This window comes from Cucurbita pepo, chromosome LG18 (genome assembly GCF_002806865.2).
Source record: "Cucurbita pepo subsp. pepo cultivar mu-cu-16 chromosome LG18, ASM280686v2, whole genome shotgun sequence".
Lineage (NCBI taxonomy): Eukaryota > Viridiplantae > Streptophyta > Magnoliopsida > Cucurbitales > Cucurbitaceae > Cucurbita > Cucurbita pepo.
The window spans coordinates 5,244,100-5,309,468 of NC_036655.1; the positions used below are offsets into that span (position 1 = coordinate 5,244,100).

The window sequence follows — 65,369 nt, forward strand, 5'->3', positions numbered from 1 at the left end:
ATCACAAAAAATCAAACACGTGGGACGCACCACATATCCAATTTGCACAAGCAGCATAAACGTTCCACTTTAATTTAAACAACAAATGTACAAAAAACGAAAAACAAAACAAGTACACGGAACGACCTACTCCGGACTGATTCCAAAATCAACACCATAATTTCCCATACTAAAAATTCCTAGCGTTTCCAAGCAACGGAAGAGCTAAACAACGAAAGTGAATTAGTGAATTTTTGAAGCAGAAGAGATGTAGAACCTCAGAAGGGAACTCGGAGCAGAGTCTCTCGCACATGAAAATGGCATTCCGGTACATGAAATGGCGAAGACTGTGATGAACACAGTCTGCAAGTATGACTTCCATGGGCGCTCCGATTCAGCGAAAGAGAGAGAGAGAGAGAGAAGAGAAGAGAAAGGAGGGGTTTCTGCCTTTCTGGCTCCAGAGCGTTGTGTGCGGGCTTCTCAGGTTCAAATCGGAGTGGCACGTGTTACCTCATATTTCAAAAATTACGAGTCACGTGACCCAGATTATTATACTTTAGGTAGGTGAGCTGGAGTGGAGCCCTAATGCCCTGGTCCAGTTCATTCTTCAACGTTCACCTGCCGTTCGAAAATATATTTATTAAGCTTGAAAAACAAATTTTAAATTCAAATTTTATTTAATGAAATTTAAAAATAATATCGAAATCTATTTCTAATTCTACACGAAACAACACAACAAATAAATAAATAAATAAATTAGTAAACTTATTTAAAATATAAATTTAAAGAGCAAAAAAAAAAAATATATATATATATAATATATATACATTTTAAAAACACAACGGGATATAATAATTTAAAAATCTATTAAAAAAATTTATCGAGTGATAATAGACCGATATCTTTTAGAACTTTATATTAAACAATTTTCCACGTTGAATATGACGACTTTTCCCAAAATTATACGAAACAACTATATACTTCACACACACATATATTAATTAACACTAAACAACTAAGCACTGAAAATTCATAAATTTAAGTCTACATACTAAATAATTTTAAATTTAATAGCTTTGAATTTTCTAAACGTCATTTTTAAATATCAGTAGAGATACAAAAAAAACACGCCATTATCAAAACTTAGATCCACGAAAGCATTTTATTCCAATGGTGGCTCCCTCCTCCCACCGCTCATTATCTACAAATAAATAGTTTATTTTAATTTAACTCGTTGTTTCCTACTTTTCTTCGTTTGATATTGGTGTGATATAATGGATAAACACATTGAATTATTTTGTTTTTATATTAATTTTATCCTGGCTTGTATCGTAAATAAAATTATTTGTGTTCGAAATAAAGTAATGTTTGTAGTAATTCTATGTCGTTGTACTACAAGAAATACTTATTAGTTTGATATTAGACACCAACAGAAGATAAAAATGTTTTGAAGAAAACAATCTCAAATGAATGTGTTACGTTTTGAAAAGAGACATGTGCTCGAGTCCCAAATTATGTCACAGGTACAAAATTAAGTCAAAAATGTTAACAAATTTATAAAAACTCAATAATAATAATATTGATACTTTTAAAACGGTAAAAAATTCACGATTACTTTTTGTAATTTAGTCTCGTGTTGTAAAGTTATTTTGGTATTTAAGTTTTGAATATATTCTCTAAATTAAAAAATGTAACCAATTTTAAAATTATTATTTTTTAATGTGATCTCTAACTTTCAATATTTTATATTTTATACTATTCACTTGTGTTATTTGAGGTTTGTCAACTAATTAATTTAAAATAATTTTAATTTGGAAACTTGCAATTAATTTTAATAGGAAAATCATTTAATTTATAAATTAATGTATATTAGCAGTAATGATTGAAAATTGGTATTCAGTAAAAAATGGATGGTAAAAATGTAAACATTTAAATTAAAAGCTAAGAATTAAATAGAAATAAATAAAAAGGGTAGTTTTTCAAAAGAAAAATAGTAGTTTTTCAAAAGAAAAATAGTAGTTGTAATTCTGTGATTGGTCGATATGCCCATTATCGTCGTAAAATCATGAAAGTCAAATAGTAATTTTTATGGATTAATCCATCCATCGAGTAATTTCGAGGGTAAGGAAAATTGGACTTGGGACTTAGACTCGGGAATCCATGTTTGCAAAGTCGTCTGTACCTTCCCGGTTCTCTTCCAGTTGAGTTGCTGCAACCTACTCTCGTTTCGCGGTCTTTCCTCTGACACTCGCTCTCAAACCTCTATCTGGCCGTCAATGGCGGCTTCAGTTTCCTCCAAGGAATCAACGCTTAGGGACGCATTCGGAAATGTTCTATCCTTCCTCATTCTCATCTTGATCGGCGTTCTCGCATTCTCAATTCGGCTTTTCTCTGTAAGTTTTTCGATCTCTTATTTCTCCTCGACTCTTGATCTGAAACTCTCTTAATTATTCATCTGGATCGACGACAAAGCCGAGTACAGAAACGATGGTTCGGATTAAGGATCCACGTTTTGTCCGCTCGTTGTAAATTATTGCTCGAATGCTACATCTGTCTCTTTTGTCTATACGACACGAGGATTTTTGTTTATAGAGGGTCCAGAGTCTGTAATTTGGTTGACTTTTTGATTATGTTATGTTAGTATAAGTGTTTAGTCACATTGTTTCGTGCAATGATTTGCAGGTGATAAAGTATGAGAGTGTTATTCACGAATTTGATCCTTATTTTAATTACAGAGTTACTCAGGTTTGTTTTCTGACGAAGACTTGTTCATTTTATCGCTTATACGAATTTCTTACAATGAAGGCTAGGGATTACGGGCATAGTATGCTAGCCTTGCTCGATAATCTTGCATGCCATCCTCTTCAAATTACATCCACAGCTGCACCGGAAGATGATTTCTGTGTTTTTCTTTTCAGTATCTTTCAAAGAAGGGAATTTATGAATTTTGGAACTGGTTTGATGATCGGACCTGGTAAGTTTTACATTGTTGGGCAGCAAATTCTCAGAGCTAAGTCTTCATGCATCGGACTTTCGTTTCTTTTACTCTAACAGCTGTAAAGCGGTTTCGTCCGTCAATGTTCTTTAGGTATCCTCTTGGGCGAGTAATTGGTGGAACCGTTTATCCCGGTCTCACACTAACTGCAGGCACATTATGGCGGTGTGTATTTGAGAACTTAAATTAATTGATTCACAAATATCAATCCTTCTAATCATCTCACCTGTCTATCAGTTAAGGAGACAAGCATTCCTTACCGATGCCTCTTCTTAACGAGGTGGAAGAAATTATAATCCTTGTTATTAGTGCCCTATACCGATTAATGTTCTCTTTATTGCTTTCTGCTAGGGTATTAAATGCCATGAACATTCCTTTGTCTGTGGAAACTGTTTGTGTATTCACTGCACCCATATTCTCTGCTTTTGCTTCATGGGCAACTTACCTGTTAACAAAGGTTTGGATTCCTGCAACGTGCCATATTTTTTTTGAACATCATGCTCTCTGATTGTCAAAATAATCCCCCAGTGCTATTTCTCAGGAAGTTAAAGGTGCTGGTGCTGGATTGACAGCTGCAGCTCTTTTAGCCATGGTATTTACACATCACTGGTATTTGTAAAACTATGAATCTCCACTTCGCAATAACATCAAACACCAACCATTTGACATTTCCCTATTCACTATAACTTTGGACATTTTAAGTTTTATTCATTTATTTGCCACACCCAATCAGTTAATTGTAGCGACCTTAAGCTCAGTATGGCTGAGTGCTCAGATTGTTAGTGTTTCTTATTGAAATGGTTACTCCTCATTGCTAATAACCCATACCTCCACAAAGTTTGATCTACGTCCAATTTCTATCATTCTATTTTTAATGGCATGGTCAATATGTCTTGTATTTGTCGTGTTGCTTTCGTATGAACCAAGTCCCAATGTAAATTTGCTGCAAAATCTCAAAACTCTTCCCTGCACGGAGGCTGCTGGACCAGAATACATTCTAGATCATGTTTGTTTAATAAGAAATGTGGGCTTGTTTAAAACTTTCCAATGCATGTATGTGAAAATACATACTTTAGTTGCTGCTACATTTTTTTTTCAGGTTCCGTCATATATATCGCGGTCTGTAGCTGGCAGCTATGACAATGAAGCTGTAGCTATATTTGCTCTGATCTTCACTTTCTATCTTTATTTAAAGGTCAGGTTTTGTTATATGAGTAAAATGTAAATTTGTCCAGGATAGTGGCATGCTTAATTTAATGGTGATCAAATATTATTTCTAAATAAGTTGATTTGCTGTAGTCAGATTGAGTTACTGTTCAATGAATTCATCTGTATGATGCTTCTCAGATGCTTAATTTCATATACCATATTCTTATTATTATATTCATTATTATTATTTTAATAGGAAGCAAAGTTCATTGATGCATGAGACGTACATTGTTTTATTATGTTCTACTTAATCATACTGAATTGGTTGCATATGAAATGCAGACATTGAATACGGGATCCCTTTTCTATGCCACTTTAAACGCCATTGCATATTTCTACATGGTAAGACTTGCATTCCTGTTCTGTTGATACCTTTATTTGTGCTTCATCATTTTATAATTTTAGTCTTATTTATCTTATTTGCGTTCCCATGAGTTTCATATTTTTCTTTTCGGCTTCTTCTTCTATTTATTTATTTCTTCATGTCCCTCTCCCTTCAGGTTTGCTCTTGGGGAGGTTACACATTCATTATTAATCTTATTCCGATGCATGCACTTTTGTGCATTGTAACTGGACGCTATTCTTCTCGATTGTACATTGCATATGCTCCGTTTGTAAGTGTCGACTGGCTTAACTTGGAGTGTCTGTTTCTGATGATTTTTTTTGTGTGTGAAGATTTTGAACAAATTACTAAAAATGCAAAACCATAATACCCTGTAAAAAGTTAACCTTTGTGCGTGATTCATTAGCTCATCTTGCAATACCGAATTTCACAATTCAGGTTGTCTTGGGAACATTGTTGGCTGCACTGGTGCCAGTTGTTGGATTTAATGCAGTGATGACATCAGAACATTTTGCGTCATTTTTGGTTAGTATTGTTCCTGGTACATTGATTAACGGTGTCTAGTAATTATTTTTGGCAAATTGTCTTGTTAGTGCTCAAATTTGGTTTTCATACTGCCTTTAACTTAGTTGTATGATTGAAGCATTTAATTGCACTTTGCTCTTTTTTTCTTTTGTTATTATTGGAGGACATTAATTTGTAGTACCCTTAAACAATGAGTATTCTATATTATGACTTTCATAAAACAAGAGCTCTCAAGTACAAACAAATTTTTAAATATCAACAAGAAGATTTATGGCTATTTGTGTTGAAGTTTTTTGTTTGTTTGTTTTCTTTTTCATTTGTCTTAATATTTCATAAGTGTTTAATAATTCAGCAATAATCTAGTCTCTTAAAATTGTTTTGTTGATGACTTGTTTCCTTAACGTTCCTGGTTTTGTTTTAGGTTTTCATCATTATCCATGTGGTGGCTCTTGTTTATTATATCAAGGGAATTCTCTCCCAGAAGATGTTTAAAGTAGCTGTTACTCTCGTCGTATCGATTGGGCTGTAAGCTTTCTATGCTCTCCCTCCCCCCACAAAAATAAGCTCCCAAAACCCCACTGCTGAGGTCGTTGCAGGAGGAATGTGTAATTGACCTCCATCTTCTTTTTTCATTCTTCAGGGTAGTTTGTTGTGCAGCCGTTGTGGTTCTTGTAGCTCTTGTTGCTTCCAGCCCAACCATGGGGTGGAGTGGGCGTAGTTTGAGCCTTCTAGATCCGTAAGAAACCAGCTCACAGAATCATGTTGTCTTTATTTTAATTTATTAATGAATTTTCTGATAGTTGAATGGATCATATTTGATAGTGATGTAGCTGAGATTTGATCCTTCATATATTATATATATATATATATATATATAAACAATTATATATATATATATATATAAACAATTATGCAAATTGGTACATCTGATCTCTTGGCTGCTATTCTTATGTAACACATAGTTGATCCTACGTATCTTATTTGTTTTTTTGGCCTTTGTCTATCCTTGAGTTATTGGTATGTAAAACATGAGTTGTGCACTTGTGTTCCACTTTAACGCTTTAGCACTTAAACATTTCAACTTTTTCCTTTTATTTTCCTCCCCTTTCTTTTTGGAAGTAACTGTTATATTTTCAGGAATAGTTATCGATGATATCATTGGCATGAGGAAGTGTCTCTTTACAGTCTACGTTAATGATCTAATATTTTATTTTCTATCTTTATTTCCTGAAACACTCCACTCATATATTTTTGCTCCAATCGAACAGAACTTATGCAAGCAAGTACATTCCGATAATTGCTAGTGTTAGTGAGCATCAACCACCTACTTGGCCTTCTTACTTTATGGACATCAATGTTTTGGCATTCTTGGTTCCAGCTGGTATCATTGTACGTATTTTTTTAGTGTATTTGTTCTTTTTAAAATGTTTCAATCATCTGAAATCTTACCAAGGTTCCTTCTTTTGATAGGCATGCTTTTCGCCATTATCTGATGCTAGCTCATTCGTAGTTCTCTACATTGCAACAGCAGTGTACTTCTCTGGAGTTATGGTCAGAATCATTTTCTGACATCCAAAATGAAAATTTAATTATTTAATGCCCATCATTTACCTTTTAACATATCTGTATTTGGATGATACTACAGGTGCGTCTTATGCTTGTACTTGCCCCAGCAGCATGCATTATGTCTGGAATTGCACTTTCTCAAGCCTTTGAAGTTTTTACTCGGTCTGTTAAGTTTCAGATGCCTGGTGAAGCGCTGGATGCACAAGAAGTAAGCAAATTTTATTCCCATGATGTTGGTCATGTCTGTGGTTTGTCCTTTCTTCTTCTTCTTCTTTTTCTTAAAAGACCATCGAAATAGTTCTAATACTGGTCCTTGGGTCTGACAATTAAGGTGGGAGATACCATCCCTGATGCCACTGTAGCACAACATGATGTGGTGAAACCTGAAAAAAGTGAAGATAAAGTTAAAGAACGTCCCTCAAGAAGGAATAGAAAGAAGGAAAAGGAGCCCGTTGAAAAGCCTTCTCTCAAGTCCCAAATCCGTAAAAGGCTGCTAGTTTTACCTTTTGTGACATCTATCATTGCTCTTTTCTTACTTGTTTTGCTGGGTGCCTTTTATGTGGTAAGTTGAACATNTGGTAATGTTTGCTTTTAAGAAAAAGTATTTCTCTAACCCCCCCCCACACACACACACACACACAAAAGAAAAAAAGATAGCAGTGCTGATTGGTGCTGCTCATTAAGTCTTAATTATGTTCAGTTGTTCAATTATATTGATAACTTTCTTTAATGGCTTAATTGAGTTAATTCTATCTCCAAGAATTGTATAAGAATTAACGGGACTTGAAAGGTAGATAACAAACTTGAAATAAAGAAGGGATTAAGCGATATAGGCTCTTCATAGGTGAAAAATTAAATGTGAAATGGAAATAGTGGTTGGCTGTGACTGAAAAGAAAATCAATTGTTGCTGGGAGGGAGAACTCTTGAACTTCCTGTGCTTCTGGTCGCTTCTAACTTGATTTCATCTTAATTGAGGGAACTTATTGCTACTTGTAACAAATTCATTTGGTTTAAACTATAGTAATAACTCTTCGTGGAAATTACAAATATTACAAGTTTTTCATTGTCAAATATTTTAGGGTCAAAAAGTTGTCTTGTGAGATTAGTTGAGATGCATGTGGTGTGGTTTACCATCCACAAATGTAAAAATAACCTATCCTTTCTTCCTTTTCTTGATTTATTCTTGCGTTCTTTGAGTTAAACACACGATGGTAGTCTAGATACTTGTGCGGTAAAAGTGGATATAGTGGCAGATTTAATTACATTTAGTAAAGCACTATAAATTAATAAAATAATAGTAATAATAATATCAAAGTTGAATGTGAGCAAATATGTGATGTTTTCAAATTTATGGCTTTACACTTTACTTACAAATATGTGCAAAGGAACAACTATGTTAGTCCAAGCTTGCTCTTTTATAGCACATAAAACAGGAAACTATTTTCTTGCTTCTTCCCCTCCTTGTTCTCCTTTTCTCCTACAATATTTATTTACAGACTTGGTTTTCTTGTTTATGGGCTGTTGTAGGTTCATTGTGTTTGGGCAGCTGCAGAAGCTTACTCAGCCCCTTCTATTGTTTTAACTTCTCGAACCCGTGACGGTCTCCATGTTTTTGATGACTTTAGAGAAGCTTATGCGTGGTTAAGCCACAACACTGAGGTTGATGATAAAGTAAGTTTCTGCTTTTTCTTATGTTCCTACATTGATATTTTTAGTGTTCCCAAGAGCCTACTAAGTTTGTGGATAAACTATCATAGGTAATAATTTTTCTGTGGTCTTGTTGCTTCTTGTTCAAACATGTTCCCCAGGTTGCGTCATGGTGGGACTATGGCTATCAAACTACTGCTATGGCTAATCGCACTGTCATTGTTGACAATAATACCTGGAACAATACCCATATTGCAACCGTTGGTACTGCTATGTCTTCTCCTGAAAAGGCAGCCTGGGAAATTTTCAATTCCCTGGATGTGAAATATGTGCTTATTGTCTTTGGAGGTTAGCTTGTACCCCTATGAATGACTATACCTTGTTTCTTGGAGTTGTATGAATTTTGTTTAGTCAATTCAGTTAAGTTTTTCATTTGGATGTAATTAACTACATCTTCAATTTTTTTTTATAGTTAAAGTTGAATGGCTATGAGTTTGTTAAAAATACAAGCCAAAAGATTAATGTACTTAAATTTACATTAATAGCATGATAAACTAAGAAGTCTTTAAGCCTTATTTTAAGAAACTGTGTTGTTCCAAGAATTGAAATGGAAGTGGTGGATTGGAGATTAATTTAATCATTATGAGGTTTTTCGGGACAGTTGGACTGAAGTGGAATTAGGCAGATCCTGGGGTATCCTAATTCTATGGGATGAAAGCAGGATTAAACTAGTTGAAGTGTTGAAAGGAGGCATTTGTTTATACTAAAAAATGGTTCTAACTGATAAGGAGCTGTGTGATTACTAATATTGATGGGCCTACGGAATGTTGGGGAGTCATTTCTAGTGGTTGGAACTAGAAAGCCTATTAGGATACTGTCTAGGAGTTATACTGGAGGAGACTTTAATGTCACTTGGTGGTCTCATGAAGAATTATGTAGAGGAAGGTTACCTCTTTTTCATCCTTATATCCTTGCTACACTTTTGTCCAATTGGAGAAGTTTGTTATAATTCACTTGAATTGGGACATCTTCTCTCTCTCTCCATTTCACTCACTGTCCTCACTCGATTCTCCTCTCTCCATCCCACTCTTAGTTTGAAAAAAGAGACTTTAAACTTAGTTTTTCGTTCTCTCTTTAACTTTTTGCTATTTTTTAAGTCCAAGTTTCTTACCATGGGACAACTAAACTTCATTTTCTTCCATGAAGGTTTATAATTGTGTATATATACACGTGCCTATATTTTTATGTAGTTTCTTTTGTACATAGTATGCCTCTCTAAAATGTGCCTTCTTTTCCCCTTGCCCTTTAGTACGTGGCGCTTTCAAAAACACTACTAGATAGAGGAAAATATTGAGGGTTGGGACGGCTTCAAAATTAATGAAGAGGGAGTTAGCCTGGTGGCTGCTTGAAGAAAAGATGTTGAAAAGGAAATCATTCATATTTTCACCAAGTTATATAAGAAAGAGGATTCCCAAAGAATTTAATTGGAGCCTTTATTAATGGTTGTTTGAATATGGTAGCTGGGGTTATTGCTGTTACTGTAAGCTTGGTTAGCTGGGAGATTAAACTAGGTATTCCTTTAACAAAATCACCAAGACGGGAGGAAAATCTTTAAATTTAACCTTGGAAAAGCTGCGATAAGGGAAAATCTAGCTAGTCCTGTGTCTATCCATCGAGAAGAAAATAGCTAACCCTGTGGAAAAGAAAGAAGAAAGCTCGTAGGGGGATTAGATAGGGTGACTTCCCATTCCCATTTTATGTCTACTAGTTGGGATGTTCTATGTATTGGCTGACTACGGTAATGTTTGGACATTCACGCATTTGGGACCACCTCACGTTGCACATTAGAAGCTCTTCCCCTATTGCATTTAGGTGTGCCTTGCATGATAATCCTAGAAAACTTGACTTTTAGAACCGTATTTTGGAGAAAATTTTGACAAATTTGGGGAGGAGGAAATTCTGTTCATTAAGGGAGCGTGGTTGACTCTTTCTAGTTCTGTTCTTTCAAGTCTTCCAATGTACCCTGTCCTTGATCCTTTTGTCAAGGAAGGCAACGCTAGGTTTAGAGAAAAATGAGTTAATCTTTTTGGTGATAGTGAAGGGCAATTGAAACATTTGATTGACTGGTATACAGCCTCCAAGATTTTGGTATGTGGAGGTTCAGGAGCCGGGAATCAGAAATCAGAGTATAAAGAATGAGGCATTTATGACAAAATGATTGTGGATATTTTGAAAAGAAACAAGCGAGTTGTGGCATAAGACTTAGTAATATTCATGATGCATGAACACCGATGGACTACAAAATATAAAAAATCATGGTCTGCCACAAATGTACTACTTAATATTAAGAAAACGTGGAGTACCAGGAGTCCTTGAATCACTAGCCCTTTTGGCTCTTGTGGCATATCCTCCATCATGGCCCATTGGATGAGTTTTCGTTGTAATTCCTACGGCTAGGTCTTCTTTTTTTAATTTCATATTATCAATGAAATTCTCTATGGATGTTTCCCTTTCAAAAAAGAAAAAAAGGTCAGAAAACCTCTTTCTGGAATGACACTTGGGTTGTAAATTTGCCTCTTTCCATTATATTTCTTCGGTTAGATTTTTTTCAGCGCAAGAAAACCTCTTATTTTCATGTTTTTTTTTTTTAATTTTTAAAGGATGTATATATTTTTGCAAGGGATCGCTTATTTTCATGCCTAAACTCACTCTTGGAAAACTGTCGCAATGAGAAATTAACGCTATGAGAAACTGGAAGATGTTAGGTTCTAGTAGAGGCGATTGATGACTTTGCTCTTGATAGTGGAGAAAGTATTTCTTTGAAAGTTGGTTCCTTCAGGTGTTTCCTTGTTCAAGTCCCTTATTCTATGAACTAACAACCACCTGGTTGCAAGTGAATGTCTTGATGTGGATTCCTCATTTGGGAGGTATTAATGCTGCAAACTGATTTAAAAGAAAATGTCCCCATATTGCACTAAGCCCAAACTATTGGATTGCAGACCGCTCACAGAGTAGGAAATGTTGTGAATTCTTGTTCTGAAAAAGTTAAAGCGTAAATTTATCATTCTTGAAATTGATCATAGAAAAATATACACTTTTGCTGAATCATCTTAACAACTGAAAATATTTGTTCTGATTTCTTTGCTGTCTCTGCAGGTTTTGTTGGGTACCCAAGTGATGATATCAATAAGTTCTTGTGGATGGTTCGTATAGGAGGTGGTGTATTCCCTCATATCAAGGAACCGGATTACCTAGTAAGTGGTCTTCTTCTTCTTCTTTTTTCTTTTAAGGCACTTTTAAGTCCATATTTCTCTATTGTATGTTCACACACTGAAACTTGGTGCTTTTTGACTTGGTTGAAGTCTAGTTTGTAAACAAAATTCTCTAACCTCTAATTTGTCTTCTCCCTTTTCTTTCTTTGTAAAGAGAGATGGTCAGTATCGCATTGATTCTCAGGCCACTCCAACAATGCTAAATAGTCTCATGTACAAACTCTCGTACTACAGGTTTGTAATTATTTAGTGCAGCTAATGATTTGTTAAATACGCATTGTTTCTTTCTTGGTTTTTATAGTTCTTTTTTCACCGTTATAATTCTTATTCTTTTCTGTTCTTTTGGCTTCAGGTTCGTGGAGACAGATGGTAAAGGATATGACAGGGTGAGGCAGACAGAAATTGGGAAGAAATATTTTAAACTTTCGCATTTTGAAGAGGTAAACAATAAAATCTTCCATAGAGGAAAGAACAATTTTTTTCGTGATAGAAAATTTGATTCAAGAAATTCCTTCCCCCGGGGGTAGGAGGGAGGGAGGGGGTTATAAGATGGAGGAGACTTGTACCAAGAGCTAAGTAACGAACATTAAACTACTAGAAAAATGGAACTATCCATTTGCTTCACTTTGAAGAGTCTCTTGTTTTTCTCTCCAACCATTTATCTTCGCTTCTTTGTAGCAGTTCCACTTAATCCAAGTTGTCAGATCCAATTTTATCATATTTTTGCAACAGTCTTAATGAAGTCAATGAGTTGTAACTTATTAAGTAGTTTTCAGTTTTTGTGACCAGCTGTACATATTTACAAGTTGCTATGCACTGTACTATCATGGGGTTTTTGATGTGAATATGGATCTTTTTAGGTATTCACCACTCACCATTGGATGGTAAGAATCTACAAATTGAAATCTCCAAAGAACAGAATAAGGGGAAAGACTAAAAAGTCGAAGACGGTATGTATACTTCAAGTGCTGTTCACTTGGTTGACCTGACACCAATTTTGCATCCTTTAATTATTGCTATTTGATGGTTATCGATTTGCAGAAATCCAGTTCAACTGCCAGTTCGAAAAGAACAGGAATAAAAAGGAGAAATCCGTGGCACTGAAAGATCAGCTTATGATGATGGGATAACTTTCAGAAAGGATGTTAGCTACATATATATTTGACAACCTTGGCAGGTACATGTTGAGGCATAGTATGATAATTTCTAGCGGACGGCGAAATTTTGTAGTCTTATCATATATTTTTCCCTTTGCTAAATCCACGTTTTAACAGGATCTAATTTAAATTTTGATAGCCGACGGATCTTTTTACGCACTTTCTTGGGTCTTTATTCATCAAATTTCTCATCTTCGCTTTAATATTAGCTCACAAAGAACCATCTTCTACTTTGATATGCCTAACCAGAACAACTGCTATGACTGATAGTTCGCTCTGTCTATTTTTGTTGAAAGCTCCCATTTTCTTTTCCATTTCCTTGATTGGTTTTCGGTCGAAAACGTAACGAAACGACGTGTTTGCAGCTATTGATGAATTCAAATAATAGATTCCGAATATTTTGAGCATGAAAAATGTTTTGGCTATTGTTTCCGAGTCGACTTATCCGGTCCATCAGTGTAGCCATTGGTTGGACTTCGGACAGAGGATGATAGATGGAATTGGAACCAAACTTAGCTTCAGTGTCAACACATTCCCAACTGTTGTTGAAGTTAATTGTGAACGATCGTTACGAGTCCTTTCGATGCCAGCATGGTTGACTTTCAGTAAATTAAACATTCCTATGAATGTTGAATTATTCACATTCTTTTAGTAGGAGCTTTATTTATCAAGTAGTCCCTTTGAGCCTGGTCGTAGTTAAAGCTTCAGGCCCTCCAAAGTCCAAAGCAGAAGGTTTGTGAATTGTCTAAGTTTTTAGTTCAACTAATAATACAGAGTAGGAGAAAGAATGACGAAAGCAAGAGATGGCCTGACATCGGGGTTTGCCAAATGCTAAGAGAGGACGCCTCACATATGGGTAGCAATAGATAGGGCCTTAACCTTGAAGTAACCTCGAATGTCATAACTTTTGTCTGACCTATGGTAGATCAATATGTTCGATAGAATTCTAAAGTTGAGCTATCGTTTCAGCACCCTAATTCTCTTTTGGGCATAGTGTGGTGAAATATTATTTTATGAAAGAGATTTAAAACATAGTTTTATTAGAAAAATAAAAAAAAAATTCTTTAAATTCAATATGAGTGAACTTGGATTTATTTCTAACTTCTACAAGATTGATTCTTTAATATAATTTTGTAATTTTTTAAAATTGGATTCAGATAGGGATACAAAAGGCTGGTATATTTCTCCAATTAAAAATGAAATAAGAATATTTTAGCAATTGATTAAATAAAAATAACAAAATTAAAAAAAAAGGACTACAATCTTTACCAGATAACAGAATTTTTTTCTCCTAATAAATTTGAAATATAAACCAAAATAAAATTTGAGACACATGGACGATGGTATGATTTTTTATTTAAAAAAACAAATTGAGCATTTATGTCTGTAGTGATGGGTTATTTTGTGTCGTGTTTTAAAAAAAAAAATATTTATTTATATATATATATTAATATTTTCTATTTTTTGAAAAGAAGTCAAGAGAACAAAATATTTGATACAGACCGACACATGAAGTATCACACGAGGACGTCGAATCAGAGTGAGTCTTAGAGGCTACCATGTCCAAATTCCGACCGGAAACGTGGCCTGGTTAACCGTTAACCGTTAACCAACGACCTCAGTTTTTTTTTTAAGAGACGCCTAGATTTTTCAATCTCGAATTCAAACTCGAGACGACTGAAAATGAAAGCAAAATCCAAGCTGCGGCAAGCAGTAGACTTGCTTTGCTCTCGAAGCACCGCCACCTCTGAGGCCTACACCCAATTGGTCCTTGAATGTGTCCGTGCAAATGAAATCGACCAAGCTAAGAGACTGCAGTCCCACATGGAACACCATCTTTTCCAACCCCCTGATCCCTTTCTCCACAATCAGCTACTTCATTTGTACGCAAAATTCGGGAAGCTTCGGGATGCCCAAAACCTGTTTGATAAAATGCTTGAAAGGGATGTTTTCTCCTGGAATGCTCTGCTCTCTGCGTATGCTAAATCAGGGTCCATCCCGGATTTGCGGGCGACATTTGATCGAATGCCTTACCGCGATTCAGTTTCATACAATACGATCATAGCAGGTTTGTCTGGAAATAGTTTTCCAAAAGAGTCGCTTGAGCTTTTCAGAAGAATGCAGAGGGAGGGTCTTGCACCTACGGAGTATACAAATGTAAGCGCATTGAATGCATCTGCACAATTGTTGGATTTGAGGCGTGGGAAACAGATTCATGGGAGTGTTATTGTGCATAACTATTTAGGGAATGTGTTCATTTGCAATGCTTTAACAGATATGTATGCCAAATGTGGTGAGATTGAACAGGCAAGGTGGTTGTTTGATCGTCTCACTAACAAGAATTTGGTTTCTTGGAACTTGATGATATCTGGGTATGTAAAGAATGGACAGCCTGAGAAGTGCATTGGTTTGTTACATGAAATGCGCTTGTCTGGTCATATGCCTGATCAAGTTACCTTGTCAACTGTGATCGCAGCTTACTGTCAATGTGGGCGTGGAGATGAAGCAAGAAGGGTATTTAATGAGTTTAAAGACAAGGATATTGTTTGCTGGACAGCCATGTTGGTGGGTTATGCAAAAAGCGGCAGAGAAGAGGATGCACTGTTGTTGTTCAACGAAATGCTATTAGAACACTTTGAACCCGACAGCTACACATTATCCAGCGTCGTCAGTTCATGTGCCAAATTAGCATCTCTATGTCATGGTCAGGCAATCCATGGAAAATCAATTCTTGCTGGGCTTGATAACAACTTACTCGTCTCAAGCGCATTAATCGACATGTATTCCAAATGTGGTTTAATCGAGGACGCAAGGTCAGTCTTCGACGTGATGCCAACTAGGAATGTGATTACATGGAATGCTATGATTGTTGGCTATGCACAAAACGGACGTGATAAGGACACCCTTGAACTCTTTGAAAATATGTTGCAAGAGAAATTCAAACCTGATAATGTTACTTTTGTAGGCGTTTTATCTGCTTGTCTCCATTCTAATTTGATTGAACAAGGGCAGATGTTCTTCGATTCTATAAGCAATCAACACGGATTGACGCCTAGTTCGGATCATTACGCATGTATGGTCAATCTCCTAGGACGTTCGGGTCGCATCGATCAAGCAGTTAATCTAATAAAAAATATGCCCCATGAACCAGATTTCCTGATATGGTCCACACTTCTATCTGTTAGTGCAACAAAGGGTGATGTTGCAAGAGCAGAAATGGCAGGTAGGCATCTCTTCGAATTGGATCCTACCAATGCTGTGCCATATATTATGCTCTCAAATATGTATGCCTCTATGGGTAGATGGAAGGATGTAGCAGCAGTTAGGAGTGTGATGAAGAACAAGAATGTGAAGAAGTTTGCTGGGTACAGTTGGATTGAGATTGATAATGAGGTGCACAAATTCACATCCGAAGATCGAACACACCCAGAAACAGAACAAATCTATGAGGAATTGAAGATATTGATAAGAAAACTTCAAGAACAGGGATTTAGGCCTAATACAAATCTGGTCTTGCATGATGTTGGAGAGGAGGAGAAGTTGAAATCCATATGTTTCCACAGCGAGAAACTTGCGCTTGTCTTTGGTTTGATTAAGAAAGGTAATGGAGTTAGTCCAATAAGGATCATAAAGAACATTCGGATTTGCAGCGATTGCCATGAGTTCATGAAGTTTGCATCTATGAGTATTAGAAGGCAAATAATCTTGAGAGATTCAAATAGATTTCATCATTTTTCAAATGGGAAATGCTCCTGCAAGGATAACTGGTAAGGAATATGCTGCTGTATTCATATCTTGTTGTTTGATGGGTGCTTCTATGGTTTATCTTTCAATGCAGCTGAAACTTTGTTAAGATAATCTAATAGTAGCCCAAGTCCACCACTAGCAGATATTCTCCGTTTTAGCTCGTTATGTATTAGTGTCAACTTCATGGTTTTAAAATGCTTCTACTAGGAGAGGTTTCCACATACTTATAAGGAATGTTTCGTTTCCCTCACCAATTGATATGGAATCTCACAATCCACCCCCTTGGGGCCAGCGTTCTCGCTGACATATCGTCCAGTGTTTGGTTCTGATACCATTTGTAACCGCCCGAGACCACTACTAGTAGATATTGTCTGTTTTACCCCGTTACGTATCGCCGTCAGCTTTACGATTTTAGAACTCAAACTGTTACGAAGAAGTTTCCATATTATTATAAGGAAGGTTACGTTACCCTCTCCAACCGAACGGTGATACGTAATGGACTAAAGCGGTATATGGGCTGCTTTGTTTCTCCTGTTGTCCTGTTTGTTTAAGATTGTGAACATGATGGGTATGAAAACAGTGTTAATTTGTTGCCCATTTCCATCTTCTGTGATTACTTGTTATGAGCCGTTGCTTCCTTCCTGACCCATCAATTTTGTTCCGTCTGAACCGAAATCAGGACAAGAATGTTGAGTTCGCTACACATGCACTCCTTAAACATGTTCTACTTTTTAGTATTATATCTTTTTTTTGTTTTTTTTTTGTTTTTTTTTTTTTTTTAAATTTCTGCTCATTATTTGTATAATCATATTCGGCCTATTACTGCAACAGACTAATTATAGATCTCTGTCTTTTTTATAAGAAAAAAATCTAGCTTTAGTGCAATTATTTATACAATATGATTATGATTATTAGAAGACTTTTTGTATTAAAATTATCTAATTCGAACATAGGTGATGGGCTTTGTAATATTTTTAATTTCAAGAGTTATTTTTTTTGTATGCATTAATATTGGGCCTTTCTTCAATAGGATCTTCACCCAATGTTGAGATTGAAAATATAATTTCAATCCACGTTCGCTAATTTAGAAAATTATTATGAGTTTATAATAAAAAAAAAAAATAATATCTATTCGTTGAGGCTTTTTGGAGAAGCCCAAACCAATGTCATGAAAGCTTATGCTCAAAGTGGACAATATCATATTGAATTTTGCAACTTCTTATAATATTGTACATACTCCAAACAACTGAATGAATTAAGGTAATAACGTTTTACCTATTGAATTAAGTTTGTCCAAAAATTCTAAAATAATTTATGCATTAAAATTTCACGAACCTATTAAATACAAAATAAAAAATTTATGGTTTTATTTGATATTTCTATATCTCATAAATGAATTAATTTTAAAAAAATTGAATAGAACACCAAATTTAAAGTTTAAATGTTTTTAAATAATATTATGAGCCATAACTTTTTAATTTATCCCAACTTTTGAAGAACATGAACTCAATTTGAATTCCTTTTTATAATTGTATAAAAGTTTCGAAACAATCCATTGAAGATCAAGCATAAAATCATGACCCAAACATTAGTTCTATTCTTCAATTATATCTCTATTTTTTTAATTTAAAAAAAAATGAAGAACGCGACAAGGACAAAAATAATATTAGACAGAAAAATAGATAAATTTCTGTCCATTAATGAAATACACACAAAAAAAGAAAAAGAAAAAAAAAAAAAAGAAATTTGGAAAGTAACGAAAAGTAGTGGGGAGTGGGGTGGTCTGCCGTCGGTCGGTCGGCAAGCTGAAAGCAGTGGAGAAAGTCTGCACGTGGGAAGACTTTTAAATAATATTAATAATATATATATATATATATATAGGGTCCCCCCTTACGCATTTTCCTTCTTCCTTCATCTTCAACGCCGCACATACTTTCACGTCCCTACGCTGCCGGCTACCTTCCGACCACCGCCACCGCTCCACGGCCACCCCTACAGTGACCCTTCGCTACAAAGGCCTAAGAATGGTCGAGATTTACTGCAATTTCAAAGTTTATTCATCGTAACGTTGTATGGACTAAGAATGGTTGAGGTTAAAACTTAGAAAGCAAAAAGCCCTCATTTTTTAAAATTAAAAAAAAAGAGTCGTCGGAGAATGACCGTTGTTGGATGATGAAAGTCCCACATCGATTAATATAGGGAATGATGTTTATAATCAAGGAATACTCTCTCTATTGTATGAAGCCTTTTAGGAAGTACAAAACAAAGTCATGAAAGTTTATACTCAAAGTAGACAATATCATACCATTGTGGAGGGTTGTGTTTGTCTAAGAACCGTATCTTATTTTTTATAGCTTTCCGGATCTGAGTGGGACGGCTGAGCCGATGGGACCATACCACACGACCGGAAACTTTTCAGACACCTACTTCCATTTTCACTTCGTCGGCATCCAATTATTACTCACAATCCACATTTTTCCTATTTTATTCTCTTTTTTTTTATTATTATTATTTAAAAATTGACATCAAAATAACAATGATCACTTCTCCATTATTTTAATAAACATGAGTGTTATCTATAATTTGACTTTAAATATATTTATTTTCATAAATCAAATAAATAATACCTTGTTGTACTTTTTATTATTATTATTAAATTGTCGATAGACAAAGAAAAAAGTCGAGCATTGGAAACACGCACTATAAAGATAAAAAAGAAGCTAACTAAACTTGACTACGAAAAAGAACGTTCATTTAATTTGTAGAAATATTAGAAATAAAAAGACATGATATGGCCTTTCTCCATCATCATGTTTTTTAAAAGTTAACTTTGTAATTTCTTGCCATTTTTATTTTTCTAAAATAAATAAACAAATGTAATAATTATTTTAAATCTATATAGTATTTATCACCTCTTTTATTTAATTTTCCTTTTAATATACTTTTTATTAGGATAAAAAGATTTATTTGTACTTTAGCGTCCACTTGGCTAAATGGGGTTTGATAATAGCGCTTTATACTCTATTTAACATGCATGTATTAAGTGATAACTTATTTATCTATCTTTTTCGATAATTATTCGGCCCTTTTTCAAAAAGTCACCAAAATAATAATTATTATTACTACTACACTTTCCTTCTTTATATTTTTTTTAAAATAAAAAATTAACACTTTATTATACTTAATTTCAGTATGTTAATCATTTTGCATGTGTAATTTTGGTGGGTTTAACTTTTGTTCAACAAGTAAATGATTAGTTATAATTTTATTTATCTTTTCTTTGTCTTTTTATGGAAAGTGTTGCTACAAATAATAATTCATTTTTTAAAAAATAAAAAAATAAATATAGAATATTAAAAGTAAACCATTTTTTTATTTTCTTTCCATCGGATGGGTACGGGTCATGGGCCCATGAAGGAAGCCCATGGTGACTAAAATCAACCATTATTCGTTCGATGGAAAAGGGAGAAAAATAAATAAATAAATAAATAAAATTAGGCCATTTAGGANTGTTTAAAAAAAGATTGATGGGGAGAAAATTGTGTTCATGGAGAGAGAAAGAAAGAGAGTCAAAGATTGTCAAAGGCAAAGACTTTAGGATGCAATAAATAATTAAATAATTAAAATAATTTGAAGTAATTAAATAATTAAAATCCAGAGGGCCGCAAATCTTGAAACTATAAAACAAAAAGGAGAAGTGAGAATCCGGGTGGCATCTTTCCACTCTTGGGAAGCTGACCTTGTCTAATTTTAACATCTTGGAAACCGGCAATACCCAGTTACCAGTCATCCCTCCCTTCCCCTCACCTGAAAGCCACGTGCACTCGCCTGACACTGCTGCCGACATTTACTGTTTACCCCGTTCTGTTACTCTGTAAACTCCACCACCGCCACCTCCGCCGTCGGACCGCCGCTACTTAGATTGGCAACTGGAACCACCCCAGCATTGGTCCGGCGCAACCGCCGCGAAGGTTTCCCCGATGGGGCCGAGCTCGATCTCGTCCACGTGCACATTTTTATGACCATCTCAACCAACGATGCATTCCCGTTGATTATTAATTCAACTTGTTCATTCAATGTGTTCACATAGCTAAGCTTCTGTTGACATTTTTTGTTTGGTGAATTAAAGCCTTTGAGGAATTTAAATGTATGCCAATTTATTCACACACCCGTACAACTGGAAAGCTGTTATTTGTCTCTCTCGCTGCATTCTAAATTGCTCTACTTTATGGCCCCCCCTAATTTTGAGTTTAATGTTGTATTTATTCATTTAATTAGGGATTAGGTTAATTAAAAAGTAATTAGCTCCATTTTAAAATATTTGTGAAGAGTTCTTGCCCAAATTCGGGCTCGAACCATGGTGGGAAGCGTTCCTTTCTTTTCCTTTTTTTTTTCACTATCTATGCAGATCTATCAAGGAGAGTCAGACCCCTCAAAATAGCAAGGGATAAAATTACCATTTTGCCCCTCGGTTGACTTTGACTTAACCTTTAGTTCTCCAAGGCATCTCGAGTATTTTTTTTCATTCTACACTTCTTTGAAATTCAACCTATAAGGTCTTCGATTAAATTCCAAAAGTTTAAAAAAATAAGAAAAAGATGAAGAAGAATTACGTACCGATTGAAGTTGGACGTTACGATAGTACGATATGTGAAATCATGGCGATTAAGAACAAATTGGGAGAGAGCATTGGACATAGTCCATACATTTCATGCCAAATAAGTAGAATGTGATAAATGATTCAAATAATTTATTCCACTAATTCTCTCTCTCTTTTTGTTGTTCTTTCAAATCATTTTTGGGTTTCATAGTTAGGTTTAATTGCTGTTCCATTTCTTTTTCTTTATATATATTGGAATTTTACTGTTAGAATCACTAGAGAAGGAAAGAGTTTGGTAATTAGTATTAATCAATTATTCATTTTACTTCACACAAATAATTCAGCCGTCTTCCACTCAATGTTTTGTTCACCAAAATCATCGTTCCTTTATTCTATTTTCTTTCAATGGATCATTACGATCCATATGAATCTTCATGTTTTCCGATTAAATAATTGTAGTAATATAAAAGTAACCTAATAGATAAAAAAAACAAAACAAATTACGTAATAATTATAGTCGATGATGAAAGGTTGAAGCGAACAAATTATTGAACCAAAACAAATTATTTACATTATAAGTTTAAATTATAAGCTTAAAATTAATGGAAGTAAGAGTTAAAGAATAAAACTAGACAACTTTAGGATAAAAAATAATTTCCCCTTTATTATTTATTATATCATTTAGTGTCACTGTTAACTATAGTCTGAGCTATGCTATTATATATACCATTATTTTTGGTTTTAGATTCCAAGTGGACCAATTAGATTATCCTAATTAATATTTCAATTACTTTTGTTTGTGTAACTTATTTTTGGCCCCACGCCCCAACATATTCTCTCTTCTTTATTAATATATGTGTTAAAAAATTATATTCAATGTATAATTAGGGTCGGGATTATTAGACGAACACGACTCTCCACAATGGTATGATATTGTCCGCTTTGAACATAAGCCTCATAACGATGGAGAGAGTATTCTTTGTTTATAAACCCATGATCATTCGTTAGATTAGTGAATGTGAAACTTCCATCATCCAACCGGGATGAAACTAAGTTAAATCACAAATATAGTCTAGTAATTCTTTACCCTTTAAATATTTAAGGATTAAATTTGTAATTTATTTTGGTTTTGAAACATAATATTCCAATGCAAAAACGGGTATTTATATTAAGGGTATTTAAATCTGTAAGTAAAGAAAATAATAAAGTAGCCAAGGAAACAGATCAGAGGTGGTTAATGAAGGAGCTGGGCTGCTGAGAAGCACGTGGCGTTGCTTTTGATGCAATCCAATTATATTGGATCACAAACAACCTTAATTACCTCTGTTTCAACTTTAATTAGGTGTAAACAAATTGTTAAATAACTACGTACTAAGTTTACTATAATGGGAGCCAGTATGAGCGTGGAAGGGGAAGACTTCTCGGTTCTCACCCGTAAACATCTCTAATGTGATTGTTAGATGATGGAAGTCCCACATCGGCTAATTTAGGGAATGATCATGGGTTTATTTATAAGTGAGGAATACTAACTCCATTGGGGTAGCCCAAAGCAACGCCATGAGAGCTTATGCTCAGAGTGGACAATATCATACCATTATGGAGAGTCGTGTTCATCTAACAGTGACATGTCTTACTTGGTAGAAGCTCCTACATGTATCTAACTTTCTCGTTCTTGTCCCGTGGACATCTTTAATGGGGCATGTCTTATTGCGTAGAAGCTTCCACATGCATTCAACTTTCTCATCTCTGTCCCGTGGACATTTCTTGAGGGCATGTCTTGGTTGAAACTTCCACGTGCCATCCAACCTTGTAGTTAAGTAATGGATGAATTTTGAGCTCGAATAATAGGGTTTTGGAGGGGGAGACGATGTGTATGAAATCTGAGAGTGTGTTCACATGGAGTGCAAAAGTTTCCTGTTGTCCACACAAAAACAAAACCAACAACATCAAAAAGTTTCATTTTGTAATAGTCAATGCTCCAAAACCCAATGTTTCATACCCCATCTATATTAAATAATTGTTAAGCTAAAAGGCAAGAACCACATTATTATTATTATTATTATTTTTGTTTTGAAAAAAATACACCGACCACAATCATTTAATTTGATTTAACTGAATTTAAATATAAAATTTAAATTCAAGGTAGAATATAATTTTTATAATTGAACCAATTTAGACTGAAGTTATAAAAATAAAAATAATTTTCTCGTTAATGAAATGGGAACACGGATATATATAATAAATAAATAAAGAAAGGGTATGAAATAAATATAACCCCACAAAAACCCAACTCCCTGAATTATCATTTAAAAATATCACTTTCAAGCACCCACAAGTTTTGACCCAAACAAAACCCTAAAAATTGAAATGTATTTAAAGTAGGAATAAAATAAATACACTTTTTTTATTTATTATTAACCTCAAACTATATTCAATAAATAATTAAAATGGTGATTTATTTATTTATTTTTTATTTATTTGAAACAATGTATAAGGAAATGGATTTGATTTATATATATTATTGAAAAAGAACAATAGATTTTATTCCTAGTGGTGGTTGAGGTAGTTGGGCGCCTTGTTGTGTGGAGACTCCATAGGTTTTATGGCATTTAGATTGTGACGTCATAAATTCAATTAAATCTCCTCTTCAACTAATAAATATTTAATAACTCAACTCTGATTATAACATTATTATTGGAATTCACCGCCCATCATTTTTAATTGATTAAATAAAACAAAAGATTTAGTACTTTTTGGGAAGTGTAGTAAAAAATAATATTATTATTGAGTGAGTGAATGAGTTAATTGATATTTTTGAAGTTGGCGACATGTCGTTTTGCAGGAAATCCAACGCATTCCTAGGCGTCGCCCATGGGAAACAATTAATTAATTAAAAAAAATGAGTTGGATAAATAATGTTAAGAATGTAGTTAGCAAATTGGTCCCGTAATTAGGAGAGTGATTAGACTTAAGCTTCCATTAAACCCCAACATGGTGGGTCTGACTCATTTTAATTAATTAATTAAACTAATTTAAGAAGGGAAAAAGAAAAGGAGGGCTTCTTTTTTTTCTTGATTTTGATCAGATTTTGATGTGACATATGTCTCCTTACTGTTAGAAGAATTACAACGACCTTTGACAATTAAATTCCATTTCAGAAAGTGGAATATATTGTATTAAATATTTGGAGGTATCAGCTGCATAATTAGAGGTAATGGCAATTTTATATGAACAGATTGAGGCGAGATTTATGATTGATTTTTAATTTGATTTATTCTTATTCAACAGATATTACTCACTGATGAACACCTGAAGAACCACTGTATTTGGGTTCATATAATCAATGGGGGGGAAAACGAAAGAACACAGGGGATTTGAAATTTGATGGAAAATGTTTTGTTTTTGATTTGGAGAAGAGGAAGAGAAATCACACATGTAATGGGGGAGGTGGGGGGTTTAATATTGCCATAAGAAAGCTTCGAAGGTTGAAGATGGAGGAGTTATGGAGTCTGTTGAAATCTGGTCTTTGAAGAAGCCATGGCTCTGTTCTTCATCTGCATTGTTGTTAACTCTTTGATACCATGGGTATGAATATAGCCAACCTTCCACTGAGTCGACGAATACGAATTCGTTTCCTAACTCGGCCGTTTCGTAACTCGTTCCTAAACTCGGGAGTTGTACTATTTCACTCAGTTCCTCCGGCGTTGATGGACATAAGGAGGAGGAGGAGGAGGAGGAGGAGGAAGCTGGGGGAGTTGGGATTTCCATGGAGGCGGCTTTGGCGGCTGCGGCTTGAACGTCGCGGGGGGAGTTGGAAGCGGGGCGGGGGAATTGATCGGCGAGTTCAGGGAAGTTGAGAATGGCGGAGTTTCCTTTAATGGTGAGAGCGGCAACGTCGTGGGCACGTGCGGCCATTTCAGGGGTAGAGAAAGTGCCAAGCCAGATCCGACTCTTCTTTCGAGGCTCACGAATTTCGGACACCCATTTCCCCCATGCCCTCATTCGGACCCCACGGAAGAGTGGGTGTTTGGTGTTGCTGTTGTCTCTGGGCCGTTTAGCTCGTTTCCGATTGGAGTCGACCGCCGTACCTGACTGATCACTCTCCCCCAATAGAACCGTGGATAAACTCCCCGACGAAGACGGCGACGGCGAAGGCGACGGCGACGGCGACGGCGAGGAGAAGCTGAACGTTGTAGAGTCATTCTCAATAAGCAGGGGCATCGTAAAACAAAAGATTGGAAGAGGGGGAAGTGTTTAGGGAGAGAGGGAGAGACGTGGGGCATTAGAAGTTAAGTCACCCCTACACGAATGGGTATAAAGAGGTTTATATATAGAAGGAGCCATCAATGCCCTTTGTCACTGTAGCATTTACGATGCAGGGAGCTTGTAATAGGAACGGTTGTACACGAGTACTCCTCCTCATAAATTTTAATAATTTTAATAATAATTTTAATAATAATTTTAATAATATTAATAATAATCTCTCTCTCTCTCCTCCGTCTCCACCCACCACCCTCTTTCCCATCATTCGTAGCCTATCTTTCATTTGTCTCTTACAAATAAAGATCTTAAATATCTATAAATAAATAAATAAATAAATAAATAAATAAATAAATAAATATATAAATAAATAAATAAATAATAGGAAAATATGATAATAGTTAGAGAGGGGAAAGACGGTGACGGAGCATTGAGTTAGGGAGGTGAACCCTCCCAGGCTGGATTAGTCGTGTGGGTCAATTTTAGGGTTTTTTNTTTTTTTTTTTTTTTTTTTTTTTTTTTTTTTTTTTTTTTTTTAAATAAAATAAAATGTGAAAGAAATAAATATTATTTTTATTTTACTTAATTAAAATTAGAGTTTTAATTAAATAAAATTTAAACTTTAAATGATTTACTAAGCTAACTCTCCTCCCTCCCAATAAAAAAAATCCCAAAAGGGTTTTTTTTTAAAAAAAAAAAAATTAATTGTTAATTACTGTTTATTAAAAAAGGATATATATATATTTTTTTAATTTAAATGACGTAAAAATATATGTTTAAACTAGTTGAACTGAAAATAAAGCATATTATTGGGCAGCCATTTGTTTGGCGTTATTTCCTTTTGTATTTTAACCGTCAATTATTGGAAGGTATTTATGCACCATGTACAAATTCAATGCATTTTTTTTTCTTTTCCTTTTAAATTTATCCATTTATATAAATATCTCTATATTATTTTTAGAAGTATTTACAAATTAGATTAAAAAAAAAACATCCTTTTCAAAATTTTGTATATATATACATACAAAATCTTGTAAGTAGATATATTTATAGTAGACGTCAAATGTAAATTTGGATAAATAGTAAAAAAAAATTAAAAAAAAACAATTAATTTTTAAAAGAAATAAATAAAAAGAGGCATAATTAATCCAACACTAGTTTTGGTCTCCCAAACCAAACCATATTGTAAAATTTAATTATATTATTTTTCTAGTAACCGAAGTCGCATGAAATATATTTATATATATTTGAAGTCAGCCTTAGAGCTTAGAGGGCATAACTATACCATATCTTAAAATTAATAAAATAAAAAAAATTAGTCAATTTGTGTCTTTATTTTATTTACTTACTTTCTTGAGTTGAGCAAATCTAGTACTACTAGAATCATGTGCATTTAATTCCCACTCCACTGCCCTACTTACAATTAAATTAAATTAAATTAAATTAAATTACTAATATTTTGCTATGGCTACTATATTAAGGGAAGCAAAATTAAAAATAAATAAATAATTAGATTGTGGAAATTTGATAATTAGATTTGACATATGATTAGCCAACTCAAACAAAGAGACATATAATTAATATATTAAATAAAAAAATGCTAAGTAAATAATTAGGATAATAAATTTTGAGCACTAAAGTCAACATAGGTGATGAGTGAAGTGTGAAAGAATGGTCCTTTTTAATCCATCAACGGCTTACTAAATGTAAGAAGTTCATTAAACTATATAACTTCTAAATTGATGTAAATTTCTCAATCATAGATATTATGAACGAGAACATTATAATTATTTAATAAAATTAATTTCCTATATTATTTGTTTTAATGTTTAATGAAATACCCACCGTGTGTCGGATGTTACCATACAATTAATATCGAAAAGACTTGAAATCAAATAATTTGAAAAATGAATTGATGAGGCATATAAACACATACTCATTAATTATATTTCATTAAGGGAACATAATTTTGAGGCCCAAATATATATATATATATATATAAAATAAATAATGATTTGATGATAGTAAGAAATTAATGTGGATGGTGATTGAAGCTCCAATATTGAAATAGTACTATTAGCCCATTAGGTCATGGATCCAACCCTATGATCCATTTAATATGTGGAGCCATCTTTTTTTTTNTTTTTTTTTTTTTTTTTTTTTTTTTTTTTTTTCAAGTTAAACAAATATATTTTTTTTAATCCAAGTTCTTGATGTTTCTATCTCCATCACATGGAAATCCATGTGTCCTCCATGCTCATGATATTTTTTATTTTGAAAAAAATCCAAACTTTTCGTTGTTTTAACGGTTCGATCAAGTTTATTCGTACTCAACTCATTTGTTCTCCGAAGACTTTTTACCCTTTCTTTTTCGTTTGGTTCAGTCGCCACTAACTAAACGAACAAGGATTGATTGATAATTATATTGTTTATTTTATTTTAACATGAACTTATAATTTATGAAGAAAGCTACAGACAAGACAGAGATGTTTTGAACTGAGGTTATTTATGTAGCTGCCAAATGTTTTATTTTGTTTTGGTTAAGCATATATATTATGAGAAGTAAATGTGAGTGCACATGGAAGCTCTATAATGCGTTTAGTTACCTCAAAATGGACCTGCAAGGAAGCATCAAAAGCGGCAGCTTAGATTTGGTCCTTGGTGGTTTAAGGAAAAGATTGAGAAAGATTTTGATAAGAATCATTGATAACAAAGTAAACGAGTTTGATTGGAATTGAAATTCACTTCCCCCTCCCTCCTCCTTCAATAATGGTGGGATATGGGGCTGAGACTTCATCCTGGTAGCCTGGCAAATTTCTCATCTTTTAATGCCATGGGGACACCTTCAAAATCTGTCAAAATTTATTGTGGTTATTGGAGTTGTGAGAAGAAAAAAATAAGTGATGGGTATTGAAGACAACGAGCTAGGAAGGACCCAGAAGGGAGGAGCTATGCTCTCACTCACTCATTACAGAGTGAAAAATCTCTAATTTTGCACCATCCACCCCCAAAAGAGAGAGAGAGAGGGGAAAAGAAATGTTACCATTGTGTTAGTAAACATCACTCAGTTCAGGAGGGGCCAGAATCACTTACATTTTGGTTCTAGTTTCTTTTGGGTACCTCTCCATGATCATCTGAACTCTCATTAGTGAAGTAGACCCTGTAGGAGATCTTAAATATCTGATTATCAGGGTCCCTTTCTTGATAGTAACCTACCAAGATCATTAACACCAGTCATTGCACATTGCCTCTGTTTTTCATAGGAAGCTTCATGTTGTGGCACCATATAGATATGATATATGGCATAGGAATCAGATTCCGATCCCTGAGAATACGGTTTTTGAAGGTGGGGCTCTTCAAGTTGAAGGACTGGATGGACCCAGTGAGTGAAAACATTTATTGCTTTGGATGGATGTGGATGATGACCGAAAGAAAGAGGAATACCTTCCATTGTGGTCCTGGAAATGGCTTACTATGTTGATGAACAGCGATGCACGGCGGGGCGGTATGATTTGAAATCTCGAGTCTCACAACAAGAGGTTGGGGCAAATGAAATCACAGTTTCTACTGCAAAATTGACAAATAATCGTAGTTTTGTTTCATTGGTCTACTATACAGAAGTGGAACAAGGATAAAGCGTTGTATATACAAGGGCACTGCCACAGTTGCAATCCCTTCTTCAAGGTCCTTCACATGATGCCCCCTGAGGTTGAAAGAATCCTTTCCAGAGAGAAGCTGCGAAGGCAGAGAAGGTGAGTTATTCTGTTCTGTGAAGTTATTTAACAGTTCCATGGATTTCCTCTGAATCTTCAATGAGGCACTTTCAAGAATATTATCTGAGTTTTATCTGGAAAACTCTGTTATACCAGATTGAATGGAGGGTCATGTGGAACAGGTCATACTTCAAGGGCTTGGCATGCCAGAGGAAGTGCTTCTGTACTTTCCTGACTCGGAGTTGCATCTCGAGATATCTGTCTTTTGGTATTGAAAGCAGTATGTCTTGTAGGTGGGGAATGTCCTTTTCTGCAACAATCACTGAGAATGCTTCCCAATCCAACACCTCAAAAAATGGTGGCACAAAATTGTCTGATATGATCACAGGTACACACTCGTAAAAGATGGCTTCCACGACTCGGGGACTATTGACCTCGTAACCCTTTGGACAGATACAGTATTTGCTGCTCTTCATATGCTGAATGTAGTTCATTTTGCTTGCAACACCAGGAGGCATTGGACCAAAGATCTTCATATCAGGGTTTTTGTCTTTCCAGTACTTCAGTAGGATTGGACGTACATAACCATGCATATTTCCAGCATAAAAGGCAAGAATGTGCCTCTGTGATGCAGGTTTTCCTCCAAGATCTCTAAGAGGATTCCTCGCGGATCGTACATAAGTTTCTGGAAGAGACACGTCTCTCCCAATTTTGAAGCCAACGGTTACATCAGCATTGCAAAGTGCTTTTATGCACTGCTCCATGTGGTGCCTTGTTTCATAAGGAGCCTATAAGAGTCCAAGACATTAAGTTAACTTTAGCGTGTTGCTTAATCTTTTGTGTCAACAGAGGTGCTTCATATGATCTATATGATGAGAAGGAACAATCTAACTAAGCACAAAATGATGATCCATTTGACCATTAATTCAAATGACCAGAGCAATTGCATCATAAGTATGTTACTGGAGTGACTTGGTGAATTCATATGCAAATGCAGGTCATCAAACACGCTTATTTTTCTAGAACTTACGACCATTTATCTAAATGCAGTCCAATTTGATTAGAAATTGAAAGAAAGAAAAAAAAAATGTTAAAAGATCAACAGTTTCATCGAATGTACCCAATCATGGCATGCAACAAGAAAATGATCTGCTCCACCAGTTCTGTTCCAGTATGGATATTTGGCTGCAATATTTTCAGAGTATTCCTTCAAAAATTGACGTAAATTTGTCCTGTTATGAGAATTCCGCACGTAGAGTGTGTACTCCAACATCCGAGAACTAAACGGCATATAAAACAAGTGAGCCTTTCGAGGATCCTTTACAACAAAATGCTTGTTTCTCTCCATCAGTTTCATAAACCATCCTTCTGAGGCATATAACCCCTTCATTATTGGTTGATGAAAGATGGGCTTCTTTCCATCCCTATAGACATAGATTTTGAGTGTGCGCTCCATGAGTTCATAACTCCTGAAATCACAGGGAAAAGGTTTGAATTGGACCTACACAACTGCGTCATTGACTTCCTATTTTTGGTCAAAACTACTATTAGATTTGAAAATATAGGAAAAACGCAAGCAGCCATATGATCAGGTAACTTAGCAAGCAATAAATCAGCACAATAAACAAATTGTGTGCACTATTTTTCAGCAGACTCATATTGTATTCTATCTAAATTTTAGATATGATACAAATTATTTTTTTAAATAAGAAACATAACGATATATACTTATATGATACAAATTATTTAGATTTGAAGGGAATATGCCACTGTGTACTTCATTTTTTAAATAATTATTCTGTTCATCTTAACACTTCTCTTTTTACATTAATGTTATGAACATGGCAGAGCATTGTTCCCAATCATGAATGGAAAGAACGGCAGTGTTTGAAAGCGTGGAAATAACTTCCAGAAGGCATAAGTATACTTGGTGGATTGCAAAATATACAAGCGTTAAATATAGTTTTAAGGAGTCTTTGGTTTATTTTTTGCCTCTTTCAGCCCATGAATTAAGTTTTGGTTGTTAATTGAACAAAACTAACACATGAGGCTCGAAATGTGTGCCACATGTATAAATTCCACCAAACCTAATGGCACAATTTGGTTGAAGATCAGATACAATGAGGCAACAAAAAAAAGAGGCATCCTTATAATCATTTTTAAAACGTAACAGGGCGATTGAGCAGATAGCGAAAATCCCACAGGATTGTATTTTCCAACTCATTTTCTTTAATACCAACCAACCAAAACGCAAGGGCCATGGATGTACATGGAAATGCTATTTAACAATGTGAATAATGCAATAGAATACTAGTGTTGGCTTTACCTTTTAAACATTGAAACATTACGAAACAACGGAGCGTATAGTTCAGGGTCATTTATGGCAGAAGCATGCTCAATCTGGGACTTGGCAGAAAAAATTTCCAGATCACGCAAAGACGATCTCCTTGGTCTCTACATGAAACAGAACGAGGTTAAAACCTAGCATAATATATGATCATCAAACCAATAACTTAAAACTAACTCAAACACATATACCATCGCTCGTGATGACCTGCGGTGACGCAATAAAATGCTGTTCATCTGTTCTAGTGAAGTTACTGACTTTGGTGGCATTTCACTCTTCATCTTCTTCCTTTTACCTATGCTTTTAGAATTAGTTTCAGAGACTGGTGAGCTTATATTTGATATCAAGTGCTGTGAATGAGGTGTGTTAACTGGTGAAGTTGGGATCTGTAGCATGAAGGTCGAGGAATTGAAGGTCACATCTGTATCACCAGGCTTTCGTAATGATGAGTTTTTAAATTCTTCTAACTCACCAAAATCCAAATCCATTTCGCCAATTTCTTCTAACTCATTCTCTGAAGTGACCTTATCACTTAGTGCCAAGGGGAACTCAAAACTTGGTTGGCCATCCATGTGAACAATAGAATTATTTCCACCATTCTTAGTGCCATCTGATTCCAAATTGCCATTTGTATCAACCATCTTTCCAGATTCAAAACCAATATCATGATTTCGAACAAGAGACAGTTCGTAACCATCTCTAGGGCTTTCCTCATCTTTTACATACTTCCCTTTGGCATTCAGCGTGCTATCACGTTGAGATCCTTTCTCAAGAACATAATTATCAGTTTTCCCAACGGGAGCTGAAGTATTAGCCAAATCCAGAACCGTAAGAGGGTTGCGAACCGTTGTTGATTTGGCTGAAGTATGCCCCATCGGAATGCTATATTGATCAAATTTTTGAATACCATCCTCAGGAAGTAGAGACCGGAGAGCATCCCCATAGGGAAGTAAAAGAGATTGAAATAGTACATAAGTAAAAGCCACTACTCCCATCACAAGAAACCATCTTCGAGTTTCAATGTGACATAGCTTGCAGAGAGGTAACAGATACTCCATAACAAGCAATTCAATGAGAACACAGACGATGAGAACTAATGAAATTCACAACCTACAATTAGGAAATAGTAGAATTATCATAATCTTGCAAAAACAGAAACAGAAACAAAAACAAAAACAAAATTGCTTTAGCTTCTGAAGTGAAGTGGAGAAGATGGGATTCATTACCTTAAAAAGGAAAATAAGAGATTGAATCCAGAACCATTTCTCTTTAGTTAGTAGGAGTGAATCTGTAAACGAATCTGAACTCAGCTAAAGAGAAGTTGAAAAGTTCGAAGAAGATGAAGTCGAAGTACGAACATTTGGATCCTAAAAGTAAAGAAAAGCGCTGAAGTCGAAGTTAATCTTTCTTTACTAACCTTGCTCGAAGAAGATGGAGTGATTGAGCTTCAAGAAAGCTTCTGTTTGCGGTCGTCTTCAAGCCCTAGAGATACAATCTTTAGTTCCAATGTTCCTCATTACATTTCTCCCTCCGCTCCCGGCAATGGCGATTGGAAGCAAAAAGGTTGCAGTTGCAGACATTGATTACTGAATTTTTCTTTTTTCCATTTATTATTATTATTATTATTATTATTTTAATTTCGTGAAAAGTTACTTTTTTCCGTTTACTTCAACCAAATTTTAATGAACTCTGATTAGATATAAAATTAAAATTAAATGTTTAATTATTTTCTGAGATGTTTTAATAAAAATAAAAAATAAAAAAAAATGTGCTAATAAATATTACAAAAGTAATTGAAATTAAAAATGGAGCCCACATTTCTTAAATAATAAAAAATAAATTTTAGGTTTACGTAGAGCAATAATTGTTATCAAACTGGTCCATGGCCTCGAACTGAATAATTGATGTCACGACAAATTGAAATCCACTATTGAGTGGATAAATACAATTGAAATGAAAATTAAATTAAACAATTTCTTTTTTATATATAAATAAAATAAACCAGGCAACTTGATTAAAAAATTTCTATAATTGCGAAAAATACTTTCAAGCACACAATTCTTCCCAATAGGATAATGACAAATTAAAATAAACTAAAAATGATTTTAATAGGTATAAAAGAATTTCATGAGCCTAATACAAGAGAGATTAGGCCTGGTTCTCAATAGCCCAAGTTCGAGAATAGGCCCAGTTACAATAACAGCTTAATTCAAGCCCAAGTTCGAGACTAGGCCCAGTTACTTTTAATTCCAGTCCAAGTTCGAGACTTGGCCCAGTTACAATGACAGCTTAATTCAGGTCCAAGCTCGAGGCTAGGCCCAGTTACTTTAATTCCAGCCCAAATTCGAGACTAGGCCCAGTTACAATTACAACTTAATTCAAGCCCAATTTAGAGACTAGGCCCAGTTACAGTAACAGCTTAATTCAAGCCCAATTCCCCTGTTTGATCATCAACCTTTTTAATGCTATAATGTTGTTCGTAGTTCCTTGGGATTGATTTGAAACAACCAAAAACATCTCTTCCCATCGATTATGAACTTGCGATTTATAATAATCATGCCTCAAATCAGGAAAGAAAGATCACAAGAATCTGCGCTTTTTAATGATGAAAAAGTAGGTCTGACAATTTTTGAAGGAGAATCTCGTCTCGATGATGACAAATTGAGAAAAAAAAACGAAGCGAACCCAGAAAATGGAAAGAAAAGGATTCTAAATTAGGCCAATCTTACAAGTTCGGTAATGGCGGAAAGTGGGTGGGTGGGCTGGCCTGCCAATTTCTGTGCGATTCAAGCAACAATCATTGCAGGGCTTTTACAGAACACATGTGGTGGGGCTGAGCTCTGATCATTTAGTGCAGGAATCAATCTTTGAACTTTTTAAGAAAAAGGTACCTCTTCCTTTGCTGCTCATATAACATTTCTTATAACATTTCTTATAAAAGTGTTTAAACCTTTGTTTAATGTACACTTTTAAAACTCGTAAAGCTAACGGTTATGTAGGTTAAAACTGACAATATCTGTTTGCAGTAGATGTAGACTACTACAAATTGTATCAGAATAGAATAGTGGACTGTGTAAGGATGCAGAAACTCTCTCTAACACAGACACATTTTAAAATCAAATAAGTAACGATTAGTTGCCGTAAAACTAATCATAAAAGTGGTTGCATTTTATTGAGTTTAAGAGTGGGTCAAACAATATGGGTCGAATTTGTTTGAATTGCACTAGGAAATTAATGAACACAAAATAGTAATTTAATACGCAATCTCTAAACTCAATTATAACCACTTGTTTTGATCTTGGTATTGATTATTATTCCTACGCATTTCCAGCTCCTTTGACATTCCCATTCACTCCATTTCCACCCGCTTCTGCAACAAATCTCTTCCAATACCAGTGATTCTGCCACAGCAGATACACCTCTTCAATAGGAACCTGTTTGGTCTCCGGCAACAGGAAGAAGATGAAGCTGCTCATTATCATAATCAACCCCGCGAACAACAGGAATATCCCATACCGGAGATGGCACATAGCCGCCAGAAAACACTGCGCTATCAAAGCCGTGAAAAGCATGTTCACACACACCACCATGCTCTGCCCTGCCGATCTCGTCTCCAATGGGAACAGCTCGCTCGGCACCAACCAACCCAGCGGCCCCCATGACCTTCCATAAGCCAACACAAATATGCAGATCACTATAACAAGGAAGATCCCTACCAGCTTTGGAAGCTCCTTCCCTTGTCCAAACAATATCGCTAGTGTCACAGCAACTGCTATCTGCACGCACAACATCGTTAGCTACGACACTCACTTACTGTTCTGATATCATGTTAAAATGAAGTGAACTTACCAGGCAACATATCATTTCAGCACCTGCTTCGAGAAAGAAAGCTCTTCTCCCAAACTTATCCACCAAAAACATTGAAATTAAAGCAGCCACAACAAGCGCAACGCTTGTGATTGTCGATGAATACAGGGCTGCATCAGAGCCAAATCCCAAACTCTGGAACATGACAGGAGCATAGAACAGAATTGAGTTCATGCCAGTGAGCTGCTGGAATGCAGGGATTCCCAATGCTCCAATCACCAATTGGGGTCGGTTTTTTCGTTTCAATAGGTTCTTGAAAGGGTGTTTTATGGCGCGTGCCTCATTGCTTGCGTCGACAAGATCGTCGAACTCGGCGTCGACATTCTTCGTCCCTCTGATTTTCTCAAGCACAGCTCTTCCCTCCTCCATTCTCCCCTGCTCCACCAGACTGTTGGGTGTCTCAGGAAGGAAAAGTCCACCAATGAACATCAAAGATGCTGGGACTGTAGCCAATCCAAGAGACAGCCTCCACCCCCATGGATGAATCTTTTCAGTTCCATAGTTTATGAAGTTCGCAATCACAATCCCCAAGCATGTTGTCAATTGAAACAGTTGGTTAACCGCTCCTCGGATCTTCGCCGGGGCTATTTCAGATAGATACAACGGCACGGCCTGAAAATACAATATTAGGAATCACGGACTCCACTTTAAACATAAGCGCTCATGGTTTTGGAGGGTGCTTACTTGGTTTCCGAAACCGATACCGATGCCGAGGAAAATCCGGCCAATGATGAGCATTGAGATGTTGATTGAAGCAGCATTGATGACGCCGCCTAAGAAGAAGCTGACAGATCCAACGAGGATGCTGGCTCTTCGGCCTCGTTTTCTTGTGACATAGGAAGCTCCAAAAGTGGAGATCAAACCAGCAAAGTACAAAGAGGATGTGAAAAGTGTGAGAATTTGGTTGTCATATTTACAGTAATCTGTTTCTGTGAGATGAAGGTGCTTTCTTTTGTATACATTTGGGAAGAAATCCTTCAGAAAATCATCCATGGAAGTCACCCCACCTGAAATTTTCAGAACACAAGAACAGAGTTCAAAAACAGAGTTCACAAACAATCCCAGTAAAGGAGTCCAAAGTGGATAACATAAGATAAGATACCAGAAACTCCAAGATCATAGCCAAACAGGGCGCCGCCAAGGGCAGCGACAAAGCAAGCAGTAATGAAGTAGCCAGTGATTCGATACTCATAAAGATGAGCCCTTTTCAAAGACGCCGCATCAGTAAATCCTCCGCCCGCCATTTCTGTTTGAGAAGCTCCTGTGTGTTTGTCCTGAAATATGAAAAGACGATGTGGGATGCTAACAATTGGGATTAAGGATAATTATAGAGAAGAAACAGGGATTAGAAGAGACGATGGGCCCACGACAGCCATTGACTAAGTTGAATTTTTAATTATGAAAATTCTTTACTCTTCTCATCCTATTTATAAAGGAAAGATTTTTGTGGAAACCTTCACAATCAACCCAGCTGTGCTTTTGCAACAACCAGTGGAACTGACGAGCTGTTTTACCAAAATGTCCACTTTTTTTTCCCTAATTGGGCGCTAAATTTCAGGGAAAATTAAACAATTAATCCAATTTTATCTTTTTATTACAACTTCATTCCTTCTTAATTTTTTTTCCAACTTTGTTATTTCTCTCATATTTGTTTTTTTTTTTTTTTTTCATAATGGGTTCAATTTCATCCATATAGTTTCAAAATGTCTATTTTACCCTTGTGCTTGTGTACGTATTAAAAAGGGTGATCATTCTCCGAAATTTTCAAATTAAATTTTAATATATGGTTATATTAGGAATCATAGATCTCCACAGTAGTATGAAATTGTCTAAATTAGCAGACTTTCCCCCAATAATGGTCGATACATGATTTACCTTTCTTTATATGCGGGAATAAATCAGTATTTTTGTGTGCATGCTAAATATGCTATGCTATTGACTTATATTATATTATTGCCAAATAAAAGGAGAGAAAATTTGAAATTTTTGGAGTAAAAACAGAAACAATTACTTGTAATCTTAGACTAAAATAAAAGTTTTAAAATCACAAATAAAAAATTAAAATTAAATGTTGTTCTACATTTATAATATTAAATAATTAACATTAATCCATATGGATAAACGTATATTATATTATATTTATTTTTTAAAAAAATCGATGTTATCCATTGAAGGAGTTTTCCAACGTTGGCTGAATAACCAAAATGGAGGGACCATAATGAAGGGTATAATTGGAAAGACATTCACCTGGAGATAGGAAGATAATTAATTAGAGGATAACGTTGTCTAGTCATTAATTATCTGTGTTCTAATGCTGTCACAGGAAAATAAATAAATAAATATACTATATACTTATCCAAGCTTCTTTAGTTTGTATTACCTACCTAAATTATCTGACTGGACTTTGAATTAAAATGCAAAAAGAAAAACAGATTTTAAATTACTAGACTAGCGTCGTGAAGATGTCATTGCTCTCTTCAGAGGAAGCTCCTCCTGCTCGAGTGATTATCAGTGTCCAGTTTCAGCGCAACAACTCTTTCAAACGACGAACAGACTGTTGGATGATGAAAGTCTCATATTGGCTAATTTAGAGAATGATCATGGTTTATAATTAAAGAATACATCTGTCCACTAGGGTGAGGCATTTTGGAGAAGCATAAATCAAAGTCATGAGAGCTTATGTTCAAAGTGGACAATATTATACCCTTGTGGAGAGTCGTGTTCATCTAACATGATATAAGAGTTATATGCCCTAAACTTAGTTGTGCCAATAGATTCGCATATCCTCAAATGTCAAACAAATGACTCCAAAAGAAAAGGAGGAGTCAAGCCTGCTCGAAGGCATAGTAAAGAATGACTTAAGACTCCAAAAGAAAAAGGAGTCGAGCTCAATTAAGGGAAGACGTGCTTTGTTCGAGGGGAGGTGTTGGATGATGAAAGTCTCACATCGACTAATTTAGGGAATAATTATGAGTTTATAATCAAATAATACTTTCTCGATTGGAGTGAGGTATTCTAGAAAGTCCAAAGCAAAGTCATGAGAGCTTATGTTCAAAGTGGACAATATCACACTATTGAGGAGAATCAGATCTATTCGCGACTACCCACGACCGGCAACCTGCTTGCGACTGCCTCAACATGGTGGATCATATTTTAGGTTACAAAATTGTCTTCAGATCTTTACATGCGCTTACAAGAAACAAGCAACTTGGCAATAGCGGTCAAATGTAAAGAACAGAGATGATTCGGTGGTGCCGTGCCAAATATGGGTCAAATTTAAAAGAATCAGACAAAATTAATGGAGACAATAATTAGGGTTAGGGTTTTGCATGTAATTTGAATTTTTGTTGTACAATTTTTTAATTTATATCTAAAAATTTCTTAAATATTAGAATATTTAATGAATCTTTAAACATTTAATTTTAAACCATAGTTTATTTATTTATTTATTTATGTATGTATTAGATATAAAAATAATTTTATGCCTATAGTAATTCAAAACTTACAATTTAACGTATAATATAAATTTGTAAGATCAATGATTTATTATCGTCATATATTTATGGGATCAACGACATAGTTTTAAAAATTTAAAGATGCAATTTCATAAATACTTTAGAGTCTATATGAAATGTCTTACTAATTATTTAAAAACATTTTTAGTCACTTAAAAATAACTCTAAAGCTCTTAATAATATGTTTCAATAATTATTTTGATTATAGTATAAAAATCTTACCTTCTTTCTTGTGACAATATATCATATTCTTTATTAATGATTACTTGTTTTCTTGCTAATCAACCTTAACAGTGATTTTAACATGTACTATAAATATTAATGTTCTCTTATCATTTTTCTTCCTTAAAAAAACTATCTAACATATAGTCACATTTTTTTGGAAATAGTTAATTTCGAATAAAAAATAAATTACGTGACATTTATCATATTATATCAAAATTTACCATAAACTCTTTAATTTCATCTAATTAAATCTTAGAGTTAGTTCAATTTTCTCTCAAATTTTTTTTTGTAAATTTATTAATCTTAATAAAATCAAATAATATACAAAAGTAAATTTAATTAAAGCAAAAATTAACTATTTAATAACATAACCAAAACTCACAAATAAAAAAAAAAAAACAATATCACGAAATTTNAAAAAAAAAAAAAAAAAAAAAAAAAAAAAAAAAAAAAAAAAAAAAAAAAAAAAAAAAAAAATCTATTCAGAGATAAATATTTTAATTGTTCAAATTTATGTATATTTAAAAATACAAATTGATAAATTAAAATTTTAAAAGATATAAGTTGATAAAGGCGAAAATTTGTTATTTTTAAATAAACGATTTCCCTATAACATTTTAATTTATAATATTTGATTATTTGGTTATTTTATTCTTCCAAATTATATATATATATATTTATTTAAAAATATCGAATTTATTATCGTTTGGTTTCATTTATATTATTTAAAATATATCTGTATCTTTCATTAAATTTGAAATGTAAATTTAAAATGTAAATTTGAAATGTAAAGATTCAATTTATCTTTGAATGATGCAGCTTTATATAAATGGGTTGCATTACATCATTCTAATTAATTATTCTCGTACTCTACTTCCTTTTCTTTCACTAAGCCATTCTTTTCCCTTCCTTCAATTTTACTATGGTTAGGGTACATTACCGCCATAATAACAGAATTGTAGAGAAGGACGTGTACGAAACAGCTAGGATTTTTCACTGCTTATGTACAGGCGAGCAATTTCCCGAGCCGTCCTATAGTTCCGATGAACAAGTTTCAGGTTCAACTTCCGGCGACATGGATGACGAAGACGAAGCTCCATCCATCAACGGCGATGAAGACGTGGCGGTGGAAGTGGAGGAAGTAGTAGAGGTAGTAGCTCCAGTGGTGATTCCGGCGTTGGCGGTTATTATGAACATAATTGGAGCACGTAGCCCGCCGTGGGAGAAGCGGTTGACGAAAAGCGACGTGTCGGAAGGGCAGGGGAGATTGATTGTACGGAAGGAATTTGTGACGAACCATTTGTTACCAATGCTCAATGCCGATGAGGATCCGAGCGAGGGAATTGATGTTACGGTTTATAATGGTGAAGGGAGACAATACGATATGCAGTTCAAACTCTGGGCTTCTAAGCTATATGTCCTCACCAAAGGCTGGAATGACTTTTACAAGACCAATAATTTGACAGAGCCTGGCCTGTATATCACTCTGTGGATGTTCCGACATGTCGAAACTCACAAGCTTTGTTTTGCCGTTACTCCCGGACAGTTTGGAGAGCCTTGATTTCGTGTCCACTGATCTCATCTTTATTATTATTATATATATATATTTTTTTTTGTTGTTGTTGTTGTTTTTTTTTTTTTTTAATAAATGTTTAATATTTATGTCTTCTACGAGTTTATAAAGAATTTATTAGATAGAATAAAACTGTCGTGCTATCGGACAAAAATGAGAAAAATAATATATCTATATTCACCGACCTAATCTTCACATGAACTTATGTCGAACAATTTCTTAAATTATGAATTTGTGTAGAAAGAAAACAACGGGAATCGATTGATAGACTCTACCAGTCGTTGATCCACTCAGGGACGACATCCTGTTCATCGCGATCTTGAGTTGGTTTGACTAAAGAGACTAAAGAAACACTGTAATCTTCAGGGTAGCTCTCCAAATATCGAGCGACACGAGAAGTAATCGACTCGGGAACGGGAAAGGTACCGTCGTGGATTCCCTTCCAATCAACGCCATCGAACCAGGGATGAGTTCTAACAGAGTTTTGATTCTCGTTTCCAAGTCTTTTCTTCTCATCAACTTCAAGTAACTGATCAAAGTATGTATATATATGGTGGGTAATTAAAGGTGGGAATGGGGAGAAAAGAGGAGATTATTGATCACTATAGCAGCATTGCATTACCTTGACGATGAGATCAATTGCTTCATGACTGAAAATCTGGGGAAGACTTAATTGTCCTCTTGCGATCTTCGAAAACGTGTCGAGCTCGCCTTGTCGCCATGATCCGAATGGCATTTTACCTTTCAGCATGAAATAGATTAAGACTCCCAGTGCCCACCTGAGCGTTTATGATAGGGAGTTGTAAGTTGAAGTGCCTGAATATTGTCTCGTTTATGATTATGTAAGCATTGGGAGGTTTAATGTTTACCAGTCAGCAGCGAAACCATGGCCATTGCCCTGAACTATCTCGGGAGCTAAGAAGTCGGCCGCCCCGCAAATAGTATACGTTCTCTCGCCCGATGTTCGTTTCCCATATCTAAAGTCTACTAACTGCAACAAGAGGAATACAAAAAATTTACTGACAGAGACCTTGAAAACTGTTATGATGTAGGAAAATAGACCTGTAAGTGTCCGGTTTGATTCAACATTAGAACATCAGGGGAGATTCCTCTGTGGAGAACACCAAGCTGAAAATTCAAACATTAATTCAGGATTGAAGAAGAACAGAGGATCAAACAACAAGTCCATAGAAACAAACCTTGTGCAGATCTTCCAGTGCCATAACAAGAGAGGCTGCGAAGAAACGTGCAGAAGATTCATCGAGCGGGACTTGAAGTATCGAAGACAAAGGACAAGCAAGGCGAGTTTTTAGCAATATGGCAGCATGTGATTGGTCTAAACAAGTGCAGAGAATTTGCGGCACACAAGCTGAAGAACTGATGCTCTTCATAAGATCTTTCTCCTTTGAAACTTGTGCTTCAAGTCCCAGCCTTTTGACCTTCTGTCTTGCAAATCTTTTTAAACTAAGCATAGTTTCTGCTTCAAATTCAAATTCACCAAGGCAGTTCCATAAGCTTGAGAAGTAGCCATCAAAGAAGAAAATTATTCATAGCCATTATAAAGAGGAGATACTACAAGATAACCTGTGTTCCTTAACCGAACTAGACCGATTTCACTGTATTCTGTGGAATATAAACACGTTTTCCACTCCTAAAAACAAAAACAATCAAAGAAGATAACAAAAGGTGTCAGATTCTGGAAAAGAGTAACATAACCACGAACAGCGAAATGTCTGCTCACCAGATCAGCGAGCTCGACTTTCGGAATAGCTGAAATGTCGAGAATTTTGTCTGAGTGATGGAGAGTGTCTGAAGAATGTTCCTTCGCCCTACATGAAGGCAAACGATGTGTACAGGGTAGGATATGACATAAGGAAAAATATGGTAAAAGTGTGGCCATACAACTCAAAAGCAAATGCAATATACTTTTGATCATCTTGGGAGAGCTTTGGTAAAGGGCCAACAACTGATTCAAACTTTTCCTTTGTTAAAATAGAACAAATAACATCTCCCACAGCAACTGCTTGTAAGAAGCCCACACGCTCACCAAGAAGTCCCCATTCACCAAAATAACTTCCCTCTTTCTTAATAGCTACGATCTCGTTACCACACTGTGTGGCATCGTCCTCCTCTTGACTGGCATAATTGAAGCTGTAAACATTTGAACTGCTCATTAACTCCGCATCGAAAGTGATCCTCACTCGTCCCTTTTGAATAATGTGCAGTGCACATGAGCCGCCTTCCGTCTGCAAAAAAAGAAAAATTACTTGAAGAGTTTTAAATGTCAGTTGTCACAGCCCAAGCCCACCGTTAGCATGTTTCCTCTTTGGGTTTTCCCTTCCATGTTTCCCCTCAAAGTTCTAAAACGCGTCTATTAAGGAGAGGTTTCCACACCCTTATAAGGAATGCTTCTTCCCATCTCCAACCAACGTGGGATCTTACAATCCCACCTCCCTTGCGGACACAACGTCCTCGTTGTCACAATATTTGGTGTCTGTCTCTAATACCATTTGTAACAGCTCAAGCCCACTACTAGCAGATATTGTCCTCTATGAGTTTTCCTTTGCGGGCTTCCGCTCAAGGTTTTAAAACGCGTCTACTAGGGAGAGGTTTGCACACTCTTGTATAGAATGTTTCGTTCCCCTCTCCAACCAATTAGGATCTCACATCAGTTGTGTGCTATTATAAAATAAGGTTACCCCATCAACAATCAGCTGCCCATCTGCGAAGGTAACTTCAGAAAGGCAATCTGCAATGCGACTCAATTGCAAGATTGTTAACTTCGACAAAAGGTCGACAGATCGAAGAGATTTCAAAGATGACAAGTTCGAAAATTCTGATATAAGAATGCCACGAAAGTCCTCTCTTTTCAAAGCCCAAAGCGTCCCACTTGTAACAGCGCGTACCGAGGCTTGAAGTGGTTTGTTATACCTGAATATACATTATACACAAACCAAACTATTAAACAAATGAAGTATTAGCCATACATGATCAAACATGGAGCTGCAGTTAACAAGAGAAAACCCACATCAAAGCCAGTTCCCCAAAGGAAGATAGCTTCTCAGCTGTGTAGTGTTGCAGAATTCGAGGAACGTCTCCATGGCTTTCTTCCTGTAATTGCGATGATAGCATTAAGTCAACATAAAGCCTCAAGAAATTGCAATATAATAGATTAGGAGAAAGAAAAATGATATGAACCTGGGTTGCCAAGACCTCAAATTCTCCACTGCCAACCACATAAAAACAGTCACCTTCGCCACCCTACAAACCAACACAGCCCATGCACATACTCAAATTCTCATTTGCATGCATGTATTTGATTTAAGGTAGCAGATGGCTTTCATGACAAGGGAAGAAAACAAGAGATAGAGAAGGAAAGATACTTGTTCGACTACGATTTGCCCGGGTATGACCTCAACTCTTTGCATACAATCTAGTAAGACTTGGCACTGAGAATCAGTTAGTTTTCTGAAGAGGAAATGGTCGTGCAATGCTCGTTCAATATGTGCCTGTGGAGTATGAAGCCAAAAACTCAGCAATGAAACAAATATGTACCGATTTTCTTCGATAATCAAGATATATTAAAAGCAAGACACGAGCTTACTTCTTCTTCCCATGACTTCCTGTGAGCTGGTGATGGAGGCACCCAGACTTGCCCGTTCTCTAGGGAACTCTCGATAGCCCGGAGACGTGCCCTTGACAAATCTTGCCTTGCACGGTTGTTTCTATTCCAGCCAAAGGTAGAAGGAGACTCTGATCCTGTCACCTCCACGACTTGAGGAAGAGCAGATGGAACGATACCACCTCCAACGGATCTTGTCGATTCACTAGTAACAGTCTAACAAAACAAATATAACCAAATGTAAGAAACTATAGTGACTTGAATGGCAAAAGGATAAGGAAAGTCCTCGTACATTGGTTAGTCCATTGATATGCACCACGATAACCGTGATATCGTCTGTTCGCGTCTCAAATTGAAGCCAAAGTTTATAGGACTCAGCCACAATTGCAGCACAAGCATCACGGGGATCTTTATATTTAGAAACCTGTGAAGATAACAGCATTCATTCACTCATTCCTTAAGCAGTAATCAATCAAGAATTAGCAAACAATCTCACAAACATATTATAGAGTGCATTAAACATATGATAGAGTACATTACCATGTCGACCACGGTTTGGCTCGAAAGAAACTCAAATACCCCATCACTAGCAACAACAAAGAAAGGATGATCTGGTGTCAGCTCCAGAACAACAATTTCAGGCGTAGCAACAACGCCAATTGTCTCGGCAATCGAGTCGCCTATACTTCTTGTGAAAGCAGTGCCAGGGTACATCCCATTAGGTACCCAAAGCCTAGGAGGATCACCATCATCTCCTTCTTCAGTACCCCAGAACTGAATCTCAGGGTTCTTCAGCCCCTCAATCTGATCAAGTGTAAGAACTCTAGCACCACAAAGCTTAACACGTTCAACTTCATCGGCTCGGAACGGAGTTTGATCGATTGAGAGGTCGACAGCCACGACTTCCTTTCCTCTCCGCTCTGCTATAACCGCTCTCGAATCACCTGAATTAGCAACATATATAGTCCTACCTCTAACTAAAACAGTAATAGCCGTAGTACCACTCATGCTATCATCCAAGATATCTGCGTGCAACTGTGAATTAGTGGTTAGATAAGCCGCATGACAAGCTTCAACAGCGTCAGTGTGGAACCTACTATTCCTAAGTAAATTTTCACAGAGCTTCCGTTTAACAAACTGCGAGCACTGTGTTCCGAATTCCCCATGCCCGTCGAAAACCCCAAAGAAATGGTCATCTGGGCTGTTCCCAAATGGGGTGTGGATGCAAAAACTGTCTTGATTTGCCTTATCAAGGGCATCGGGATAATACCCTCTTTGCGAAAGGAACGAATATTGTAATTTGAAGTTCCCAGAAGGAACTTTGACGGTTCGAGACCCCTCGGCGGGCAAGAACTGGGAAGAAACTCTCGACAGCCTCGTGATTCCCACTTCTGAATCTCTGTTGTTTGAATTCAATCGATTTAGTTGGTCGCCGATTTCGCCTTCTCGGCTATTAGAAGACGAAGAAGAGATCGTGTCGATTTCAGCGGCGGTTTTGGCAATTTGGGCTTCAGCGATTCTCGAAGATCTTGAAGTAGTTTCCTCGCCAATACAAACCCTCGAAAAAACGCAACCCATTAGAGTAAGTACGGAAATGAAATAGGACGCGTCACAAAAATTGCCGCAAAATTCATCAGGTTCACGCGCCAAGGCTCGTTATCCTGTGTACGAACTACTGACAGTCGCACTACACCACGCCGCAAGCTTAAATTAACCCAATGGCAGACAAAATGCAAGATGAACAATTTTTATGATCAATCTTCAGAATCGAAGTTTTTTCGAACACCCAGAGCCGGAATTGTGGAGATAACGGCGGAAAAATATCTCTCCGAGTCAATAACTCAACCAAAAACTACACCCCCGAGATTTTGTGCTGATTAAGCTTTAGACCTTGAAACTTTCTAGATTCCGATGAGAAATTCGGATGAACATGAAAACGACATTCTTGATCAACTGTGTAGAAATTAATTTGTTTAAAAAAGCGTGCTCCAGATAAAGAACAACAATTAATTAACCAAAACCGAACCCCTTGAAGCCAAAAAGACTGCAACAGAGAAGCGGCCGATGAGAGAGTGATATCAGTCGATTTTGACGCTTGAAGAAATCACGAAGACTCAAAAATCGAGAGAGAAAGGAAGAATCCGGAGGGAAAAGATTCAGTAATCAGAGATAAAGTAGAGTCAGAACAGAGAAAGTGACTGAAATACTCAAAAAACCATGAACTCAGATAGTCCCGACCGTAAACAGAGCTAAAAAGATGCAGAACAGAGGTCAGCGAGGATCAAGGCCGCAGAGGCAGCTTTCTGCAGGTGAAGATTTTTGGTGTTTTCAAACGGCCCCTGTTCGTCCACGCATAAGGCTGGAACTTGAACAAAATTACAGAGCAGATGGAGAAATGGGGTGGTCTAAGCAGAAGAAACGGCCCTACCCTATGGCATAAAACGACATGGGATGTTTGGATCAACGTTGGTCTTCAATGAATTTAACTGTGCATCAAGTACAGTACAACAAGGATAAAGAATGTCACCACCAATAAAAACGAATCCCAGAAAAAGAAAGTGCAATAATTTATTTTTTTTTTAATCTGGAAGACGGTGGGGACTTTTGATGGTGCAAACTACCCAACATGAAAAGAGCCTCGAGCGGCTAAGAACACCATCCAACGTTCTCTCGTTGTCATGCAAGTGGACCCTGACTCATCTTTCTGGCTCTAAAAGACCCACACTTTTGTCTTCAATGTTGTCGCTGTGCTGGGTTTTCAGGTAATTGAGTGCTGAATTGGCGACGAACTCGATTCAAAGCTCCTAACAATCGACCTACATGATTCATGATTTTGATTACTTTAGAAGTGGATCTTAATTTCGGATGTTAAGAGAGAATCCAAAAGCTAACCAAGTGGAATGTGACGGTCGGCTTCCTTGATTGTATCTTAATTTTAATGTTATAATCCTTTAACTAATACATATTTAAAAATTATTTAAAGTTTACCCATTTATATTTAGTTCGTGTAATTGGAAATAACTCTGAAGAATGTCTAATAAGTAGCCTCTATTTCTGCCACGGATAGACCTCTTTTAAGAACATGACAAAGACCAGGCCTAAGAAATAATGGGTTGGAAACAAAGGGGATGGGAATTAGGGTTTGGAATGTGAAAGATACCTAACAAACATTTAAAGCCTTAGTTAATGAAATCCAAGGAGAAAGGTAAAGGCAAAGTTGTAAATTTGATTGGGGAATTTTATTTATTTTTATTTTTAAAAACATTTTTAATACAAGTGGAGTGGGACCCAATTCTCGGCCTTTCTATTATTGGGCCCACTTTCTACTGCCAGCTTGTACTACAAAAAAAAAAAAAAACAGGGATGCCACTTGGCATGTTATAATTTTGTTTATGAAAAGGTTGTATTTCCACGTAGGATGAGTTAACAGCTAATTAACGTAGGTGTTTGTTTTTATTTCTAAATTTGTCCTGCTTGGCCATTGATGACATATTTCCATATATTTTAATTTTTTGCATTAATTATTAATTATTTCATAATTGAGTTAATATACATATATGGCTTTTTTCCCATTCACAGCCCATATCAATTAATTATTTCCCAATTATTTTTAAAAAAATTTAAATCTTTCCTTCATTTAAGCTTTATCTTCCTGGAGGAGGATATGAAATAAGAGGTGGAGACTTAGGACGAGAATTAAAAAAGCTTTTTTGTCCTGTACCTGTCTCGTAGATATCTATGTTTAGGAATGCCTATGAATGAGATAACTATAGAGATCCTGAAAAATTATGAAAAATGAGAAAATATTATAGAAAATATAACAAATGAAGATGGTATACAAAATGCAGACAACTAGTTTATGAGATAATTTTCGAACTTTATATTAACAAATTTCGCTCCTATCCATCGAATATTGTATTAGTTATCTGTTCATTTGTCATATCAACCTGTTTGTGCCATTTTCCCCTGTATATACAATGTTGTCTTGATAGTTCACTATTAGGATTGACGGCTTACGATGATGGAGCGGTTTTAAAAGGTTTTAGTNTTTTTTTTTTTTTTTTTTTTGTATCAAAATTTATTAAATAATAATAATAATAATAATGATAATAGTTTGTATGAAGATATATTTGCCAAATTTTATAGATAGAAGGCTAATAAAGATATTTTTTTAAATAAAAGTTAACCCTTTTAACTAACTTTAAAGATTTACTAAAAATATGAAATCTAAATTTAAATATTTAAATGAATAAATCTAAAATAGATGGGGTTTTGAAAATTACGGACTAAAATAGTATTTTAAATTAAAAAATTAGTGACCAAAATAGAGTGTGAGAAAATTTAATTGGAAAAGGTAGAAAAAAAGGAAGGAAAAGGACGAAAATGACCTATATACGCGCTGCCCATGGGTTTGCCGCGAAAATTAGGAAGCGCATAACAGTGCTAGGGGAAGCTGGTTTAAACCCTAGAGATATTGGTTCCTCCATTGCATGCTGCCACCGCTTCCTCCGCCGGGGATTACCGTCGTTCATCGACGTTTCGTCTTCACTTCAGAGAGTATCAGCAAAAGAGATAATTAAAGTTGCGATTTAAGGAGATGGCGGAAGAGCAGGAGAAAGCAGAAGCTGAACTCAAGCAAAATCCTAAAAGACGCAAGAAGCATGCTTTTCCCTATGGCAATTACCAAAGTTACTATGGATACCGGGTATTTCTCCTGACCTATTCTTCCCCACTTACCTCGGAGTTCTAGGTTGCCCTTCTTGGGTCTTCACGTGGTAAATATAGTTCTGAGAAGTATTCTCGATTGTCTCCGGTTTCTGGTTAAGATTCGAACTATTATCGGTTAGTGATAGAAACGAGAATTTAAAATTTCGAGAATTGGTGTAGACCAGTTAAGCTTGTTTTTCCAACTCCAGTGCTCTAATAATTTATGATTCGTTCTTATTCGGCCGACAGAAATGTGCGTTACCCCTAGTTGCGTTTTCTTATTTTTTGTGTGGCAGTTAGGTCAAAAATTTGTTGAAGATCCGCGTCTAAAGGTTTTCAAGAAAGAATGGTTTGAAGGCAAGGATTGCTTGGATATTGGTTGCAATAGTGGGATGGTTACCATTCAGATAGGTAGCAATACTTCAATCTCAGTATTTATANTAAAAAAAAAAAAAAAAAAAAAGGATTCATACGTCCTTATCATGTGCAGTAATTTTATGAACTTCTTACTCATTTTACCAAAGGATATGCATGGAAGTCTCAAGTCTGAAAAGAAGTTTATATGCATGTTGCAGCAAAGACAATAAAACTATAGCAACTTCTTGTCATTTCGCTATGAACTTAAAACTGTCTTTTGTGCATCTCAGTTCAAGAAAGCTCTGTTATCACTGGCTATTTTATTGTTCATTGAAGATTGTGGAAGTGCTTTTTCTCAAATACTAGAGCTCTTTACTTATGCGGATAACTTTCTTTTCGCAGCTAGAAAGTTTAATTGCCGGAGGATTCTTGGCGTTGATATTGATCCCGGTAAGATTTACTCTAAAAGCTCTACAACTTCCATTGCAGATCCACTTTATACTTCTACAAAGTACATGAAAGCGGTTTTGTGAATAACTATCTTCTTTGGAGGTCTAAATCTTAATTGATGATGCATTCTATCATTAACTATTTTAAGCACTTGTAAATTAGTCATGTAAATTATAGCCTGGGATGGTTGGATGCTGATTTATTGTTCGACTATATTATTAGGGAGATTAGTTGGAGAATTCTTATACAAAAAATGTAATTGAAGGGTTTTACAGAAAAGGGTAGATATTAAAGGAGGTTGTTGATAAGGGTACGTGTGATACATATTTCGATCTAAATAGTCTTGAGTGGTATGCCCTTTCCCGGTCCCCTATGGGCTGTAATTATAACCTGTAACACGCATATTTTTTTGGCTTTGTCCTATCGGATTGCCTCTTAGTAACTTACTTCATGGGTGGGAACTCGAATCTCTGTTCCTCCTTTATATTGATAGAATCAAAGCTCGTGACCTGAAATTATTGAGGGAACTTACATTGTTTGTTGAACTACATGGATCATAGTGACTTCATCAATACGAACTCTATCTTTTACTGGTGGCTTTAGTAATAATCACATCATGTTCTGGTAGTTATGTTAGGAGAAAATATATCTCAAAAGTTAAAGAATTGTTTGTATACCAAGGTACTTAGCCAGAGTTGATCTCCCAGTCTTTCTATACAAATGATTGCTGAGTTTCCAACCTGAACTTCTCTTTATGCAAGATCGAGTTGACGATGCTTACCGGAATCTAAGAAGGGCAAGAATAAATGTTGGGAAGCCGGATAATGGTTTGGAGCTTGGTGCTTCTGGAGCTTCGAAGAGAGATACAGAAGCTTCTACAAGTATTTCTTCTTCCAAAGAACATGATCTTCATACCGATGTTTCCTTCCAACAGCAGAATTTTATATTTAGTCAATATCCACCTGAGAAGCACTATGATACAATTCTTTGGTAAGTTAATCTTTTTATCTTAGGTGTTGTGTATTAATGCTATTTGTTTTCTTGACCCTTGATACATCTCCCTTCTGGGGTCACAATATGCGTTTTTTGTTTTTTTTTGTTTTTTCTGTACTGCAGTTTGAGTGTAGCAAAGTGGATTCATCTAAACTGGGGAGATGATGGTTTAATTACATTGTTTTACAAAATTTGGAGACTGCTTCACCCGGTACTTGCCTTGTCATACACCTATGCACTTTGTGTTAAATGGTCCTAAGATCAATAATAACCATCCTAAGATCAATAATAACCTTGGTCAGTTATATGTTTGTATTTACTTTAATGTTCGATTAAGAACCTTCTTAATTATGCATTCATTCTGAAAAGGCAGGGTGGCATTCTTGTTTTGGAGCCTCAACCTTGGAAGTCTTATGAAGCCAACTATAGTGTTTCCGAGGTAAAAAAATTCATGCATCCAAATTGTTAATCAATAATTACTTTTAGTCAAACTTGAATTTTTTTTTGGGTGCTCTTCTAGCATCTCATATCATATTGCCTTAGATCGCTGATCGTTCTAATGCAGACAACTAAAAAGAACTTCAAGTCTATAAGGATCCTTCCAGAAGAGTTCCAAGAGATACTCCTAGACAAGGTATTTTTATGATTTATTTGGCTTAGTTTTACAAACAGCATCAGTTTTCACTAACTTCTGGACAAAATACCACCCCAGATTGGGTTCAGAACAGTTGAAGCCTTAACCACCGGCTTGTCCCACAGCAATACAGGAGGATTCAATCGACCAATTTTTGTTTTCCAGAAGTGAATGTTTGTTAATCTGGACATCTGAACCAAATTGAATGCAGAGAGCCATCAGCTGGTCTTTAGTAGTAGTTAGTTACAGGCCTTGTTTAGTTTAAATAGTACATTACATATTCCAGACATGGTAAAGAGTGGCTGTTTTTGAAGGGTGCCGTCTGTAGTGGGATCCCTGTCACTTATGCGTAGGTGCTTTTTGAAGGCTTGTTGTAAGCTTCTGCTTTTTGATATTTACGTCGTTATCCTTTTGAACAATCTGAACGCTGATATATATTACTATTCATGTACCGTTCATTTATCATTTTCACTCATAACTAAGTTTAAACCTTTCTCTGTGTGACAACAAAGTTGTTTGTCTTGTTTTGTAACCCGAACAAGGTGACAGTTGATGAAAATGTAATCAAAATAAGTCTTTTAATTCTGCTCAGTTTGTATCAAAAAAGAAAAGAAAAGAAAATGTACTTCAAAAAGTGCTTTGCAATCCAAATAGTTCCCGAAGTGGATGCTAAATCGCTCTAAGATAAATTATCTTTAAGTTTCTTTAATTTTCTTTCAGGATATTATTATTTTGAACAAGTATTTAAACTTAGAAGTCTTGAAGAGGTTTTTAACATCTTGACTAGTCGTAGTCTGAGTGAATCCAATCCTATCCAGACTTCTTCCCAACCAAGCTCACCTGACTTGTCTTTGGTTGCAGGAATGGATCTTAGTCAATGATAGGGTTAGGAATGTCTTAGAGCAAAGTTAGGTGCAGATTAACCATTGGGTGTCCTTCACAGTTTCACAAGCTGGTCCTCCAGACAGCCATTGACAAATTCCGAGTTAAATATGGTTGATTTTGTAGCTATTTCATTTCCTCAACCACTAGAGGCAAAAGGTCTTTTCTTAGAAGTTGATTTGCTTTGACCTCAGTTTCGAATATTTTCCAGTTTGCTACAAAAGAAAGCATTTGTTTCTTTCTGGATAACTCTTCCCAGGGTCATTTTTCATGGACAGGTCTGTCTAAAGAGTAAAAAGTGATTTCAGTTTGAATCTATAGGAAAGCGTGCAGTATCAAAAGGTTCCTTTCTGTAACTATCTTTACCTCCCTTACTTATTTGCATGACTTGTGTTCTTCATCCTAAGCCAAATAATTTTGTGCACTAATACTTTGTAGGCTCCTCAGTCCCAAGATTTCACAGATCAAGCAAATGGGAAAGCAAGTTTTATATGAAACATGTATCCATTTATCCATTTTTGAAAATAGTAAGAACGGTACATCGAAACCAATCATAAAGCTACGAACTTGCAAACAGGGTTTCTCTCAAAGAAGGAAAAAATAGCATTTTTGGTACACAACTGAGTGTGAGTGTGATATTGTTATTGCTGGTAGTCATGCTTGTATTTGTGTTAGAACTGCCGTCTATAACATTCTGGTGGCAGTACCCCACTGGATCGTTTACGTGTAGGGTCTAAGCAGTAATCATATATCATGTATTTCTGGCGGATTTCCCTAAGTTTGGTCGACTGAGAAGCACTTAGCTGTGCATAAACTGGAGAAGTCCACCAGTTTGTAGGGGAGTTGGAGGAACATTGGCTAATGCTGAGCGCTCCATTCCAGGGACAAGCTCTTAGCCTAAAGCGGCGAAATCTAGCCGTGAACGGTGCATAGGACCAGTTGGTTTTCACGCGCCCTCCTTGAGTTGCCCAATCCTGTGCATTCCACAAACTGGTATATAACCTCATACCTTGCTTGTTAGGGAAAGCTGTTTTTAGCTTCGGGGCGTTCTCGTAGTTCCGGAAAACTCTAATTGGAATACTATCAATATACCACCTGAAATCATCCAGATCACATCATGTTCTTATTGGGATCAATTTTCACCATATGCTTTTAAGTTGATCAAATTTTCACTTACACAACAGCATTAGGATTCCAGTGAATTGTGTAGTTGTGGAAATCAGCAGTTGGGTCGAACCACGGTCGAAACTGCTGTTCTCTGTGTCCCACACCCTGAACGAATATGTTTGTATGAATGGTATAAGGCTCTCCAGTGGCATTCCCCAAGAACTCAAAGTCTACCTCATCATGATGGCTACCTTCAGAAGATAGCTGCAAAAATTTTAAGATGAAGAATAAGCACCAGAAAAACTGTGTAATCTATGTAGATTGGTCAGGTATTTTTTCAGCATTGAACCATACATAAAATGCCGTTACTAATCCCGCAGAATCTCCTGGAACGAACTTGATCTGAGCTTCAAAGCTTCCAAAAAGGAAATATCTCTTTGACTTTGCTCCCGAGCCTGCAACAACAGTACCATTCTTGGCGGTCAAAGGTAAGTACTAGATGAATTTGTTCATTTTTCACATTCACAGTTCTGAGAAACATGGAGATATGGTCAAGAAAGCAAGAAATGACATAATTTCACCTGAGCTTTGGTCCAGAACAAGCTGAAGGTCATCCCCTTCTATTTTGGACTGACTATTTCCCCAGAATAGGGCCATGTTTTTTGACGTCATGGCATCAACTACCATGTGATTAGACACAATCACACACACCAAAAATGCTATTGAAAGAGATTGAAACCCTTCCATTTCAATCCCAATATCAGGAAGCTCTTTCTGTCTTCCTAATTTCTGGGATTGGGATGGGATGTTTCAAAGATTCAAGTTTCTGATCCCTTTATAGCTTGCATTTCCTCGTCTATTATTAGACATTGGCTATTTCAATCTTTAATTTCCTGAATAAGAGCTATAATTGTATGAATTACAGCTTTGCACACTTAAAAATAGTAAAGTTGAAAAGGTCCTTCGTTGCCGTGATAGAAACCGGTTTTTCTCTATTAATTCGNCCACAAACTGGTATATAACCTCATACCTTGCTTGTTAGGGAAAGCTGTTTTTAGCTTCGGGGCGTTCTCGTAGTTCCGGAAAACTCTAATTGGAATACTATCAATATACCACCTGAAATCATCCAGATCACATCATGTTCTTATTGGGATCAATTTTCACCATATGCTTTTAAGTTGATCAAATTTTCACTTACACAACAGCATTAGGATTCCAGTGAATTGTGTAGTTGTGGAAATCAGCAGTGGGGTCGAACCACGGTCGAAACTGCTGTTCTCTGTCTCCCACACCCTGAACGAATATGTTTGTATGAATGGTATAAGGCTCTCCAGTGGCATTCCCCAAGAACTCAAAGTCTACCTCATCATGATGGCTACCTTCAGAAGATAGCTGCAAAAATTTTAAGATGAAGAATAAGCACCAGAAAAACTGTGTAATCTATGTAGATTGGTCAGGTATTTTTTCAGCATTGAACCATACATAAAATGCCGTTACTAATCCCGCAGAATCTCCTGGAACGAACTTGATCTGAGCTTCAAAGCTTCCAAAAAGGAAATATCTCTTTGACTTTGCTCCCGAGCCTGCAACAACAGTACCATTCTTGGCGGTCAAAGGTAAGTACTAGATGAATTTGTTCAATTTGCACATTCACAGTTCTGAGAAACATGGAGATATTATCAAGAAAGCAAGAAATGACATCATTTCACCTGAGCTTTGGTCCAGAACAAGCTGAAGGTCGTCCCCTTCTATTTTGGACTGACTATTTCCCCAGAATAGGGCCATGTTTTTTGACGTCATGGCATCAACTACCATGTGATTAGAGACAATCACACAAACCAAAAATGCTATTGAAAGAGATTGAAACCCTTCCATTTCAATCCCAATATCAGGAAGCTCTTTCTGTCTTCCTAATTTCTGGGATTGGGATGGGATGTTTCAAAGATTCAAGTTTCTGATCCCTTTATAGCTTGCATTTCCTCGTCTATTATTAGACATTGGCTATTTCAATCTTTAATTTCCTGAATAAGAGCTATAATTGTATGAATTACAGCTTTGCACACTTAAAAATAGTAAAGTTGAAAAGGTCCTTCGTTGCCGTGATAGAAACCGGTTTTTCTCTATTAATTCGTAAGCTATAGTTTCTTGGTTCAAATGGTGTAGAAAGGTGAGCGGCGCCCCCAACTTGATAAAGGGTACGGGGCATAATGCTAAGAAAGTATGAACTATATGATATGAATTCTCAAATTAATGATGCATTTTATCATTCACTATTTTAGGNTGTAATCTATGTAGATTGGTCAGGTATTTTTTCAGCATTGAAACATACATAAAATGCCGTTACTAATCCTGCAGAATCTCCTGGAACGAACTTGATCTGAGCTTCAAAGCTTCCAAAAAGGAAATATCTCTTTGACTTTGCTCCCGAGCCTGCAACGACAGAATCATTCTTGGCGGTCAAAGGTAAGTACTAGATGAATTTGTTCATTTTTCACATTCACAGTTCTGAGAAACATGGAGATATGGTCAAGAAAGCAAGAAATGACATAATTTCACCTGAGCTTTGGTCCAGAACAAGCTGAAGGTCATCCCCTTCTATTTTGGACTGACTATTTCCCCAGAATAGGGCCATGTTTTTTGACGTCATGGCATCAACTACCATGTGATTAGACACAATCACACACACCAAAAATGCTATTGAAAGAGATTGAAACCCTTCCATTTCAATCCCAATATCAGGAAGCTCTTTCTGTCTTCCTAATTTCTGGGATTGGGATGGGATGTTTCAAAGATTCAAGTTTCTGATCCCTTTATAGCTTGCATTTCCTCGTCTATTATTAGACATTGGCTATTTCAATCTTTAATTTCCTGAATAAGAGCTATAATTGTATGAATTACAGCTTTGCACACTTAAAAATAGTAAAGTTGAAAAGGTCCTTCGTTGCCGTGATAGAAACCGGTTTTTCTCTATTAATTCGTAAGCTATAGTTTCTTGGTTCAAATGGTGTAGAAAGGTGAGCGGCGCCCCCAACTTGATAAAGGGTACGGGGCATAATGCTAAGAAAGTATGAACTATATGATATGAATTCTCAAATTAATGATGCATTTTATCATTCACTATTTTAGGCACTTGTAAATTAGTCATGTAAATTATAGCCTGGGATGGTTGGATGCTGATTTATTGTTTGACTATAGTATTAGGGAGGAGAATTTTTATACCAAAAAAGTAATTGAAGGGTTTTACAGAAAAGGGTAGATATTGAAGGAGGTTGTTGATCAGGCTATGTGTGATAAATATTTAGATCTAAATAGTCTTGAGTGGTATGCCCTTTCCCAGTCCCCTATGGGCTGTAATTATGACCTGTAACGGACTTATATTTTTTAGCTTTGTCATACCGGATTGCCTCTTAGTAACGCACTTCATGGGTGGAAACTCGAACCTCTGTTCCTCCTTCATANAAAAAGGAAATATCTCTTTGACTTTGCTCCCGAGCCTGCAACGACAGAATCNGAATTTTTATACCAAAAAAGTAATTGAAGGGTTTTACAGAAAAGGGCAGATATTGAAGGAGGTTGTTGATCAGGCTATGTGTGATAAATATTTAGATCTAAATAGTCTTGAGTGGTATGCCCTTTCCCGGTCCCCTATGGGCTGTAATTATGGCCTGTAACGCACTTATAATTTTTAGCTCTGTCATACCTGATTGCCTCTTAGTAACGTACTTCATGGATGGAAACTCGAACCTCTGTTCCTCCTTCATATTGATAGAATCAAAGCTCGTGACCTGAAATTATCGAGGGAGCTTACATTGTTCGTTGAGCTTCATGGTTCATAGTGACTTCATCAATACGAACTCTTATCTTTTTGCTGGTGGCTTTAGTAATCATCACATCATGTTCTGGTAGTTATGTTAGGAGAAAATAGATCTCAAAAGTGAAAGATTTGTTTGTGTACCAAGGTACTTAGCCAGAGTTGATCTCTCGATCTTTCTATAAAAATAGTTGCTTNAACTCTTATCTTTTTGCTGGTGGCTTTAGTAATCATCACATCATGTTCTGGTAGTTATGTTAGAAGAAAATAGATCTCAAAAGTGAAAGATTTGTTTGTATACCATGGTACTTAGCCAGAGTTGATCTCTCGATCTTTCTATAAAAGTAGTTGCTTTGTTTCCAACCTGAACTTCTCTTTATGCAGGATCGAGTTGACGATGCTTACCGGAATCTAGGAATGGCAAGAATAGATGTTGGGAAACGGGATAATGGTTTGGAGCTTCAAAGATAGAGACAGAAGCTTCTACAAGCATTTCTCTTCCAAAGAACATGATCTTCATACCGTTGTTTCCTTCCAACAGCAGAATTTTATGTTTAGTCAATATCCACCTGAGAAGCACTATGATACAATACTTTGGTAAGTTAATCTTTTTATCTTAGGTGTTGCGTATTAATGCTATTTGTTTTCTTGACCCTTGATGCGTCTCCCTTCCCCTTCTGGGGTCACAATTTGCGTTTCTTTTTTTCTTTCTGTACTGCAGTTTGAGTGTAGCAAAGTGGATTCATCAAAACTGGGGAGATGTTGGTTGGAGACTGCTTCCTCCGGTAGTTACCTTGTCATACACCTATGTACTTTGTGTTAAATTGTCCTGAGATCATGAATAAGAACCTTCTGTATTTACTTTAATGTTTGATTAAGAACCTTCTTAATTATGCTTTCATTTCAAAAAGGAAGGGTGGCCGGCTGGGTGGCCGCCAGGGTGGCATTCTTGTTTTGGAGCCTCCTTGGAAGTCTTATGAAGCCAACTATAGTGTTTCCGAGGTAAAAAATTTCATGCATCCAAATTGTTAATCAACAATTACATTTTGTAAAACTCAAAAAAAATTTTGAGTGCTCTTCTAGCATCTGCTATCATATTGCCTTAGATTGCTGATCTTTCTAATGTTGACAACTAAAAAGAACTAGTTTATAAGGATCCTTCAAGAAGAGTTCCAAGAATTAACACCTATTTACAAAACACTCAGAAACTGAGTGCTTTAAATTTTTTGGGATGAAAAGCTTGGTAGGGTGGAGGGGTATTCATAGTAGAGGTTAAACAATTTATTCCAAAAATATCTCACCATTTTTTAAATCATTTTCCTAAAATACCTAGATATCTTTATTTCTAAAATCCTATATTATTTTCCTATGGAATTATCCTAAATGGGATCATACAATTATTGGGTTTATATTGGACAAATGTTGATATTTTAACATTTACCTCAGCACTCACTGCACCATGTTGAGCAACAAGTATGCTACTTTGTCATCTGTCTTCCATCTCATTTTTTACTTCAAGGCTCTCTCTAATGAAATGGCAGTATACCTCCACATACTTTGTGTATTGGTTGTCGCGATGAAGTTAGGAATGTGTTAGAGAAAAGTTATGTGCAGATAAACCATTGGCTATTTCATCTCCTAATTTACTAGAGGCAAAAGGTCTTTCTCAAAAGTTGATTTGCTTTGACCTTAGTTTCCAATATTTTACAGTTTGGTACAAAAGAATCCATTTGTTTCTTTCTGGATAACTCTTCCCAGGGTCATTTTTCAACGACAGTTTGAATCTATAGGAAAGCGTGCAGTATCAAAAGGTTCCATTCTGTACCTATCTTTGCCTCTCTACTTATTTGCATGACTTGTGTTCTTCCTCCTAAGCCAAATAATTTTGTGCACTAATACTTTGTAGGCTCCTCAGTCCCAAGATTTCAAAGATCAAGCAAATGGGAAAGCAAGTTTTATATGAAACATGCATCCTAGTAAAAACGGTACATCGAAACCAATCATAAAGCAATGAACTTGCTAACAGGGTTTCTCTCAAACATTGCTAACAGGGTTTCTCTCAAAGAGGAAAAAAATAGCGTTTTTGGTACACAACTGAGTGTGAGTGTGATACTGTTATTGCTGGTAGTAGTGCTTGTGTTTGTGTTTGAAGGGCCGTCTGTAACATTCTGGTGGCAGTACCCCGTTGGATCGTCTCCGTGTAGGGTCTAAGCAGTAATCACGATATCATGTATTTCTGGCGGATTTCCCTAAGCTTGGTCGACTGAGAAGCACTTGGCTGTGCATGAACTGGAGAAGTCCACCAGTGCGATAGTGTTATTGCTGGTAGCAGTGCTTGTGTTTGTGTCAGCATTCTGGTGGCAGTACCCCGTTGGGTCTACGTGTAGGGTCTAAGCAGTAATCATATATCATGTATTTCTCGCGGATTTCCTGAAGCTTGGTTGACTGAGAAGCACTTAGCTGTGCATGAATTGCAGAAGTCCACCAGTTTGTTGGGGAGTTGGAGGCACATTGGCTAATGCTGACCTCTCCATTCCAGGGACAAGCTCTTGGCCTAAAGCGGCGAAAGCTAGCCGTGAACGGTGCGCTGGCCCAGTTGGTTTTCACGCGCCCTCCTTGAGTTGCCCAATCCTGTGCATTCCACAAACTGGTATATAACCTCATACCTTGCTTGTTAGGGAAGGCTGTTTTTTGCTTCGGGGCATTCTCGTAGTTCCGGAAAATTCTAATTGGAATACTATCAATATACCACCTGAAATCATCCAGATCACATCATGTTCTTATTGGGATCAATTTTCACCATATGCTTTTAAGTTGATCAAATTTTCACTTACACAACAGCATTAGGATTCCAGTGAATTGTGTAGTTGTGGAAATCAGCAGTGGGGTCGAACCACGGTCGAAACTGCTGTTCTCTGTCTCCCACACCCTGAACGAATATGTTTGTATGAATGGTATAAGGCTCTCCAGTGGCATTCCCCAAGAACTCAAAGTCTACCTCGTCATGATGGCTACCTTCAGAAGATAGCTGCAAAAATTTTAAGATGAAGAATAAGCACCAGAAAAACTGTGTAATCTATGTAGATTGGTCAGGTATTTTTTCAGCATTGAACCATACATAAAATGCCGTTACTAATCCCGCAGAATCTCCTGGAACGAACTTGATCTGAGCTTCAAAGCTTCCAAAAAGGAAATATCTCTTTGACTTTGCTCCCGAGCCTGCAACAACAGTACCATTCTTGGCGGTCAAAGGTAAGTACTAGATGAATTTGTTCAATTTGCACATTCACAGTTCTGAGAAACATGGAGATATTATCAAGAAAGCAAGAAATGACATCATTTCACCTGAGCTTTGGTCCAGAACAAGCTGAAGGTCGTCCCCTTCTATTTTGGACTGACTATTTCCCCAGAATAGGGCCATGTTTTTTGACGTCATGGCATCAACTACCATGTGATTAGAGACAATCACACAAACCAAAAATGCTATTGAAAGAGATTGAAACCCTGCCATTTCAATCCCAATATCAGGAAGCTCTTTTTGTCTTCCTAATTTGTGGGATTGGAATGGAATGTTTCAAATATTCGAGTTTCTGATCGCTTTATAGCTTGCCTTTCCTCGTCTATTATTAGACATTGATTATTTTTATCTTTAATTTCCTGAATAAGAGCTATAAGTGTATGAATTACAGCTTTGCACACTTAAAAATAGTAAAGTTGAGAAGGTCCTTCGTTGCCATGATAGAAACCGTTTTTTTTTTTTATTAATTCGTAAGCTATAGTATCTTGGTTTAAATGGTGTAGAAAGGCGAGTGGCGTCCCCAACTTGATAAAGGGCAGGGGGCATAATGCTAAGAAAGTATGAACTATATGATATATGAATTCTCAAATTAATGATTCATTTTATCATTAACTATTTTAGGCACTTGTAAATTAGTCATGTAAAGTATAGCCTGGGATGATTGGATGCTGATTTGTTGTTTGACTATAGTATTAGGGAGGAGAATTTTTATACCAAAAAAGTAATTGAAGGGTTTTACAGAAAAGGGCAGATATTGAAGGAGGTTGTTGATCAGGCTATGTGTGATAAATATTTAGATCTAAATAGTCTTGAGTGGTATGCCCTTTCCCGGTCCCCTATGGGCTGTAATTATGGCCTGTAACGCACTTATAATTTTTAGCTCTGTCATACCTGATTGCCTCTTAGTAACGTACTTCATGGATGGAAACTCGAACCTCTGTTCCTCCTTCATATTGATAGAATCAAAGCTCGTGACCTGAAATTATCGAGGGAGCTTACATTGTTCGTTGAGCTTCATGGTTCATAGTGACTTCATCAATACGAACTCTTATCTTTTTGCTGGTGGCTTTAGTAATCATCACATCATGTTCTGGTAGTTATGTTAGAAGAAAATAGATCTCAAAAGTGAAAGATTTGTTTGTATACCATGGTACTTAGCCAGAGTTGATCTCTCGATCTTTCTATAAAAGTAGTTGCTTTGTTTCCAACCTGAACTTCTCTTTATGCAGGATCGAGTTGACGATGCTTACCGGAATCTAGGAATGGCAAGAATAGATGTTGGGAAACGGGATAATGGTTTGGAGCTTCAAAGATAGAGACAGAAGCTTCTACAAGCATTTCTCTTCCAAAGAACATGATCTTCATACCGTTGTTTCCTTCCAACAGCAGAATTTTATGTTTAGTCAATATCCACCTGAGAAGCACTATGATACAATACTTTGGTAAGTTAATCTTTTTATCTTAGGTGTTGCGTATTAATGCTATTTGTTTTCTTGACCCTTGATGCGTCTCCCTTCCCCTTCTGGGGTCACAATTTGCGTTTCTTTTTTTCTTTCTTACTGCAGTTTGAGTGTAGCAAAGCGGATTCATCAAAACTGGGGAGATGTTGGTTGGAGACTGCTTCCTCCGGTACTTACCTTGTCATACACCTATGTTACTTTGTGTTAAATTGTCCTGAGATCATGAATAAAAACCTTCTGTATTTACTTTAATGTTTGATTAAGAACCTTCTTAATTATGCATTCATTTTGAAAAGGCAGGGTAGCCGGCAGGGTGGCATTCTTGTTTTGGAGCCTCAACCTTTGAAGTCTCATGAAGCCAACTACAGTGTTTCGGAGGTAAAGGATTTCATGCATCCAAATTGTTGATAAACAATTACATTTAGTCAAACTTAAAAGAAATTTGATCTTTCTAATGTTGACAACTAAAAAGAACTAGTTTATAAGGTCCCTTCAAGAAGAGTTCCAAGAATTAACACCTAGAAAAGATATTACAAAACACTCCAAAACTGAGTGCTTTAAATTTTTTGGGATGAAAAGCTTGGTAGGGTGGGGGTATTCATAGTAGAGGTTAAACAATTTATTCCAAAAATATCTCACAATTTTTTAAATCATTTTCCTAAAATACCTAGATATCTTTATTTCTAAGAACCTAAATTGTTTTTCTATGGAATTATCCTAAATGGGATCATTCAATTATTGGGTTTGTATTGGGCTAATGATGGTATTTTAACATTCACCCTCAGCAGTCGCTGCACCATGTTGAGCAACAAGTCTGCTACTTTGTCATCTGTCTTACATCTCATTTCAAGGCTCTCTCAAATGAAATGGTAGTGCACCTCCACATACTTTGTGTATTGGTTGTCGCGATGAAGTTAGGAATGTGTTAGAGAAAAGTTATGTGCAGATAAACCATTGGCTATTTCATCTCCTAATTTACTAGAGGCAAAAGGTCTTTCTCAAAAGTTGATTTGCTTTGACCTTAGTTTCCAATATTTTACAGTTTGGTACAAAAGAATCCATTTGTTTCTTTCTGGATAACTCTTCCCAGGGTCATTTTTCAACGACAGTTTGAATCTATAGGAAAGCGTGCAGTATCAAAAGGTTCCATTCTGTACCTATCTTTGCCTCTCTACTTATTTGCATGACTTGTGTTCTTCCTCCTAAGCCAAATAATTTTGTGCACTAATACTTTGTAGGCTCCTCAGTCCCAAGATTTCAAAGATCAAGCAAATGGGAAAGCAAGTTTTATATGAAACATGCATCCTAGTAAAAACGGTACATCGAAACCAATCATAAAGCAATGAACTTGCTAACAGGGTTTCTCTCAAAGATGAAAAAAATAGCATTTTTGGTACACAACTGAGTGTGAGTGTGATACTGTTATTGCTGGTAGTAGTGCTTGTGTTTGTGTTTGAAGGGCCGTCTGTAACATTCTGGTTGCAGTACCCCGTTGGATCGTCTCCGTGTAGGGTCTAAGCAGTAATCACGATATCATGTATTTCTGGCGGATTTCCCTAAGCTTGGTCGACTGAGAAGCACTTGGCTGTGCATGAACTGGAGAAGTCCACCAGTGCGATAGTGTTATTGCTGGTAGCAGTGCTTGTGTTTGTGTCAGCATTCTGGTGGCAGTACCCCGTTGGGTCTACGTGTAGGGTCTAAGCAGTAATCATATATCATGTATTTCTCGCGGATTTCCTGAAGCTTGGTTGACTGAGAAGCACTTAGCTGTGCATGAATTGCAGAAGTCCACCAGTTTGTTGGGGAGTTGGAGGCACATTGGCTAATGCTGACCTCTCCATTCCAGGGACAAGCTCTTGGCCTAAAGCGGCGAAAGCTAGCCGTGAACGGTGCGCTGGCCCAGTTGGTTTTCACGCGCCCTCCTTGAGTTGCCCAATCCTGTGCATTCCACAAACTGGTATATAACCTCATACCTTGCTTGTTAGGGAAGGCTGTTTTTAGCTTCGGGGCGTTCTCGTAGTTCCGGAAAATTCTAATTGGAATACTATCAATATACCACCTGAAATCATCCAGATCACATCATGTTCTTATTGGGATCAATTTTCACCATATGCTTTTAAGTTGATCAAATTTTCACTTACACAACAGCATTAGGATTCCAGTGAATTGTGTAGTTGTGGAAATCAGCAGTGGGGTCGAACCACGGTCGAAACTGCTGTTCTCTGTCTCCCACACCCTGAACGAATATGTTTGTATGAATGGTATAAGGCTCTCCAGTGGCATTCCCCAAGAACTCAAAGTCTACCTCGTCATGATGGCTACCTTCAGAAGATAGCTGCAAAAATTTTAAGATGAAGAATAAGCACCAGAAAAACTGTGTAATCTATGTAGATTGGTCAGGTATTTTTTCAGCATTGAACCATACATAAAATGCCGTTACTAATCCCGCAGAATCTCCTGGAACGAACTTGATCTGAGCTTCAAAGCTTCCAAAAAGGAAATATCTCTTTGACTTTGCTCCCGAGCCTGCAACAACAGTACCATTCTTGGCGGTCAAAGGTAAGTACTAGATGAATTTGTTCAATTTGCCCATTCACAGTTCTGAGAAACATGGAGATATTATCAAGAAAGCAAGAAATGACATCATTTCACCTGAGCTTTGGTCCAGAACAAGCTGAAGGTCGTCCCCTTCTATTTTGGACTGACTATTTCCCCAGAATAGGGCCATGTTTTTTGACGTCATGGCATCAACTACCATGTGATTAGAGACAATCACACAAACCAAAAATGCTATTGAAAGAGATTGAAACCCTGCCATTTCAACCCCAATATCAGGAAGCTCTTTTTGTCTTCCTAGTTTGTGGGATTGGAATGGGATGTTTCAAAGATTCACGTTTCTGATCGCTTTATAGCTTGCCTTTCCTCGTCTATTATTAGACATTGGCTATTTTTATCTTTAATTTCCTGATTAAGAGCTATAATTGTATGAATTAAGAAAATAGTAAAGTTGAAAAGGTCGTTGGTTGCCATGATAGAATCCGGTTTTTTCTATTAAAAGAGCATGGGGTATAATGCTAAGGAAGTATGAACTATATGATATGAATTCTCAAAGATTGATGTTTTTTTTCTTACTCGGAAGAACAAATTTTTGATCGAGTTGTTCTAATTATGAACTTGGGTTTATATCATTGAAATTTCGTGATATTAATAAAATAGAGTTTTAGGAAGATTAAAATGATATTTTAATTTTTAATTTTATATATATATATATATAAACAGATATTTCAGTTGACAAACACAATTCTGAGTTCTTAAACAACTGAACAGAGAATCAGCTGAAACAACTGAACAGAGAGACTACGGAAGAAGATGATCGGGGATGTAGAGAAAATGGTTGCGATCGGTATGGTCTGGGGCGCTACCAATGCACTGATGCGCCGTGGCGCCCTCCTCTGGGACCAAGCTCTTAAATCTTCCTCCAATGCAACCCGCTCTTCAAACAAACTC

The 65,369-nt window shown here is 36.2% G+C and overlaps 13 protein-coding genes and 1 long non-coding RNA gene across 24 annotated transcripts in view; 5 read left to right on the forward strand and 9 right to left on the reverse strand.

Annotated features, from left to right (window-relative positions):
* The window catches only part of LOC111780184 (cell division cycle protein 27 homolog B-like), a 7,385-nt gene extending 6,968 nt beyond the window's left edge, over positions 1 to 417 (reverse strand). For both annotated transcript variants that reach the window (XM_023660512.1, XM_023660511.1), the window contains exon 1: positions 257 to 417. In XM_023660512.1, coding sequence (XP_023516280.1) covers positions 257 to 361 — 105 coding nt within the window. In that variant the 5' untranslated portion in view covers positions 362 to 417. The remainder of the gene's footprint in view (positions 1 to 256) is intronic.
* A 1,685-nt stretch (positions 418 to 2,102) lies between these two features.
* On the forward strand, positions 2,103 to 12,897 carry LOC111780361 (dolichyl-diphosphooligosaccharide--protein glycosyltransferase subunit STT3A-like). Its single transcript, XM_023660737.1, has 23 exons — positions 2,103 to 2,372; positions 2,662 to 2,724; positions 2,898 to 2,953; positions 3,068 to 3,139; positions 3,326 to 3,431; positions 3,516 to 3,566; positions 4,074 to 4,169; positions 4,466 to 4,525; positions 4,684 to 4,797; positions 4,965 to 5,051; positions 5,473 to 5,576; positions 5,692 to 5,787; positions 6,320 to 6,440; positions 6,522 to 6,602; positions 6,697 to 6,825; positions 6,949 to 7,179; positions 8,146 to 8,289; positions 8,427 to 8,613; positions 11,422 to 11,519; positions 11,692 to 11,771; positions 11,890 to 11,977; positions 12,398 to 12,487; positions 12,579 to 12,897. The coding sequence occupies exons 1-23, from the start codon at positions 2,256 to 2,258 to the stop codon at positions 12,639 to 12,641; spliced, it is 2,334 nt and encodes a 777-aa protein (XP_023516505.1). The 5' UTR covers positions 2,103 to 2,255; the 3' UTR covers positions 12,642 to 12,897.
* Positions 12,898 to 14,185: 1,288 nt separating this feature from the next.
* LOC111780389 (pentatricopeptide repeat-containing protein At4g02750-like) lies at positions 14,186 to 16,547 on the forward strand. The gene has a single exon (XM_023660770.1). The coding sequence runs from the start codon at positions 14,378 to 14,380 to the stop codon at positions 16,463 to 16,465; it is 2,088 nt and encodes a 695-aa protein (XP_023516538.1). The 5' UTR covers positions 14,186 to 14,377; the 3' UTR covers positions 16,466 to 16,547.
* Positions 16,548 to 24,300: 7,753 nt separating this feature from the next.
* LOC111780195 (dehydration-responsive element-binding protein 3-like) lies at positions 24,301 to 25,434 on the reverse strand. Its single transcript, XM_023660528.1, has one exon. It carries the CDS (start codon positions 25,260 to 25,262, stop codon positions 24,498 to 24,500), a length of 765 nt encoding a protein of 254 aa, XP_023516296.1. The 5' UTR covers positions 25,263 to 25,434; the 3' UTR covers positions 24,301 to 24,497.
* A 2,532-nt stretch (positions 25,435 to 27,966) lies between these two features.
* LOC111780127 (probable glycosyltransferase At5g03795) lies at positions 27,967 to 32,952 on the reverse strand. Of its 2 annotated transcripts, XR_002812799.1 has the most exons (7): positions 32,779 to 32,952; positions 32,588 to 32,649; positions 31,553 to 32,471; positions 31,341 to 31,468; positions 30,135 to 30,483; positions 28,395 to 29,802; positions 27,967 to 28,153 (listed from the first exon to the last, which is right to left on the reverse strand). XR_002812799.1 is itself a non-coding variant. In XM_023660420.1 (6 exons), exons 3-6 carry the CDS (start codon positions 32,417 to 32,419, stop codon positions 29,134 to 29,136), a joined length of 2,013 nt encoding a protein of 670 aa, XP_023516188.1. In that variant the 5' UTR covers positions 32,420 to 32,471; positions 32,588 to 32,649; positions 32,779 to 32,952; the 3' UTR covers positions 27,967 to 29,133. The 2 variants fall into 2 exon arrangements, 1 of the variants encoding a protein (XP_023516188.1); XM_023660420.1 differs by having other exon boundaries at positions 27,967 to 29,802.
* Positions 32,953 to 34,508: 1,556 nt separating this feature from the next.
* On the reverse strand, positions 34,509 to 36,618 carry LOC111779685 (sugar transport protein 14-like). The gene is made up of 4 exons (XM_023659797.1): positions 36,331 to 36,618; positions 35,913 to 36,235; positions 35,211 to 35,840; positions 34,509 to 35,137 (listed from the first exon to the last, which is right to left on the reverse strand). Exons 1-4 carry the CDS (start codon positions 36,470 to 36,472, stop codon positions 34,679 to 34,681), a joined length of 1,554 nt encoding a protein of 517 aa, XP_023515565.1. The 5' UTR covers positions 36,473 to 36,618; the 3' UTR covers positions 34,509 to 34,678.
* A 4,045-nt stretch (positions 36,619 to 40,663) lies between these two features.
* Positions 40,664 to 46,741, reverse strand: LOC111780232 (protein phosphatase 2C and cyclic nucleotide-binding/kinase domain-containing protein-like). 2 transcript variants are annotated; one of them, XM_023660573.1, is made up of 15 exons: positions 44,704 to 46,741; positions 44,456 to 44,587; positions 44,146 to 44,379; positions 43,925 to 44,050; positions 43,740 to 43,802; positions 43,570 to 43,652; positions 43,241 to 43,472; positions 42,468 to 42,787; positions 42,283 to 42,370; positions 42,126 to 42,192; positions 41,741 to 42,021; positions 41,604 to 41,669; positions 41,411 to 41,532; positions 41,164 to 41,320; positions 40,664 to 41,070 (listed from the first exon to the last, which is right to left on the reverse strand). In XM_023660573.1, the coding sequence occupies exons 1-15, from the start codon at positions 45,739 to 45,741 to the stop codon at positions 40,813 to 40,815; spliced, it is 3,267 nt and encodes a 1,088-aa protein (XP_023516341.1). In that variant the 5' UTR covers positions 45,742 to 46,741; the 3' UTR covers positions 40,664 to 40,812. The 2 variants fall into 2 exon arrangements, with proteins under 2 accessions (XP_023516341.1, XP_023516342.1); XM_023660574.1 differs by having other exon boundaries at positions 41,741 to 42,018; positions 44,704 to 46,739.
* Positions 46,742 to 48,582: 1,841 nt separating this feature from the next.
* On the forward strand, positions 48,583 to 63,188 carry LOC111780235 (probable RNA methyltransferase At5g51130). Of its 6 annotated transcripts, none has more exons than XM_023660579.1 (9): positions 48,583 to 48,868; positions 49,167 to 49,281; positions 49,630 to 49,677; positions 50,439 to 50,667; positions 61,968 to 62,031; positions 62,163 to 62,240; positions 62,648 to 62,731; positions 62,905 to 63,005; positions 63,101 to 63,188. In XM_023660579.1, exons 1-8 carry the CDS (start codon positions 48,761 to 48,763, stop codon positions 62,974 to 62,976), a joined length of 798 nt encoding a protein of 265 aa, XP_023516347.1. In that variant the 5' UTR covers positions 48,583 to 48,760; the 3' UTR covers positions 62,977 to 63,005; positions 63,101 to 63,188. The 6 variants fall into 6 exon arrangements, with proteins under 6 accessions (XP_023516347.1, XP_023516348.1, XP_023516349.1 ...); XM_023660580.1 differs by having other exon boundaries at positions 62,651 to 62,731; XM_023660581.1 differs by lacking the exons at positions 61,968 to 62,031; positions 62,163 to 62,240; positions 62,648 to 62,731; positions 62,905 to 63,005; positions 63,101 to 63,188 and adding exons at positions 57,826 to 57,889; positions 58,020 to 58,106; positions 58,815 to 58,915; positions 59,011 to 59,098.
* LOC111780242 lies at positions 52,172 to 52,709 on the forward strand. Its single transcript, XR_002812820.1, has 3 exons — positions 52,172 to 52,345; positions 52,465 to 52,528; positions 52,625 to 52,709. It is a non-coding gene; the product is annotated as an uncharacterized LOC111780242 (long non-coding RNA).
* On the reverse strand, positions 52,677 to 54,256 carry LOC111780233 (probable xyloglucan endotransglucosylase/hydrolase protein 26). Its single transcript, XM_023660575.1, has 4 exons — positions 53,875 to 54,256; positions 53,648 to 53,748; positions 53,364 to 53,557; positions 52,677 to 53,281 (listed from the first exon to the last, which is right to left on the reverse strand). Exons 1-4 carry the CDS (start codon positions 54,038 to 54,040, stop codon positions 52,858 to 52,860), a joined length of 885 nt encoding a protein of 294 aa, XP_023516343.1. The 5' UTR covers positions 54,041 to 54,256; the 3' UTR covers positions 52,677 to 52,857.
* On the reverse strand, positions 54,326 to 56,745 carry LOC111780237 (probable xyloglucan endotransglucosylase/hydrolase protein 26). Of its 2 annotated transcripts, none has more exons than XM_023660586.1 (3): positions 55,850 to 56,745; positions 55,623 to 55,723; positions 54,326 to 54,685 (listed from the first exon to the last, which is right to left on the reverse strand). In XM_023660586.1, exons 1-3 carry the CDS (start codon positions 56,013 to 56,015, stop codon positions 54,488 to 54,490), a joined length of 465 nt encoding a protein of 154 aa, XP_023516354.1. In that variant the 5' UTR covers positions 56,016 to 56,745; the 3' UTR covers positions 54,326 to 54,487. The 2 variants fall into 2 exon arrangements, with proteins under 2 accessions (XP_023516354.1, XP_023516355.1); XM_023660587.1 differs by lacking the exons at positions 55,623 to 55,723; positions 55,850 to 56,745 and adding exons at positions 54,776 to 54,876; positions 55,003 to 55,129.
* On the reverse strand, positions 59,139 to 61,015 carry LOC111780234 (probable xyloglucan endotransglucosylase/hydrolase protein 26). The gene is made up of 4 exons (XM_023660577.1): positions 60,450 to 61,015; positions 60,223 to 60,323; positions 59,939 to 60,132; positions 59,139 to 59,856 (listed from the first exon to the last, which is right to left on the reverse strand). Exons 1-4 carry the CDS (start codon positions 60,613 to 60,615, stop codon positions 59,451 to 59,453), a joined length of 867 nt encoding a protein of 288 aa, XP_023516345.1. The 5' UTR covers positions 60,616 to 61,015; the 3' UTR covers positions 59,139 to 59,450.
* On the reverse strand, positions 63,127 to 65,069 carry LOC111780239 (probable xyloglucan endotransglucosylase/hydrolase protein 26). Its single transcript, XM_023660590.1, has 4 exons — positions 64,515 to 65,069; positions 64,288 to 64,388; positions 64,004 to 64,197; positions 63,127 to 63,921 (listed from the first exon to the last, which is right to left on the reverse strand). Exons 1-4 carry the CDS (start codon positions 64,678 to 64,680, stop codon positions 63,516 to 63,518), a joined length of 867 nt encoding a protein of 288 aa, XP_023516358.1. The 5' UTR covers positions 64,681 to 65,069; the 3' UTR covers positions 63,127 to 63,515.
* Positions 64,117 to 65,369, forward strand: part of LOC111780238 (transmembrane protein 234 homolog) — a 2,496-nt gene continuing 1,243 nt past the window's right edge. Inside the window, exons 1-2 of one of the 2 annotated variants that reach the window (XM_023660589.1) lie at positions 64,117 to 64,421; positions 65,142 to 65,369. The exon at positions 65,142 to 65,369 is cut by the window's right edge and continues 203 nt beyond it. In XM_023660589.1, the coding sequence (XP_023516357.1) occupies positions 65,232 to 65,369 (138 nt within the window). In that variant the 5' untranslated portion in view covers positions 64,117 to 64,421; positions 65,142 to 65,231. The remainder of the gene's footprint in view (positions 64,422 to 65,141) is intronic. The other variant, XM_023660588.1, reaches the window with a different exon arrangement.

Excerpts from the sequence above, each read along its gene's own strand:
- LOC111780361 (XM_023660737.1), top strand. The coding sequence starts at position 2,256 with ATGGCGGCTTCAGTTTCCTCCAAGGAATCAACGCTTAGGGACGCATTC. Across the intron at positions 6,603-6,696 it reads TGTACTTCTCTGGAGTTATG|GTGCGTCTTATGCTTGTACT; the intron begins GTCAGAATCATT and ends ATGATACTACAG. Across the intron at positions 12,488-12,578 it reads AGACTAAAAAGTCGAAGACG|AAATCCAGTTCAACTGCCAG; the intron begins GTATGTATACTT and ends ATCGATTTGCAG.
- LOC111780389 (XM_023660770.1), top strand. The coding sequence starts at position 14,378 with ATGAAAGCAAAATCCAAGCTGCGGCAAGCAGTAGACTTGCTTTGCTCT.
- LOC111780195 (XM_023660528.1), bottom strand. The coding sequence starts at position 25,262 with ATGCCCCTGCTTATTGAGAATGACTCTACAACGTTCAGCTTCTCCTCG.
- LOC111780127 (XM_023660420.1), bottom strand. The coding sequence starts at position 32,419 with ATGGAGTATCTGTTACCTCTCTGCAAGCTATGTCACATTGAAACTCGA. Across the intron at positions 30,484-31,340 it reads AATGTTTCAATGTTTAAAAG|GAGTTATGAACTCATGGAGC; the intron begins GTAAAGCCAACA and ends CTGTGATTTCAG. Across the intron at positions 29,803-30,134 it reads TTGTTGCATGCCATGATTGG|GCTCCTTATGAAACAAGGCA; the intron begins GTACATTCGATG and ends GGACTCTTATAG.
- LOC111779685 (XM_023659797.1), bottom strand. The coding sequence starts at position 36,472 with ATGGCGGGCGGAGGATTTACTGATGCGGCGTCTTTGAAAAGGGCTCAT. Across the intron at positions 36,236-36,330 it reads CTATGATCTTGGAGTTTCTG|GTGGGGTGACTTCCATGGAT; the intron begins GTATCTTATCTT and ends TGAAAATTTCAG. Across the intron at positions 35,841-35,912 it reads GTATCGGTTTCGGAAACCAA|GCCGTGCCGTTGTATCTATC; the intron begins GTAAGCACCCTC and ends TTGTATTTTCAG.
- LOC111780232 (XM_023660573.1), bottom strand. The coding sequence starts at position 45,741 with ATGGGTTGCGTTTTTTCGAGGGTTTGTATTGGCGAGGAAACTACTTCA. Across the intron at positions 44,380-44,455 it reads ATATCAATGGACTAACCAAT|ACTGTTACTAGTGAATCGAC; the intron begins GTACGAGGACTT and ends TTGTTTTGTTAG. Across the intron at positions 41,533-41,603 it reads ATCAAACCGGACACTTACAG|TTAGTAGACTTTAGATATGG; the intron begins GTCTATTTTCCT and ends CTCTTGTTGCAG.
- LOC111780235 (XM_023660578.1), top strand. The coding sequence starts at position 48,761 with ATGGCGGAAGAGCAGGAGAAAGCAGAAGCTGAACTCAAGCAAAATCCT. Across the intron at positions 48,869-49,166 it reads AAAGTTACTATGGATACCGG|TTAGGTCAAAAATTTGTTGA; the intron begins GTATTTCTCCTG and ends TTTGTGTGGCAG. Across the intron at positions 50,882-51,043 it reads TTTGGAGACTGCTTCACCCG|GGTGGCATTCTTGTTTTGGA; the intron begins GTACTTGCCTTG and ends CTGAAAAGGCAG.
- LOC111780233 (XM_023660575.1), bottom strand. The coding sequence starts at position 54,040 with ATGGAAGGGTTTCAATCTCTTTCAATAGCATTTTTGGTGTGTGTGATT. Across the intron at positions 53,749-53,874 it reads TGTTCTGGACCAAAGCTCAG|GCTCGGGAGCAAAGTCAAAG; the intron begins GTGAAATTATGT and ends CTGTTGTTGCAG. Across the intron at positions 53,558-53,647 it reads GATTAGTAACGGCATTTTAT|CTATCTTCTGAAGGTAGCCA; the intron begins GTATGGTTCAAT and ends AAATTTTTGCAG.
- LOC111780237 (XM_023660586.1), bottom strand. The coding sequence starts at position 56,015 with ATGGAAGGGTTTCAATCTCTTTCAATAGCATTTTTGGTGTGTGTGATT. Across the intron at positions 55,724-55,849 it reads TGTTCTGGACCAAAGCTCAG|GCTCGGGAGCAAAGTCAAAG; the intron begins GTGAAATTATGT and ends CTGTCGTTGCAG. Across the intron at positions 54,686-55,622 it reads GATTAGTAACGGCATTTTAT|CTATCTTCTGAAGGTAGCCA; the intron begins GTATGTTTCAAT and ends AAATTTTTGCAG.
- LOC111780234 (XM_023660577.1), bottom strand. The coding sequence starts at position 60,615 with ATGGCAGGGTTTCAATCTCTTTCAATAGCATTTTTGGTTTGTGTGATT. Across the intron at positions 60,324-60,449 it reads TGTTCTGGACCAAAGCTCAG|GCTCGGGAGCAAAGTCAAAG; the intron begins GTGAAATGATGT and ends CTGTTGTTGCAG. Across the intron at positions 60,133-60,222 it reads GATTAGTAACGGCATTTTAT|CTATCTTCTGAAGGTAGCCA; the intron begins GTATGGTTCAAT and ends AAATTTTTGCAG.
- LOC111780239 (XM_023660590.1), bottom strand. The coding sequence starts at position 64,680 with ATGGCAGGGTTTCAATCTCTTTCAATAGCATTTTTGGTTTGTGTGATT. Across the intron at positions 64,389-64,514 it reads TGTTCTGGACCAAAGCTCAG|GCTCGGGAGCAAAGTCAAAG; the intron begins GTGAAATGATGT and ends CTGTTGTTGCAG. Across the intron at positions 63,922-64,003 it reads TGGAATCCTAATGCTGTTGT|GTGGTATATTGATAGTATTC; the intron begins GTAAGTGAAAAT and ends GGATGATTTCAG.